Below are 71,807 nucleotides of genomic sequence, written 5' to 3'. Positions count from 1 at the left end.
TCTAACGGTGTTGGGGAAAGGGTTGGGAAATCTCCCGTGGCGCAACTTCTCGAAGATGTCGTTGGTGCACAAGCCTTACGGCATCTTCGGAAGTTGCTCCTCGGAATTTTTTCTGCAAGCCCCTGAACGACTACATCTCCTCTAATAGTGTTGGGGAAAGGGTTGGGAAATCTCCCGTGGCGCAGTTTCTCGAAGATGTTGTTGGTGCACATGCCCTACGGCATCTTCGGAAGCTAGCGCCTCGGAATTTTCCCCCGCAAACCCGTGAACGACTACATCTCCTCTATATATATGGTACAAAAAGCCAACCACATCTCCACTTTTCATATCTTACATACGGTTAAATGATTACACAAAAATAAATGGGAAATTGATTGCCATGTTGAGATACTCATTTGTGCCATGGAGCATCTTCATCATTTAATCTTCTTCGGCCTTAACCATGGAGCATCTTCATCATTTAACTTGATGCTTGGATCAATGTTCACTCTGAAGGGTGGAATTTCATCAAACTTATTATAATCTTCGACATGTCTGTCTTGTCCTCCACTCCCACGATGTTTCTTTTTCCGAAAGAACTATGTGGCGCTTTGGCTCATCGTTTGATGTATTTGTTTCCTTATGTTTCCTTTTTCTTGGTTTGCTAGACATATCCTTCACATAGAAAACCTGGGCCACATCCTTGGCTAGGACGAATGGTTCGTCTCTATACCCAAGATTGTTGAGATCCATTGTTGTCATTCCATACAACTTGTCTACCGAACCCCGCCTCCTGTTTTGTTGACCCATTTGCACCTAAACAAAGGGACCTTAAAAGAAGGTCCATACTCAAGTTCCCGGATATCCTCTATGTAACCATAATATGTGTCATTTGGGCCTTCATTCATTATTGCATCAAAGCGGACACCACTTGTTTTGGTTGGTGCTCTTTTTATCTTGGGCGATCGTGTAAAATGTATTCCCATTTATCTCGTACCCTTGGAAAGTCACTACGATCGAAGATGGTGTCCGGGCCAGCAAGTACAGCTGATCTTCAATATCTTCGTTATTCGGGAGATGTTTTTGCAACCAACCGCCGAAAGTCGACATGTGTTCACGTCTAATCCAATCGTTCGACTGCCCGGGTTCCGGGAGCGTAGAAAGTTCTTGTGGTCACCGATATACGGAGCCACCATGGTGGAACTTTGTAGAAGCGTGTAGTGTGCTTGAGTCAAAGAAATCCCGTCCCTACATATCATTGATTTCCTTCCTAGCGTGCCTTTTCCACTTAGTCTCCCTTCATGCCGCGATTCGGGAACACCAATCGGCTTAAGGTCGGGAATAAAGTCAACACGAGAATTCAATGACCTCCTCCGTTCCATAGCCCTTGGAGATGCTTCCTTCCGGCCTAGCACGGTTATGAACATATTTCTTCAAGACTCCCATGAACCTCTCGAAGGGGAACATATTGTGTAGAAACACGGGACCGAGAATGGAAATCTCATCGACCGGGTGAACGAGGAGATGTGTCATAATATTGAAGAAGGATGGTGGGAACACCAGCTCAAAACTAACGAGACATTGGACCACATCATTCCGCAACCTCGGTAGAATTTCCGGGTTTATTACCTTTTGAGAAATTGCATTGAGGAATGCACATAGCTTCACAATGGGCGGTCGAACATTTTCCGGTAGAAGCCCCTCAATGCAATCGGAAGCAACTGTGTCATTATCACGTGACGGTCATGAGACTTCGGGTTCCGGAATGTTTTCTTCTCCATATTTATTATTCCCTTTATATTGGAGGAGAAGCCGGACGGGACCTTGATATCGCTAAGACATTCAAAAAATATCTCCTTCTCTCGCTTTTGTAAGAGCGTAGCTGGATAAATGACGTCCTTTAACTCTCTCATGCAGATTTTTGGGGTCTTTCCAACGTTGCTTGGTCCTCCCGTGCTTCGGTGTATCTTTTGTCTTCCCGTACACGCCCGGAAAGCCTAGCAGGTTCACGCAAAGATTCTTCGTCACGTGCATCACATCGATTGAAGAGCGGACTTCTAAGACTTTCCAATATTCTAGCTCCCAAAAAATAGATTTCTTCTTCCACATGGGCGCGTGTCCGGCGGCGTCATTCGGAACGGACCGTCCGCCGGGACCCTTTCCAAATATTACATCTAGATCCTTGACCATACCAAATATATCAACACCATCACGATGGGGAGGCTTCCTCCGGTGATCAGCCTCACCGTCGTAATGCTTTCCTTTCTTTCTTACGGGATGGGTAATCCTAAGAAATCGACGATGCCCCGAGTACACGACCTTCGACCTTTTTCCAAATAATCACCTTCGAGCTCATGTAAACGAGTGTGTGCATGCATTGTATCCCTTGTTTGACTGTCTCGAAATGTTACCAAAAGCAGGCCAGTCATTGATGGTTACGAAAAGCATCGCTCTTAGGTCAAATTCCTCCCGCTTGTGCTCGTCCCACACACGTACACCTGCTAGGGACCACAGTCTGTAGAAGTTCTTCGACTAATGGCTTCAGGTACACATCAATGTCGTTCCCGGGTTGCTTCGGGCCTTGTATGAGCACCGGCATCATAATGAACTTCCGCTTCATGCACAACCAAGGAGGAAGGTTATATATACAAAGAGTCACGAGGCCGGGTGCTATGGCTGCAGCTCTCGCTCTCCAAAAGGATTCATGCCATCCGTACTTAGACCAAACCTTAAGTTCCTTGCATCCTGTGCAAAGTTTGGGAACTCTCTATCGATTTTTCTCCATTGGGATCCATCGGCAGGGTGCCTCAACATCACGTCTTTCTTACGGTCTTCTTTGTGCCATCGCAACAACCTAGCGTGCTCTTTATTCCTGAACAAGCGTTTCAGCCGTGGTATTATAGGAGCATACCACATAACCTTGGCAGGAACCCTCTTCTTGGGGCGCTCGCCCTCAACATCACCAGGGTCATCTCGTCGATCTTATACCGCAATGCGGTGCACACCGGACATGCATCCAAATTCTCGTACTCACCGCGGTAGAGGATGCGGTCATTAATGCATGCATGTATCTTTTGCACATCTAATCCTAGAGGGCGAGACAATCTTCTTCGCTTCGTACGTACTGGCGGGCAATTCGTTACCCCTTGGAAGCTTCCTCTTAATTATTGTCGAGCAACTTTCCAAATCCTGAGTCGGTGACACCGTTCTGCGCCTTCCATTGCAACAATTCCGAGTGTGTTCGCCTAGCTTTTTATGGCCATCTTCGCAAGTTGGGTATAACAATTTGTTGTGATCTTCTATCATCTTGTCGAAGGCCAACCTTTCCTTTTCAGTTTCACATTCTCTCCTTGCATCGGCAATGGCCCGGCCAAGATCATCATCGGCAGGCTCATCCGGTGCCTCTTGATCTTCTACTTCATTGTCTTCATTGCCTTCTGCAGTATCATCGTATTCGGGAAATTGGGATAACCGTCATCATCCTCTTCCTCTTCTTCATTGTCTTCCATCATAACCCCTCTTTCTCCGTGCTTGGTCCAACAATAGTAACTCGGGCATGAAACCGGATCGCAGAAGGTGGCTGTGAATGAGACTCGAGCGAGCGTAATTTACGGTATTCTTGCAGTCCACACATGGACAATACATGAAGCCACCATGTTTGTTTGCCTCCGCCACGGCCATAAAATTATCCGGGCCCGCGAGTGAACTCGTCAAACCGTCGGTCAATGTACATCCATTGCCGATTCATCCGCATGATATAATTAAGCTGATCAAAACCATTACGAGAACATCACGATGTATATATACACATGCATTTTATCAATTGCGGATGAAAAGGATAAAGTTGTTAACCTCGATGAAGAAGAAAAAAGCAAGTTAAGTGTGGCTTGATTTGTGTAAACTCAAGTGGCAAACCCTCTTAAGCATTTCATCAAACACCTCTTATGCATGTGAAGAAGAGAGGAGAGCAATACACCCTCTTGTGAAGATAGTGAAAAAATGGCTAAGTGTGGCTCACACTTGGGCAAGGGCAAGGTTATATAGCCGGAGGGGGCCTTTGGACCCGGTTTGTCATACAAACCGGGACTAAAGGGTTCCCCGAGCTGACACGGCCTGCCGCGCCCTGCGGGTGGACCCTTTGGTCCCGGTTTGTGTGACAAACCGGGTCCAAAGGCCGCTACGAGACGAGCGCCAGCGGGTGGGGTCGTCCTGGGCAGAAACGAACCGGGTCCAATGGGGGCATTGGACCCGGTTTGGTTCAGCAGTGGGTCATTTGCTTGGGTCCAAAGGCCTCTTCTCCACTAGTGTATTTGACGGCATGATGTGCCGCACGCATTACCATGACAACTATGAAAGCGACGACGGCGGCAACAACGATGCGCATAAGCATCTAGGTTAGCAAGTAGCAACAGCGATGATGGTCGCTATGTTTTACTTCCATCTCTTCTATGTAAACGATTGAATCATGAATAGCCTTTTTTTGGAAAAAATGTGTGAGGCCACATTTGGGGGACGCGGGTGAGAACATACGCGTCCCAAAAGCGGCACCACTAAGTGGCATACCTCATTCAGCCGACCGATGCTTTTGCCGGATGCCGTTTATGGGACGTGACTAGAGATACTTTTACCACGCCATCGGTAGATTCTCTCGTGTTGTTAGGACGTCATTGGCCCAATGCGCTTCTAGGATTTCATATGGTCAATTGCTTCACCAAAATATCATATTATTGGCATTTACTCTTTCTGTCCACAAATAATTGTATTCTAGATATATCTTAAATCAAACTTTATTAGTTTTGACAAAGTTCCTAGAAAAAGTAGCAGTATTTATGATACTAAATTAATATTGCTAGATTCATGTTAACATGTAGTTCAACAATATACCAATTTAATGTCATCGTATGTTGGTACTTTTGTGTAAAAATTCAGTCATTAAAAAGATTGACTTCTAAAAAATTAAAATCGTGCTGACGGAGGAAGTAGAAGTTGGAAAACATTCTTTTCTTTTTGCGAATTGAACACTGGCATTAAAAGAAAGCGAACAGTACAAAACACCCCAAGAAGAATGAAAATTACAACGAGATCTTTGAGAAACCCTTCATCTTCAACCTTCAGACTATGTCGACGGCACGCCGCCGCTACCACTCCTCCCTAAGTCGGCTTGACGTTGTTGGTTGCGGACGGGAAGTCGCCAAACGAGTCAAGAAGATCATATCCGTTCCGAAGACGAAGAAGAAGGATGAACTGCCGTTGAAGCTCCTTGACGATCCGAAGATCCCCGCAGCCAGACGAAAAACTCGAAGACGACACCACTCCCACAAACCTCTCGACGTTGCCACCAAGATGGGGTTGAAGAAAACATTCTTTTTACATACAAAAAAAATTAGAAACTCCCTTTTTTCAATATTGCTTGCAATGGCAGTATGCACCTATGAGCAGTAGACACATTATACTATGCTATGGGTATTAGTATAGCCATGAATTTGTTCGTTTGGTTTGAGATGAACCTTCATACATACATGATAGTCCATTTCGACAACACTTCTCCAAATGTTGTCATATTACAAGTTTGATATTTTTCCTGGAAACTATTGCCCCTGCGCGTGGTGCAGTGGGGCTGGCCCACTTGCGAGTTGAGACCGGTTTTCTTAAAAAAATCGTTTCTTCTGATTTTCGCTATTTTTTTCTAGTTCTGTAGTTTTGCTTTTTATGTTTGGTTTTTTTATACGATGGTCATTGTGAGATTTTCAAATTTTTGGAACTGTTCAGATTTAAAATATTCTCAGATTTAGAATTTATTCAAATTTAAATTTTGTTCAATTCTAAAAATGTTTGAATTTGAGAGAAAAGACCAGTACATGAATTTTTAATTTAAAATTTAAAATCTTTTCGGATATAAAATTTATTTAGATAAAGAAATTTGTTCAAATTTAAATTTCATTCAAGTCTAAAAAGGTCGAATTTTTAGAGAAAAGTACAGTACATGTTATTGGGCTGTTTTCGGGAGAGGGCCCAGGGTGGGAGTTCAGTACGTGCACTATTCCCGCACGCACCGGAGCTGGTGACTCCTCGACGTCGGGAAATCCCTGCGCCGCCGCGAGCCCTAGTAACCAACCCTACCATGTCGTCTCTGCTGCGCTCGCAGGCCATCCGCCGCGCTCTCCCTGCCCCCGCCTTTGGAGGAGAAGCGGGAGCCACCGTCCGCCGCGGTCTTGGGCTCCCGACCGTGCCGCGCCGCTACCTTTCCGGGCATAACGGCCAGCCTACTGCTCCTCCCCCACCCCCAGATCAGGTGACATATCTCCGCGATTTCTTGTTGGATAAAATATTGGGTAGTATCTAGCCTTTTTCCAGGTACTGATGTAGTGATGTCTGTTGCAAATATTACACATATTGTCACGGGTTAGCGCACCACATTATAGTTTGGACCTTGCCTACAAATCACTATCGCATGGACCAGCTTGCGGTATTAATTTGCATCCCCAGCTTCATCACTCTTTGTGGGTCAATCCTTTTCTTTTATATACTCCCTCCCTGTTGTGTGCGGTTTCGAATTAATTGGTAGTTTGGTACTGACAAGCACGTCGAAGCTTAAAATTTAAACTTGGTCATAATTCATGAGTCATACAGTTCATGTGAGATACCCCTTTTATATGTACAAAAAAAGGCATCTTTTCTCTCTCCGGGATTCAATTGAGACTTCTTGCTGATAGTAGAGTGGAGGTACTGTTCATGTAGCTACAAAGTTGGTTTACCTAAATATCAGCGATGTGGTTTCATTTTTCTCCCAAGAATATTTGGTTACAAACTTTAGTAGTACAAGACATGAACTGATTTTTGCAAAATCATGGTCTGTATTTTTCCAAACGCCCATTCTTAAATAATTGAGGGATGCGGTCTCTACTCATATATAAGTATAAATGATTCATAGACTCTCAAATTTCAGTTGCCTTTCTGTGTCATGGAGAAACAAATGCTCTGTAGTCCACCAAACTTCAGATTGTGCTCTATTTGTATCTTGCCAAAGAGGACAAGTTCAGAGATTTACCAGATGGTGTTATAAATTTTGGGGAAAGCAGCGGGATAAATCTAAAAAGATTTGTATGTACAATGGAAAAACATTCATTGTTCAGCCAGACTGTTTTATTAGCTAGGTGACATGATCACTGTTATTAGTTAAATAATTAATTACGAATCATCCAGAAGGGAAACATCTACACTCCACTAAGCTGATCAGTTTTTTATAATTTAATTTAGATTATTGAAGTCAGCGTTGTTATTTCAGTTTAATGACGTATTGTTATAAATTCAACCGTCACTGATTGTTGCGAGTGTTGAGCAGGTTGGTCAGGCGCTAGAGCAAGTTCAGCAAGTGGAGAAACTAGCTCAGCAAGTGGAGGAACTAGTTCAGAAGGATGTTGATACATTTCTGAAGCTGTACAGAGAAATGCGCACTGGGGACCATGGCTATTTTGAGAGGTATTTTTTTTGTCACTCTTGTAGAGAGTTCATATGCAAGGTTTGTTCTTTAAAGATGTGGCCTCATATCAACTATGTGTGCATTTCAGGCTTTTGAGTAACAGTGGGGTGCCCAAAAGCCCATTTCGTGATCGTTTCGTTTGGAGCTGTCAACTAGGAACTATATTTGCTGGGTCTTGGATGTTCGGTTACCTGAAACCTGAGTGAACCTGCATGGTAAAGGGTTGTGAGAAGAGACGTAGTTAATTAGCTGGATTAACTGTATGCATTTTTGACCGTGCTGAACGGAATAGCCTGTTTGAATGTCTGTACTTTGGCATTCTTCACTGCGGCTGTCGTAGAAATTCATGCTACTATTACTTCTAGTAGGATGGCAAGCATCACGGGATGCCGGCAGACAGTTTTGCCTAAACCTGCTTTAATTTCGATCTATTCCGTGGCTCCTTTTGCACTAATTTTCCTTTTGCGCGATGGTATGTGGGCGCCGCTTGCAGCCCTAACTACTAGCACTATCTCTTCGCAACTTGCTTTTTGATTCTGTTTGAAGTCTTGTCTCCGTCGTTATTCAAGTACTATACCACCTTATAGTTCAGTGAGGAAGGTTACTTTCTTTTGTACAGAGTAAGATATATACCACATTCGGTCTATGACATCACGAACATAATACAAATGTGGACGGCTAATTAGTGGACAGTCTTGTCAGTGAATATTTTGACCAGAAAGCAGAGCCACAAACTTTGTAAGCGCAATCACAAATCAACGAGAAGATCGTTAACCAAAAAGCTAGAGCAGCTTCAAACAAATTTGCTTCAACAAAAGCTTCCAGATTGAAATCACGGTGCAAAGGGTTATAAAGTAAGCACTAGTGCTTATACGAAATTTGATTTGGTTTTTGTTTAGGGTGAAGCAAAACTGTATCCTGAAACTGGATGCTGCCAGATTTTACCATCACCTCTAAAACTGTATCCTGAAAATATTGCAAGTATTTCATACTGCTCAAACACCAGATCTCAGCCCATTAGCCGGATGCAGGTTGCAACTCGATATGAACGTGGGAGGATTTTAATCATCATTCATCAGTCATAGTTACTTCCATAGTTCTGGAAAATTACACCACGACAATAAGAGAAACTACATACAGAAAACAGGGATAAACCCAAATGACATCCATACATCAACGGTACATCCAGGGACTCTCAAAATGGAACCAGACTCCTTACCACCTTGAACCACTTGTCCCCAAACTCACCAAAACAGATGCTTGTATATCATGCATTACCAAACTCACCAAAACAGATGCATGTATATCATGCATTACGGAGACTGTAGCTGGTGTTGCGTTTCGATCTCGGTTTCCCTTCTGAATAACTTACATGAATGAAAATAAAATAAAGTAGTTGCATGTAAAATTGATCATCCTGCCCTCACTAACATCCTCTAAACAAACATGCTCTACTGCAAATCAGACTGCAGGGAACACTGAGGAAAAAGTGATTCTCAGCGAGAACTTGCATCATCGGCAAAAAAACACCCTAAAAATTGTAGCTGCTGCCATGACTTGATGTAATTCTGATGAAGGACTTTCCTCATTTGCCAGTTCCACCCCACTGGAAAAGTTACTGTTTGACGATAGCTTGATTAATGTGCGAAAAAAACAGAGTAAACCAATCTAGAACTCTGCACTAGTCCTATTGCTATCAGCCTATCAGTAAACTACATGTGGACTATACACTAAAACTTGCTACCACAAACTACATTTCTAGTGCCACTACAATCCATCCAGCACATGTAAGGCTACACCTGAGTTAGGACTACAAAGAACATCAGTACTACCACTAAACTACGACTATCACATCCCATGCCATACTTTTCAGGTATGTGATAGCACTAGACTCCATCTGAACTAACACTGAACTGTATCCAATAAGAAATGTCAATCCGGTCATCCCGCAGAAAGAAATCACAACACCAACCAGTGAAAGAAAGAGGAAGCTCATGTATTTGCTAACCTGATAACAAAGGAGGAAGCAGATAAGAGCACTGTAGTAAAATGCAAAACCAATTGCTTGGGAGTACAACAGTTCCTTCCCCTGTCATGTCAAAAATAAATCCAGGCACAAGTTAATGGCCATCGTGTAAACCGCACCCCCTAGGCAGTAAACTCGTTTTTGTGAGCCACAGCATTCGGCGAACCCACCGTCCTCACAAATATCTGCAAAACTTGGTATGGTCCTGTTGGCCCTTACCAGATTCAAAATCAAATACCAAAAATGAAGAGAGAAAATTTGTGCTCCAAATCAGCATCGCAGTAGGGACACAATCGTGCAGGCACTAACCTGTATAAACATGGGAAGTTCCGGCAAAAAAGCAGCAACACCAAACCGACTGGAGAGGAAAAAAACCAAACCCTTGCTGCATAAACAAATAGGAGATTAGGTGGAAAATCACGCCTCCAAAACTATGAACAAGCCATGTAGAAACATAAATGCTTACATTCACTTGCTCCCCCTTCCATTGACATGTGGGCGCATCAGTGGAGTCCACTGGTCTTATACTCGCGGGTGAACGACACTCGTGTGCCAAAACATAAAGCACCTACACCATGTGATGTGGTCACATACTCACATGTTCCCATCCGGTTGGTCTACCCCACCCACACTGGCGGCAACCGGCAACCACAGGATGTGCATTGTGCGGCGAGTGATGTGACCACACCAAAAGACATAATGAGGTCGACCATGATTCAAAATCGCGTATATTATACGGGTCCGGTCCATACAGGGCCCAGCCCCTGGAGCAACACCACAACTTCGGGCCCATGTCCACACAAAAATACTTAAACCATCCATTGCAATAGTAAGATAACCAGGATTTTTCCCTACCAAAAAAGAGGGTTTTAGTATAGCGTGCAGACGTACCATTTGATGATCTCAAAACTACTTGATTCTCACTTTCAAAAGGTTAGGACTACCATCGTGGGGGAACGTCTGAAATCTCGCACAGCGTCGCAGCACAACTTGGGCCACGTGACTTAAGTTGGCAACGGTAGGTAGAAATTCAAAAAAAAAAAAAAACGTAAGTTGCCAGGCCCTGCCAGTGATTTACCCTGGCAACTTTGGAAATACGTCGCACCGAGGAGCACGGGCATGATGGCCCACTAGATAACTTGAAAGGTTAACATTTGCTTCTGCATCAGATTCTTCATCGGAGAACAACAATTTTGATCTTGGAAGACAAATTATAACTGTTTCTGTTTAAAATATATTGAAATCGCATGTCTTTGTTAGTGTGCCTATTCTTTGCAACACAAAATAAGGAAAACTGCATATCACTTGAACTTGGGACCCTACTAAATCTCTGCCCAACAATCCATATCACCATATCACCCTCCTAAAACTACATTGTTGTTCTCCTATGCATGTTCTTCTTCCAACACATGTCATATCTAAACGGCTTTGAAGGAATTATTATAGAAGGAGAATTGCAAGGTTTTCCTGCATTAATGGTAGCCACGACCCACGATCGGGCCATCTCAGGAAGACAGGGCAAGCGGCGGCTCTGTTTTCCTAGCATGGGGCGCTGTTTTGGGGGATGCATTTAAAAGGAGTCATGCATACACAACACTGTGCGGTTGTGCGATTTTGTTATTTTCTTTTCGGTTCATGAACCAGGGCCCCTGCCGCTCGGGGGCTCAGTGCAGTCGCACCTTCTGCCCAGGCTATGGGCCAGCCCTTTATATCATCGCTTTGTTGCTTATCGCATAGTTATCCATATAGCAGAACAGTGAAGGCAGATGCAGAGCTAAGGGGCTGGTCCGTCCTTTTCCAGGGAAGAAGACAGTCAATACAAGAAGAGAGTTAGAGGGATGCATGGCCGTGGAAGAGAAACGCAGGGGAAGACACAAAAGTTTGTCCCAACTTGTAGTTGGGAACCGCATGCAGTCGTATCAACGCAGAGGTATCTAACTAATTAACCTAATAGTAGAGGCGTAGAGCTATGTCAGGTTAAGCGGCAATGCCGTAAGTGGTACCATCTGCATATGAGTGCAACTGTCTCTGCTTCTCAAGTCCCATTTTTATGGTTTGATCAAGTACCATTCTTAGTGAAGAGGTGCGTGGTAGATCAATTAATTACCATGCGCAAAGATAAGGAAGAGTTATTCCTTGGATTTAATGAGGGGAGAACCGACTCGATAGTGGCGTTCGAGCCGGAGTTCGTCGTCCGTTCGGTCGCCTATGATATACGGACCAATTGGTCAAAAATGGGTTTGTGCCGCAGGTGTTGAACGATCTACACAGACATACACGCGGATGAGGGCACAGAGATAAATGGACGTCGATCCGGTACTCCAAATTCCATCGGGTTCTTTTTCGATAGAAGATCGTTGAGTTAGACGATTTGAGCCTTATTCGGCCTTTTGGTACCATTTCGAAGGTGATTACTTACGCATTTCAGGAAGTTATGCATGTAGAATAGTTCCTCATGGCTGAAAACTTAAACTATGAGACAACCAAAGGTTAAGGGACTAATATGAATCTTTTTCTAAGTATAATGGATATGAGTCTTTTTCTTAGTAAGTATACTGGCATAAAGAGAATTTATGATGTTTCACTTGGTAAGTATACTGGCATAAAGTTTCTAAGCATAAATAGATAAGATTATTTTCTACATTTAATGGATATGAATCTAACCAGGATGTTGGATTTAAAGGTTAAAGTCTAGACTTTTTGCCTGGCTAAATTTCTTGCAAGCATCTGAACATGGATATTTAGACTTTGGGCACTAACCGGAGATACCATAGCATTTGGAGAACTTATCAATTAATACCACACTAGCAGCTGTAGGTTGCAAACTGCAACGCATACAAGTTTCTGAAGTAAAGAAGCAACAAATCCCAAGGCATGAATGATCTCACATCCTATTCATTTGAGTGTTGCCTTCTGGATCAGATATTGTAGTTGTTTTTCACTTTGCACCAGATACTGAAAAGCCAATCACTCTGCACTAGTGAGGCCAAGATAATTACCACTTTGCACAACAAAAGAGGAAAATCAAAACATTTTTTCCTCTTCGACACCCCAAACAACACTCAGTCTAGTGTCACGGCTAGTCCATGGATGCACCCACTCCGCAGCCCTAAGTGAGTCAACACGGAGGGAAGAGAGATAGTGGCCAGGAAATGGCAAGTCTCGACTTGATATGTAGCATACTTGGTTTGACATGGTGTCAGGCTGGGAAACGGTTCGGTTTTGCTTTTACCTGCTGCAAAGTGCTAGATTGGAGCAGCCTCACTAGTGCAGAGTGATAAGTTTTTCCAATAACTGGTGCAAAGTGAAGAAGCAACACAATACCTAGTGTACAGTAAACTCTAGTCTTGTTTTCAGAGGATGTCATAAGTTTCCTCGGCTCTATCTCTTCCCCTCTCCCCCTCATTATTCATCTTCTCTTTATCTATCTTCCATGCTCTCATGAAGCATCCAGCAAAGAAACCACCTGCAGTCGCAGCACAAACCATCCATGTCCTTTGCATACCGTTCTGGACAAACTCAGCACGAGCATTCGAGCAGCTCGAAGAAGTAGAAAAAGACCTTCAGTACCTCTTCCCATAGAATGACCAAACGGTAAGTAGTTTCTGTGAGGCAAAAATAATAAACACTTGTCTATACCTTTCCACAATGCGCTCAAGGATATCATTTTTCAGCGAGGTCACCTTTGTTCCTCGAACTACCTCATACAGTGCATCACACTATACAAAAAGAAATATAATAGGTTTATCAAAAGTGAAATGCAAAAAATTCTAAAGATAGGAAAGCTTGAAGTAAATAGCGACACAGCATCTTATGCTTTACTAGCAGCCGTACATGAGCAATGGACATTTCCTTCTTTTTAAAACTCCAACAAGAAACATACAAGTTATCAAACCATTCAAAACACACATTCGTATGGCATTCAAGTAACATCATCCGAACCATGGAAACCGTAAAACATGATATTGGTCAACGTGCTTGCAATGTATTTTATTTAAAGTTAACATAAATCACAAAATTTCATAAGAATTAAATAAATTCATACTTACACATATCACATTATACACGATATATGGCTAGAAATATACCAATAAAATCATACAAGTTATCAAACCATTCAATACACTCATTTGTATGCCATTCAAGTAATATCATCCGATTCATGGAAACGTAAAACATGATATTGGTCAACATGCTTGCAATGTATTTTATTTGAAGTTAACATAAATCACAAAATTTCATAAGAACTAAATAAATTCATAGTTACACAGATCACATTATACACGATATATGGCTAGAAATATACCAATAAAATCAACGAAAACCATCAGAACCTCGATGTTCACCTAGCAGTTGACTACGAAAATGTTACTCCATCCATCACAGTTTACACGGCACCCCTTCAATCGCATGCATTTCCACTACCTGCCTTGATTAGGCGCATTTGCATTGATGAGCTATTTAAGTGGGACACTTTGGCTCCAAATTTCCTCCTTTTTTGGTTCCTTGTGTGAACACTGGGAGAAAAGAAGGCATGCAAGTGTGAGGAGAATTGCATGTGGAGGTGTGACCAAAATTGGCAGCCACATACGCTTGATTAGGTGCATGCATGTCGCTCTCCTTTTGTCTTCCTCTCCCTGCCTTTTCTTCTCCTTACCATATATAAACAGATCAAGAGAGCAAAAATCCATCTATGGCTGAGGAAGATGAAGGTTGGACATGGCCAACATGGGGTTCACGTCATGGCGAAGGGGCCGTTGTGGCGTTCGAGCAAGAGGGCGGTGTGGACGTCGAGCAAGATGGTGTTGTGGAGGTCGTGGTGGATGAAGAAGGTGGAGGCCATTGTGGCGGTCAAGGAAGAGGTTACTGAGGTGGATGTGGAGGACGCAGAGGTTCTTCAACTTCGCCTCCAAAAGATTTTTGCCGAAGTTGATCGTGCTCATGCACGCATCGACGAGTTGTACACCATGGGTTGCACACATGCCTCACACATTGATGTGTAAACGGTGAGCTCCAAAAAAGTGACTCGGACACGATGGCAAACACATTCGTATTAGGAAGTTCTACTTGTAGCTTGTGACGCTCAAAGCACCTGATCTATCTATAATTTGTTTCTCTGTATTGTTCTGAATTGTTGATTAGCTGCTGACAGCAGCAAAACCAATTAATGTCAGCAGAATATTTCAGTGATCGAACTTTATATGCAAATGTAGTCTTATTTTCGGCAGATCCAAAAGCGGACCCTAGGGGCCGATCGAACTCAAAAGTTTACCTCGTCTATTGAAGACTTGCGAGTAGTCTGATTTCCTCGAGTAGAGTAATGCAACAGGCTACGACGATGGAGCGCGGCCGTCGCGCTTTCTACACCTGAAAGCTTAGCCGCGGCCGCCGATCGGGCGGCGCGTCGTAAGACAGACCCGCGCAGCACCGCGGAGGCCATCAGTTCGCTCGCTTCAGCTTAGGGTTTCACGAATCGGCGGAGCCGGATCAGATTAAGGTATCCAGCATCGGTGGTGCCTGGATTATAAACAATGAAAGGCAACCCTTTCCGCAGTGGGCCTTCAAACTACAGGCTTTTTTTTTTGGACAAGCCAAAATTTGCTTTCCAGGTCGGAGGAACTGTAGTGAGAATGGGCTTGGGCTCAATAGTAAGTAGCACTGTATCTACTAATTCGGCCCAGTAGATGGATATATGCTTTGTTATATGTAAAGAAGTTCTGTTAAAAAAAAATGCTATATGTAAAGAAGTAGAGTTTGAAAAAGGGAAGGGAATGCTCAAACCGAAACTAACAGGGGAACTAATTATCAATAGCGTAACTTAAGCTTCTAGAATACTAGTAATGAGCATTCTCCAAATTATGACTTGAAAAGGACTCGAACCTCCAGGCTCTTCGGCATGAGATTTTGAGTCTCGTGTGTCTACCATTTCACCATCAAGAAATCTTGAAAGTGAATCATATTCACGGAATATGATATCTATCTAATGCGATATATGAAATATATGACTCAAAGCAAAAGTCCACAAAAAGGTGCACGCGTGCTTTTTTATGGAATGTGACGCATGCTGCTTTTTTCAAAAAAAAAATCTAATTTGTTTACTAAAAAGAATGTTGACCAACGGGGCAGATTCCCTCCCTTAGCTATGTTGTTAGATAGATGATGAGACTGGCTGGCTATGCACTCGCATGTCTTGTCACTGAGCTAGCACTCAGTTCTCAGTTTGTTTATTAATAAGAGACCGAATAATGAAACTTTTTTTACACAAAAAACACTCAAATGGTATCTCATAAGATAATAACACTGTTACGGAAATGTGGAGCTTCTCAGGGCACATGTGGTCCGAACTGTACGGGTGCCGCTGCTATCAGTACAATCCTGACCATCTTTTTGCAGCAGCAAAGCAGTCCAAAGATGCACCGGAAGAAATATATGTCGATATCTTTGAGATAGATGAGAGAGCCCCTTCCCCACCCCCAAGCGCCCCGGCCGCTCCAGGCCGCGGCGGCCACCCCCGCCACCCAAGCCGGACCTTGCTCCGCGGCGCTCCGGGCCGCTGCATCCGCTCTGCGTTTCGGGTCCGTCACGCCGGAGCTTCTCGCAAGCGCGACCAGAGGCGCGAGATCTGGCGGCCTGCCGGCGCCTGCGCCCCCTTCAATGGCGCCTGCCGCATCGGAGCCTCTGGCGCCGTCTTCAAGCTCGCCTGTACAGCCTGCTACCTCGAGCAGCGCAGCCGGGATGGGAGAGGTCAGGGCCGCGTGCCCTGAATTCCTGCCGCCTCTGCCTCCCCTCATGCCTGGGATAGGCCTCTGCTCTTCGCCTCGATGGCGGAGCAGATCCTCCCTCCTCCCGGCAAGGCGTGTCCTGCGGCGCCTCGGCTGCGCTCCATCATTGTTGCTCCTTCCCGCAATATTGAGGAGTTAAATCAGCGGATTCCCCAAGATCGCGGAGGTCTGTGGCAAGTGGTGCGCCCGAAATTTTGGTGGCGCCGAGTTAATCCTTCCCCTTCGGGAGGTAGGCCTGCTGGTCAACAGCCTTTGATTTCAAGGAGAGGCTCTGGCTCGGAGTCAAATCGCTTTGACGGGCTCTGCTTCCGCTGCTTATCTTCCTCCCACTTCGTGAGAGATTGCAAGGGTCCAGTCCACTGCCTTGTGTGCAAGCAGCCGGGGCACCTCGCTCGGGCGTGCTTGGCGAGAAAGCTCCCCGGCGTTGCGGCTCTCCCTACCGGCTCCTCCGCGCTGCCTCCGCCCGTCCCGCTGTCGGCAAGCGCCACAGCCAAGACCAGGCGAACCGCCATGGCTCGTGAGCCTGGGCACTCGTCCCGTCGGCCGGAGGAGGTCTTCAGCTCCTCGCTCAGCACACCGGCCATGGAGTTGGCTGCCACGGAGATGAGGCGCACCCACCTGGCGATCCTCGTGTCTGATCCAAGGCTCAACATCAGCACCCGCTCCATCGCCAAGGCGCTGCAGGACGAGCTCAAGTTCCCCTGGAAGGACATTCACGTGTCCGCCTCCTACCCCGACGACTTCCTGGTCCGGTTCTGGCAGCCATGGCAGCGGGACGAGGCGCTAGAGCTCGGCACTCTGCCATTGAAGCGTGGCAACATGGCGCTCACCACCTGATCTCCCACGGCCCGAGGCCGCCCTCAGACTTGGCGCTTCTACTGCCGTGTTGCTGTCGAGGGCGCCCCGCTCAACGCTTGGGAAGACGAGGCCACCATCAAGGAGGTGTTGGGCGGCACCCGCGAGCTGGATAGGATTGAGCGACGCTCAATCCTCCGCGACAACACGGCGGCGCTCTTCGTTTGGGTTTGGTCCTTGGATCATGATCTCATTCCATGCATCAAGGCCCACTCTATCCTCAACAGCCCGGCGGCGAGGCGTGAATGTAGGATAACGTTGCATAGAAAACAAAAATTTTCCTACCGCGAACACGCAATCCAAGCCAAGATGCAATCTAGAAGACGGTAGCAACGAGGGGGTATCGAGTCTCACCCTTGAAGAGATTCCAAAGCCTACAAGATGAGGCTCTTGTTGCTGCGGTAGACGTTCACTTGCCGCTTGCAAAAGCGCGTAGAAGATCTTGATCACGATCGGTTCCGGCGCCACGAACGGGCAGCACCTCCGTACTCGGTCACACGTTCGGTTGTTGATGAAGACGACGTCCACCTCCCCGTTCCGGCGGGCAGCGGAAGTAGTAGCTCCTCTTGAATCCGACGAGCACGACGGCGTGGTGTCGGTGGCGGTGTAGAAGTCCGGCGGAGCTTCGCTAAGCAAACCGGGCAATATGAAGTGGAGGAGCAAAGCTAGGGTTTGGGAGGGGGTGGCCGGCCACTCAAGGGGGCGGCCAAGCTATGGTCTTAGGGGTGGCCGGCCCCCTCCCTTGGCCCCTCATTATATAGGTGGATCCCAAGTGTTGGTGTCCAAGTCTTCGAATAAGACCCGAAACCAAAACCTTCCATAGGAGGGGCAAACCTAGCCCAACTAGGACTCCCACCCAAAGGTGGGATTCCCACCTCCCATGTGGGGGTGGCCGGCCCCCTATGGTGGAGTCCACTTGGGACTCCACCCCCACTAGGGCTGGCCGGCCATGGAGGTGGAGTCCCTTGTGGACTCCACCTTCCTTGGTGGTTTCTTCCGGACTTTTCTAGAACCTTCTAGAACCTTCCATAGAACCTTCCGCGACATTTTATTCATATAAAATGACATCCTATATATGAATCTTATTCTCCGGACCATTCCGGAACTCCTCGTGATGTCCGGGATCACATCCGGGACTCCGAACAAATATTCCAACTTCATTCCATATTCAAGAACTACCATTTCAACATCCAACTTTAAGTGTGTCACCCTACGGTTCGAGAACTATGCGGACATGGTTGAGTACTTACTCCGACCAATAACCAATAGCGGGATACTGGAGATCCATAATGGCTCCCACATATTCAACGATGACTTTAGTGATCGAATGAACCATTCACAAACATTACCAATTCCCTTTGTCTCGCGATATTTTACTTGTCCGAGGTTTGATCTTCGGTATCACTCTATACCTTGTTCAACCTCGTCTCTCGACAAGTACTCTTTACTCGTACCGTGGTATGTGGTCTCTTATGAACTCATTCATATGCTTGCAAGACATTAGACAACATTCCACCGAGAGGGCCCGGAGTATATCTATCCGTCATCGGGATGGACAAATCCCATTGTTGATCCATATGCCTCAACTCATACTTTCCGGATACTTAATCCCACCTTTATAACCACCCATTTACGCGGTGGTGTTTGGTGTAATCAAAGTACCTTTCCGGTATAAGTGATTTACATGATCTCATGGTCATAAGGACTAGGTAACTATGTATTGAAAGCTTATAGCAAATAACTTAATGACGAGATCTTATGCTACGCTTAAATGGGTGTGCCCATTACATCATTCATATAATGATATAACCTTGTTATTAATAACATCCAATGTTCATGATTATGAAACTAATCATCCATTAATCAACAAGCTAGTTTAAGAGGCATACTAGGGACTTCTTGTTGTCTACATATCACACATGTACTAATGTTTCGGTTAATACAATTATAGCATGACATATAAACATTTATCATAAACATAGAGATATAAATAATAACTACTTTTATTATTGCCTCTAGGGCATATCTCCTTCGATCTCCCACTTGCACTAGAGTCAATAATCTAGATTACATTGTAATATACCTAACACCCATGGCATTTTGGTGTTGGTCATGCTTTGCCCTAGGGAGAGCTTTAGTCAACGGATCCGCTACATTCGGATCGGTGTGTACTTTGCAAATCTTTACTTCTCCATCTTCGATGTACTCGCGAATCGAGTGGTAACGCAGCTTGATATGCTTCGACCTCTTGTGTGACCTTGGCTCTTGTGCATTGGCGATGGCACCCATGTTATCACGGTAAATGATTAATGGGTCCAATGCACTAGGAACCACACCGAGCTCTACAATGAACCTCTTCATCCATACCGCTTCGATGAAGCCTGCGAAGCCGCTATGTACTCGATTCCGTTGAAGACTTCGCCACCGTGCACTGCTTCGAGCTTGCCCAGCTTACTGCGGCACCATTCAATATAAACACGTACCCAGATTGTGACTTAGAGTCATCAGGATCAGTGTTCCAACTTGCATCGGTGTAACCATTTACAACGAGCTCTTGGTCACCTCCATAACAAAGAAACATATCCTTAGTTCTTTTCAAGTACTTTAGGATATTCTTGACCGCTGTCCGAGTGTTCCATTCCTGGATCACTTTGATATCCGCTAGTCAAACTAACGAGCATGTGCTATATCCGGTCTAGTACATAGCATGGCATACATGATAGATCCTACTCGCCGAGGCATAGGGGATATTACTCATCCTTTCTCTTTCATCTGCCGTAGCCGGTCCTTGAGTCTTACTCAAGACCTTGCTCAGTAACATAGGTAAGAATCCTTTCTTACTTTCGTCCATTCTAAATTTCTTTAGAATCTTGTCCGGATATGTACTCGCGATAGCCCTATTAGGCGTCTTGATCTATCTCTATAAATCTTGATGCCTAATATATACGATGCTTCACCAAGGTCTTTCATTGAAAAACTATTATTCAAATAACCTTTTACATCTGCTTAATAGTTCTATATCATTCCCAATTAATAATATGTCATCTACATATAATATCGGGAATGCTACGGAGCTCCCACTCACTTTCTTGTAAATACGAGGCCTCTCCATGACACTCGTATAAACCCAAAGTCTTTGATCACCTTATCAAAGCGTCGGTTCCAACTTCTTGATGCTTGCTTCGGTCCATAGATTGAACGGCTGAAGTTTGCATACTTTGTCGACATTTTTAGGATCGACAAAACCTTTGGGTTGTACCATATACAACTCTTCCTCAATGTCTCCATTAAGGAACGCCGTTTTGACATCCATACGCCAAATCTCATAATCGAAAAATGCAGCTATTGCTAACAAAATCCTCACAGATTTTAGCTTCGCTACGAGTGAGAAAGTCTCATCGTAGTCAACTCCTTGAATTTGTCGGAAACCCTTTGCGACAAGTCGAGCTTTATAGACGAGTAATATTACCATCGACATCTGTTTTTCTCTTGAAGATCCATTTATTCTCGACGGCCTTTCGGCTATCGGGTAAGTCTACCAAAGTCCATACTTTGTTATCATACATGGATCCCATTTCGGATTTCATGGCTTCTTGCCATTTGTTGGAATACGGGCTCATCATTGCTTCTTCATACGTCGCGGGGTCCTCATCATTGTTATCCACAATCATGACATTTAGACAAGGATCATACCAATCGGGAGTGGCACGTTCCCTTGTCGATCTGCGAGGTTCGGTAGTTTCCTCGTTCGAAGTTTCATGATCATTATCATTAGCTTCCTCTTGTTGCCGTGTAGGCGATACAGGTACAACTTCCGGTCTTCGCGCTACTGCGATCAACGAGTATAGATTCATTAATCTCATCGAGTTCTACTTTTCTTCCAGTCACTTCTTTAGTGAGAAATTCTTTCTCAAGAAAGGTTCCGTTCTTTGCAACAAATATTTTGCCTTCGGATTTGTGATAGAAAGTATACCCTATAGTTTCCTTAGGGTATCCTATGAAGACGCATTTCTCCGCTTTGGGTTCTAGCTTGTCCGGTTGTAACTTCTTTACATAGGCTTCGCAACCCCAAACTTTCGAGAACGACGACTTAGGTTTCTTATTAAACCATAATTCATACGGTGTCGTTTCTACGGATTTTGATGGTGCTCTATTTAAAGTGAATGCGGTCTGTCTCTAATGCATAACTCCAAAATGATAATGGCAAATCGAGTAAGAGACATCATAGAACGAACCATATCTAAGAGAGTTCGATTACGACGTTCGGATACACCGTTTCGTTGTGGTGTTCCCGGCGGTGTCAATTGTGAAAGTATTCCGCATTTCTTTAAATGCATGCCAAACTCATAACTCGGATATTCACCTCCACGATCGGATCGTAGAAATTTTATCTTCTTGTTACGTTGATTTTCTACTTCACTTTGAAATTCCTTAAACTTCTCGAAAGTTTCGGATTTATGTTTCATGAAATAGATATACCCATATCTACTCGGATCATCCGTGAAGGTTAGAACATAACGATAACCACCGCGCGATGCTACACTCATTGGTCCGCACACATCGGTATGTATGATTTCCAATAAGTCAGTAGCTCGCTCCATCATACCAGAAAATGGAGTCTTAGTCATTTTTCCCATTAGACATGCTTCACATCTATCAAGTGACTCAAAGTCAAGTGATTCAAGTAATCCATCAGTATGGAGTTTCTTCATGCGCTTCACTCCAATATGACCAAGACGACAGTGCCACATATAAGTAGAATTATCATTCAATTTAATTCGCTTAGCATCAATGTTATGTATATGCGTATCACTACTATCGAGATCTAACGAAATAAGCCATTCTTTTGTGGTGCTCGACCATAAAAGATATTATTCATAAAAATAGAACAACCATTATTCTCAGACTTGAATGAATAACCGTCTTGCATTAAACAAGATCCGGATATAATGTTCATGCTCAACGCGGGTACAAAATAACAATTATTTAGGCTTAAAACTAATCCCGAAGGTAGATGTAGAGGAAGTGTGCCGACAGCGATCACATCGACTTTGGATCCATTTCCAACGCGCATTGTCACTTCATCTTTCGGTAGTCTTCGTTTATTCTTTAGTTCCTGTTTCGAGTTACAAATATGAGCAACCGAACCGAGTATCAAATACCCAGGTACTAGAACGAGAACCGATGAGATAAACATCTATAACATGTATATCGGATATACCTTCTTTCTTCTTCTTGACAAGGCCGCTCTTCGGATCAGCCGGATACTTGGAGCAATTACGCTTCCGGTGTCCCTTCTCCTTGCGGTAATAGCACTCGAGCATCGGGCTTAGGGCCGTTCTTAGGTTTCATAGGAGGCGTGGCAGCTTTCTTGCCACCCTTCTTGAATTTTCCCTTAGACTTGCCCTGTTTCTTGAAACTAGTGGTCTTGTTGACCATCAACACTTGGTGCTCTTTCTTGATCTCAATCTCGGCGGCTTTTAGCATGCCAAAAAGTTCAGGTAACTCCTTGTTCATGTTCACGCATATTGTAGTTCATCACAAAGTTCTTGTAACTTGGTGGCGGTGATTGAAGGACACGATTAATCCCCGATCTGTTAGGAATCACTATTCCCAAGTCACTGAGTTTCTTCGCATGCCCGGTCATGGCGAGCATGTGCTCACTAATGGAGCTGCCTTCTTCCATCATACGAGTGAAGAAATGTTTCGATGCTTCATAGCATTCCACGGCCGCATGAGTCTCGAAAATAGTCTTTAACTCTTTCATCAACTCATGAGGATCGTGGTGCTCAAAACGTTTTTGAAGATCGGATTCCGGATCGCACGGGATGGCACACCGAACTTGAGAGTACCGAGTTTTCAGAGTCTCGTAAACAGCTTTTGCTTCATCGGTTTCAGTTTGTGCAGGAGGGTCACCTAGCGGTGCATCAAGCACATATTGCAGATTTCCGCCGAGAGGAAGATCCTCACATGACGGAACCGATCGGTGAAGTTGCTACCGTTGCTCTTAAGCTTTTCTTTCTCTAGGAACTGGTTAAAATTGATTGGGGACGCCATCTCTACAACATATATTTGCAATAGTTTAGACTAAGTTTATGACAAATTGAGTTCAAATTTTAATTCAATATAATTAAAAAATCTAGGTGAACTCCCACTCAAAACAATATCCCTCGCATTGTCTTAGTGATCACACGAACCAAATCCACCACACCATAGTCCGATCATCACGAGACAAGGTGTAATTTCAATGGCGAACACTCAAAGTGTTCATCATATCAATCATATGATTCATGCTCTACCTTTCGGTATCACGTGTTCCGAGACCATGTACGTACATGCTAGGCTCGTCAAGGCCACCTTAGTATCCGCATGTGCAAAGCGGCTTGCACCCGTTGTATGCACTTGTTGATTCTATCACACCCGATCATCACGAGATGCTTCGAAACGACAAGTCTTGGCAACGGTGCTACTAAGGATGAACACTTTATTATCTTGAGATTTTAGTGAGGGATCATCTTATAATGCTACCGTCGCGATCTAAGCAAAATAAGATGCATAAAAGGATTAACATCACATGCGGTTCATATGTGATATGATATGGCCCTTTTGTCTTTGCGCCTTTGATCTTCATCTCCAAAGCACGGACATGATCTCCATCATCTTCGGGCATGATCTCCATCATCGTCGGCGAAGCACCAAGGTCAATGGCGCCGTCTTCATGATTGTCCTCCATGTAGCAACTATTACAACTACTTTGAAATACTACTCAACATGAAATTTAAAGACAACCATAAGGCTCCTGCCGGTTGCCACAATACAATAATGATCATCTCATACATATTCATCATCACATTATGGCCATATCACATCACCAAACCACTGCAAAAACAAGTTAGACGCTCTCTAATTTGGTTTGCATATTTTACGTGGTTTAGGGTTTTCGATATAGATCTAATCTACCTACGAACATGAACCACAACGTTGATACTAATGTTGTCAATAGAAGAGTAAATTGAATCTTTACTATAGTAGGAGAGACGAGACACCCGCAAAGCCTCTTATGCAATACAAGTTGCATGTCGAACGAGGAACAAGTCTCATGAACGCGGTCATGTAAAGTTAGTCCGAGCCGCTTCATCCCACTATGCCATAAAGATGCAAAGTACTCAACTAAAGATAACAAGAGCATCAACGCCCACAAACCATTGTGTTCTACTCGTGCAACCATCTATGCATAGACACGGCTCCGATACCACTCTGTAGGATAACGTTGCATAGAAAACAAAAATTTTCCTACCGCGAACACGCAATCCAAGCCAAGATGCAATCTAGAAGACGGTAGCAACGAGGGGTATCGAGTCTCACCCTTGAAGAGATTCCAAAGCCTACAAGATGAGGCTCTTGTTGCTGCGGTAGACGTTCACTTGCCGCTTGCAAAAGCGCGTAGAAGATCTTGATCACGATCGGTTCCGGCGCCACGAACGGGCGGCACCTCCGTACTCGGTCACACGTTCGGTTGTTGATGAAGACGACGTCCACCTCCCCGTTCCGGCGGGCAGCGGAAGTAGTAGCTCCTCTTGAATCCGACAGCACGACGGCGTGGTGTCGGTGGCGGTGTAGAAGTCCGGCGGAGCTTCGCTAAGCAAACCGGGCAATATGAAGTGGAGGAGCAAAGCTAGGGTTTGGGAGGGGTGGCCGGCCACTCAAGGGGCGGCCAAGCTATGGTCTTAGGGGTGGCCGGCCCCCTCCCTTGGCCCCTCATTATATAGGTGGATCCCAAGTGTTGGTGTCCAAGTCTTCGAATAAGACCCGAAACCAAAACCTTCCATAGGAGGGGGCAAACCTAGCCCAACTAGGACTCCCACCCAAAGGTGGGATTCCCACCTCCCATGTGGGGGTGGCCGGCCCCTATGGTGGAGTCCACTTGGGACTCCACCCCCACTAGGGCTGGCCGGCCATGGAGGTGGAGTCCCTTGTGGACTCCACCTTCCTTGGTGGTTTCTTCCGGACTTTTCTAGAACCTTCTAGAACCTTCCATAGAACCTTCCGCGACATTTTATTCATATAAAATGACATCCTATATATGAATCTTATTCTCCGGACCATTCCGGAACTCCTCGTGATGTCCGGGATCACATCCGGGACTCCGAACAAATATTCCAACTTCATTCCATATTCAAGAACTACCATTTCAACATCCAACTTTAAGTGTGTCACCCTACGGTTCGAGAACTATGCGGACATGGTTGAGTACTTACTCCGACCAATAACCAATAGCGGGATCCGGAGATCCATAATGGCTCCCACATATTCAACGATGACTTTAGTGATCGAATGAACCATTCACAAACATTACCAATTCCCTTTGTCTCGCGATATTTTACTTGTCCGAGGTTTGATCTTCGGTATCACTCTATACCTTGTTCAACCTCGTCTCCGACAAGTACTCTTTACTCGTACCGTGGTATGTGGTCTCTTATGAACTCATTCATATGCTTGCAAGACATTAGACAACATTCCACCGAGAGGGCCCAGAGTATATCTATCCGTCATCGGGATGGACAAATCCCACTTTTGATCCATATGCCTCAACTCATACTTTCCAGATACTTAATCCCACCTTTATAACCACCCATTTACGCAGTGGTGTTTGGTGTAATCAAAGTACCTTTCCGGTATAAGTGATTTACATGATCTCATGGTCATAAGGACTAGGTAACTATGTATTGAAAGCTTATAGCAAATAACTTAATGACGAGATCTTATGCTACGCTTAAATGGGTGTGCCCATTACATCATTCATATAATGATATAACCTTGTTATTAATAACATCCAATGTTCATGATTATGAAACTAATCATCCATTAATCAACAAGCTAGTTTAAGAGGCATACTAGGGACTTCTTGTTGTCTACATATCACACATGTACTAATGTTTCGGTTAATACAATTATAGCATGACATATAAACATTTATCATAAACATAGAGATATAAATAATAACTACTTTTATTATTGCCTCTAGGGCATATCTCCTTCAGTGAATCCCTGCCGGAAGGCACTCCAGCGGAGGAAGGAAGGGATGGCCCTCTGTTTCGAATCCTTATCCACCTGGACAAAGTGATGGACTTCACTCCAATGGAGGAGAGCCAGCGCCGGCGCGGCTACGAGTGGCCGCAAGTGTACCGCAAGTCCTGGGACTTTGGAATCCCAGACAACAAGCCTGGGCTCCGTCAGCGTCCGGTCCGGGACAGGCTTGGGCCGTCCAGTCATGGTGGCCGGCGTGATAACGACAAGGATTATGATCGGAGGGACGATCGTGGCCGTGACGGGCGCCATGAGGAGCATAGGCGTGGAGGGCGCCATGGAGGAGACGGAGGTGATACCGAGGGTAACCGCTACAGCTCCGACAGGCAGCAGCAGCGGCAAGATCGCCACGGCAGGCGGCCGAGCAGGTGTCCTGAATATCGTCGTCGTGGTGACTGCACGCGTCACCGGTCGAGGAGCCCGTCGGCTGCGGGCCTCCGTGATGTTCAAGTTGTAAAAGAGGTGCAAGCACACCAGGAGGTTGAGTACGTGAGGCAGCAGCAGAGCCTGGGAGCCAATACAGCTGCCATGATCGCTTGCAGCAACAGAGGCAGGTCATGCACGCCGGAGGGATCCTTGGCCATGGGAGACACTCCCTCACCGCCCCCTGCATCCAGATGGCAACCAAGCCCATGCAGTCCCATGCAGTTGCTCTCTCCTGTCGCGGCACAGCCTGGGTCGGATGGCGCGGTTCAGTACATGTTGTGCTCCACTGGCTCGGACTTTGCTGAAAGAATCGCCATGCCAGCTCCACCATCTCCCCCAATCAACTGGGCCGAGCTTCCTGTTACAGCGCAACCACTGGGCGAGGCCCAAGTCTTTGAAGATTGCTGGTCCGCAAACATTGCGCCGGCGCCTTTGGAAGAGCTCGGAACCTTCTTTCCGGCGTCGCCACAGCACTTGAAGTCGCCACTCCACCATTCGCCGGAAAACCAAGCTCCGGACCAGTGGGCCGCATTCTTTGGCGAGCACTCCGGCGACCATGTCCCCAGCCACAGTCTGATGCATCAGTGGAACAAAACTTGGGTAGAAGAGCCTTTGCCAGGGTACGACCAACTACAGATGGGATCGCTGCATGCCCAGCAAGCGCTGGATGCGAATCTCTTCAGCTTGGGAGGCCACGATCAGCACCTGCTTTGGGATGGCCAGGCAGAGCGACCGGTTACTCCAACAAAGCTGATCAACGCAAATCAAGACACTTTTGTGGGGGTTCGACCAAGTTCTCCCGGCTGGCAGTTGCATGATATCTTCGCCACTCCTCCTCCGGCGCCAGCACCGCAGCTATCAGATTCCTTCGATGAAGTTGATGGTGAAGCCTTGTACGAGATAACTCTTAAGTCCAATGCGCTCCGCGCTTTACGGAATGCGAACCTCTGTGGCCCCGGGATGGTGGATGAGGTAACTGAGAGGGTCGGAAAGCTCCATGTCGACCCCAAGACATCATTTATGAGCAAGATCATTGGGATGCTCTCACCATCCCTGCTCGGCTTCCCCACAAACAATAAGCCAAGGAAGAAGAAGGTTGGGGCCAGGAGTATGATGTGCATGGACACAGCGATTAGAAGGAGCGAGAGGCCGGCAACTCGGTCGTCCTCGCTGATGACCTCACGACGTGCTCAAGCTTCTGCATGTAAGCAGCTTGGCCTGATTGGCCATGAGAGTGAGTTCAATGATGATGTCCTCAACCAGTACCTGTGTCTCTTTCAAGAACCTCTGTCACACAACAATCTTCACGGTCTTGCATTGTTGGCGGACGCGTCGGAACGGCCGGGTTTTGTGCTATCGCAGGATGACATGGCAGAGATGCTGCGGGAGACTCCAACAGCGTCCTAAGCTGCTTGGTCTTGGTCGATTAAGTGTCAATGAATTGCACAACCATTTGCTCCATGTCCGTTCTACTCAGTAGTTGTCACTATTGTATGTGTGCTGGCCACTGCGTGGCCCTCTTCTCAGTTTGTCATTCTGTGTGTTGCCTAGATCAGCTGTCATGGGGCTTCGCCTTTACCTGTAGCTGGCGTAGCCTTGATCTGCTGAATATCTGTAGTAGACTGTGGGTCTGTGTCTGTCCCCGGCAACGCTGGCGTCTAAACTTATTGTGTCGTCTATGTTACCATGTTAGCAAAACTTAAGCTGCTTAATTGGAATGTAAGGGGGCTAAACGATCGTGCGAGGCGAGATGTCCTCAAAGATCTTGTGTTCAGCACCAGGTGTTCCATCCTTACTGTACAAGAATCAAAACTCGGACCCTTGACCGATACTGATAGAGCTGACCTTGTGGGGCAAACGCTCAAGGGGTTCGCTGAACTGCCTGCGGTTGGCACTAGAGGGGGGTACTTCTGTTTTGGTGCCATGATCGTTTCCAATGCATAAACACAACTGTCGGTGAATTCTCCATCACTGTCACGTTACTGGACAAAGAATGTGAGCAAACCTGGAATCTCACATCAGTGTATGGGCCAACAGATGACGGGCGCAGACAAAGCTTCCTCAATGAGCTGGTGGCCGTTCATGCCCAAGTCACCGGGCCTTGGCTAGTGATTGGGGATTTCAACCTAATCCTCAATGATGTAGACAAAAACAAGCCAAGAGTCAATAGGAGTTGGATGCGTCGTTTCAAAGTAGCGTTAGACTCAAGCTACCTCCGTGAAATCAAATTGGTGGGACGCCGCTTCACCTGGAGCAACGAACAAGCCGACCCAACTCTGATGCGCCTTGATAGAGCATTTTGCAATGCAGAGTGGGACGACTTGCACCCGGCTGCAAAGCTTCTTCCGCAGTCCTCCTCCATGTCGGACCACTGCCCTCTTCTTCTGGTTCAAGATTTAGTCTTCAAAACACCCCCACGCTTTCGTTTTGAGAGCTTTTGGCCCCTTCTGCAAGGATATAATGATGTGGTCCAGCAATCTTGGAATGAGCCGTGCGTCCTCACAAATCCGTTTGCGGTGCTAGATTGCAAGTTGAAACGCCTGTCTAAGGCACTTGTGTCATGGGCAAAAAACTATGTTGGGGACATTAGGAAACAGATGTTGGTGGGGCAGGAGATCATTCTTAGGCTTGACTCAGCCCAAGAGAGCAGGCAACTTACAGTTGGCGAGAGGGAACTACGTTCAACTCTTAAAGCAAGGGCGGTGGGTCTAGCGGTCATCAATAGAGTTAAATTAAGGCAAAGGGCAAGAATCAAATGGCTAAAACTCGGCGACGCATATACGAAATTCTTTCACTCTCGTGCAGCACGCAGAAAACAGAAAAACAGAATTCAGTGCCTCCACTCAAGCGATGGGATTGCCACATCACCGGTGGAAATCGAAGATGCTATTTCCAACCACATGGTCAACATTGTTGGAACAGATGTTCCATGTGCCGAGCGCTTTCATTGGAGCCAACTTGGGTTGCCTGTGCCTGATTTGTCTGAACTTGACTCCCCATTTACCTTGGAGGAGCTTAAAAATGCAGTCTTCGATACACCTGCGGATAAGGCACCAGGGCCGGATGGGTTCTCCGGCGGTTTCTTCAAAGCCTCATGGAGTGTGATCAAGGTTGATTTGATGCAAGCACTTCACAAGTTCCATGATCTTAATGACCTGTCCTTCAGCTGCCTCAACACAGCATACTATGTTCTGCTGCCCAAGAAGGCGAACCCAACGCAAATCACTGACTACCGCCCGATTAGTCTCATACACGCCTTTGCGAAGCTTGTCTCCAAAATCCTAGCAACGAGACTAAAGCCACGAATGGACGAGCTGGTGTCGCAATGCCAAAGTGCTTTCATCAGCGGGAGGAGCATCCAGGACAACTTCCTTTACGTGCAGAATCTGGCAAAGCATTATCATCAGTCCAAGACTCCATCCTTGCTGCTGAAGCTTGACATCGCCAAAGTGTTCGACACGGTGTCTTGGACCTACATGTTGGATATGCTTGAGGCACGTGGTTTTCCTCTGCGTTGGAGGAATTGGATAGCCATGCTGTTCAGATCAGCTTCTTCTAGGGTGCTAATCAATGGGATGCCTGGACGTATAATCGAGAACTACAGGGGGTTAAGGCAGGGCGACTCCCTCTCTCCTTTCCTCTTCGACCTTGCAATGGAACCCATGCACTGCCTGCTGAGAGGCAGGAGTCCTAACCAAGCTCAGGGGGCAGAAATGCACCTTCAGAGCCTCACTTTATGCCGACGACGTCGCGCTATTCTTGACCCCCTCTGAACACGACATTGCGGGAATCAGCGCTGTTTTGGATGGCTTTGGAAGGGCAACAGGGCTAATAACCAATCTCTCCAAAAGTTCCATCACGCCGATCTGCTGCAGCCCGACACAGGTTAATAGCTTGGCAAATGCCATTGGAATTCAAGTCAAGCATTTTCCTTGCGTTTACTTGGGGATGCCTCTCTCGGTTAAAAAACTAACAAAGGCGGATTGGCAAGCACTTCTTGACAAGGTGGATAGGCACCTCGCCACTTGGAAGGCACGGATGATGAGTCTTGCGGGCCGCCTAGAGATGCTCAACTCTGTCCTCTCCTCGTTGCCAGTGTACCTTATGACGATCAATGAGATGCCTGCATGGGTTCGGAAGGAATTTGACCGTCGGCGTCGTGCGTGGCTTTGGGCGGGGGATGGCACCTGCAGGTGGTGCAAAATGCGGAGTCGACTGGAAGCAGGTTTGCAAGCCCAAAGCTTTGGGTGGTCTGGGAGTTCACTGCATCAAGTCCTTCGGCAATGCTCTGAGGATTAGGTGGTTGTGGCAAAAATGGAAGAATCCCAACAAGCCTTGGGCCCACTTGAAGATTCCGTCCACTAAGAGAGAGCGGGATCTGTTCGCGGCTGCAACTAGAATCACCATTGGTAATGGGGAAAGGGCAACCTTTTGGACGGACGAGATGGTTATTTGACCGGATCCCAGCCGACATTGCTCCGGACATCTTCAAAATCTCGATTCGGAAGAACAGGACGATAAAGGAGGCCCTGTCTAATGAAAAGTGGTTGATCGATCTGAGGCACCACCTGGATGTTCACCATCTTCCGCAGCTCCTCAAATTGGCGGAGCTAGTCGAAAGGGTGCAGCTAACAGATGAGCCGGATGACATCATTTGGAGATTCGGTAACAAGACCTTTTACACATCATGGTCAGCATACACTCTACAGTTTTTGGGGACAACTAGAACAGACTACTCCAAGATAATCTGGAAAGGGTGGGCGCCCGCAAGGTGCAAATTCTTCATCTGGACCTTAATGCTCAACAGAGTGCTAACAGCTGATAAACTACTTCAGCGACGCTGGGATAATGAATACTTCTGCCCGCTTTGTCGGAGAAACCTCGAAACAGCAAGTCACCTGTTCACGGAGTGCACATTCAGTAATGAGATATGGAAGGAAATGGCGGACCACTTCATCTTGGAGGCTCTCAACCCCTCCGGTTGGATTGGCAAAGACCTATCCATCCAACAATGGTACAAAGAGATGGTGGGAAATAAGTCCAAGGCACAAAGGAAAATGATTATACCCGCTGCCAATTTAATCTGCTGGGAGCTTTGGAAGGAGAGGAATAGAAGAATCTTCGATAAAAAAGAGACACATGCGTTTGCTTTCATGTCAAGAATAAAGGAGGAGGCTAATGTGTGGAGGTCGGCAGGGGCGCCACTGCCTCTAGTTGAGCAGGCAGGTGGGACCCCCTTTGACCCGGGTTGATCTCCTTGTAGCCTTTTTTTACAGGAAGGCCACTCTTCGGTCTTTCTAACATTTGTATTATCTTTACCACTATTGCAATGAAAATAGCAGCTCTCCTGCTGTCATTCAAAAAAAAAGAAAAAAGAAATATATGTCGTCGATGCAACGACTGAGCAGTGCGACCATCCTTTCAACTGCTTCTACACAGCTGCAGGTATCAGGCTGCTCTAAACACGGAGAGAAGGACTGATTAGTTATATCCTGTAACCAACGCAATTTATCGGGTGCTTTAACTTCTGATCGTCAAGCACCTCAATATGAAATGGAGAATAACAGCGGGAAAGCACAACCTTATATAGGATCGTGTACAATGCTCAACCTGAATATTTTTCTGGGCCACAGGCGAGACAGCTTACTATGAGTTTTACACTTTCATTACTATCAATAACCTGTACTGGTGAAGAGTCAACTAAATGCCTCCACTAACATGAGGGCACTCATCAGCACATATTCCAAATTTCTAATTAGTAGTAACAACGGATAGACAACCCAGGTCCAATCTTGTCATGCAATCATTGCTCTCAACCATGTTCAAATTGTCATACATGAATGTTCACGTCTCCAAAAGTTTGTTCTTAATTGTGATTCTCACATAGAAAGAACTCAAAAGTCAATACCCCTACAGATAGAATTGGATTATCAAGAGTTCATCCCATCCTGCACTAAGTGCTCACGGTTTCGAAAGATAAACAGCCATAGTTTGACACTAGCAACATAACCTTCAATGCACACCTGGAATTAAACCGAGTCCAATGCTCAACCTGCATATCTGTGGGCCACAGGTGAAACAGCTTACCATGATATTACATTTCCAAGTTGTAGTTATTTCTTTTTCACCATTCTAATCGAGTTGCCTTGGAGCTGACAACTAATACCGCCTATCATTGTCTAGTGCTTCAAAATCACTAATGTTATTGCTACTATATATCCTGCTATTTTACTTATTTTTCTGCTAACTTACCAGAGGAAGAATTTAAGAAGTAGAACACACAAGATGAGAACAGGAAACTAGTCACATAACATCGCCCATCATAAATATGTTTACAGACATAAGAGATTTATCCATGAAATACTTAAAATAATAAAATATTTTTCCGTGTCAATTCAAGAAACAGAATCATGTGTACGAATTGCCCTCTGCTTTGGAGCACTGCAGTTCCTTTCCCCCTTTACAGATATTAGCAGCCAGATGTTTACCCATTTAACTAAACCTGCATCAAATGTTGCACAGCGAAGAATTAATACGACAATGGGGCAAAAAGTGGAGGCCGCGGTTCATGTGCTGAGCTCCACACCGTAATTCTCATATCACAATTGTGAGCCATTGATATGATGAAGAACCAAGTGTGCAAGAGTAAAACAGATGAGCTATTGTACACATAGATAAAACATATATTTCTTAACACAGAAACTCACAGTTTCACGCGGACAAATATTGATGGGTATCCAAGAATATACATGTTCTTGGTAGTTGGTACCCATCAATTGGTGGACATATATTTCTTAACATAGAAACTCACAGTTTCACGCGGACAAACATTGATGGACATATATTTCTTAACACAGACACTTTAATTGGTGGACAGGGTGGAAACCATGCACACTGCAAATGTAGGTTACTCGTAGATGTTAAAATGAAAGTTCAGTAAAATCACTCCAAGGTATCAAATACAGGATGTGCAGTCTGACCTCAAATGATTGTAACTTGGCAGCTTGTGAACTAGAATATAAAACTTTTCATATATGATGCATGTAAGTTGTAACTCTAGGCTCTAGCCAGCGTTTCTATATTGATTTCTTTGATCTAGATGCGGAAAGCTATGAAACTCATCAACTGCAGGGACAGCTGAGAAATAATAATTTTATTATCGTGCTAGCTAAAACACAAAAAAGATCTCGAAATGAATCACACAATCAAATTGAAAGCATTCATAATGCAGAGAAGAATCACCTGATCTCATACTTTCTTCGTTCCAACAGGTGTGTCAACATGGCAAGAGAATGAACAAGTTCATAACCGTGCCATGCCTTCTTCTCTAGTGAACATGGATGTATCAGGATCCAGGAATGGGAGTAACAGTTTCGAAACCAGCACTTAACAGACCAAGCCACCATTGAGCAAGGGAAAGAACACCTAATCAGGAATTACATGCTTAATACAAGCAATAAAATTATGCTGTGTCATACGCAGTTGCCAAATTCCATGCCTGTTCTTTGTTCATGCAAATCTGAATCTAGTCGGCACTTCGCCTCTGCAAGCTGTTGCATAGTCTTCCGCAAGGTGCGGCGCAGCTTCCTTATGAGGGCATATGAACTTTTCCATGAATACCTTCTCTGTGAGCTTGACAACTGTATCATAGCTTTGGTCACGCTTGAGCAATCCATTTTCCTTGAGAAACTTCACGGCATAATAGCGGGGTCTAAGCCGGCCCTCCAAGCTACAAGTGAGCAATGCCGGCCGATGAGCAATGTAGGCCGGTTCCAACCCCACCTCAGAGATGAGGAATTCTGACCTGCGCTGCATGTTCTTACGCCTCCCCAGCACGTGCGGAACCTTAGACACAACGTTGCCCACCTCGACATCCGACCACCTGAACGTCTTCTTCAGGTAGTCCAGTTTGGCAGCGACACCCTCCTTGCTGTGAAATCTAACAGCACTCATGGCATGCCTGAACATCCCAGACCCACAGGGTATACCGAGGCCTTGGGCACATGCCACCATCGCCTGTAAACGCTCTGGTTTCATGCCAATTACCCATGGCGAACCAATGAACAGCTTGGCAATATCACAAGCACCTAGCCCGCAATTCTGCAGGAACGCAACATTGGGCTTGACCTTCTTCGCGAGGCTGGCTCGGAGGATACTGGAGTTATTCTTGATTAGGCGGAGGAGGTTCTCGTAGGAGCCGAAGAGCGACAGGTAGTAGGGTAGGTTGGAGACGATGGATTTACACCGGAAGCAGGCGGGGACGAGCGAGACGAGGCACGCGATCTCAGTACGTGAGAGGCCGAGGCCGGTGAGCTCGGAGAGATTAGGTCCCAGAGTTCTGTCCACGCCGGAGCAGAGGAACAGCGGGTCCTTGGCGACGAGGGCGGCGATGTCGGCGCCGGAGAGGCCGAGGCCGGCGAGGACGGCGAGGACGGCGTCAGGATTGTCAGGGGACTTGAGGTGGGAGAGCTTCGCGGAGGCCTTGAGGGCTCGCGCTCGGGTGAGGCCGCAGGTCTCGACGAGGTACTCCTGGATGGCGAAGCTAGGCTTCGGTGGACCGGCGGCCGCGGTCGCGGCCGTGGAGAGGAGGCGGTGCGGTGGGAAGATGGGAGAGGCGGGGGAAGACGAGAGGAGACGGGCGATGATGGAGTTGCCGATGCGGAGCATGGCTGCGCGACGGCGAGGCGGCGACGGCGGCAACGGGATGATTCCCCGCGGTTTACTGGCGCCGGCGGGCGGCGTCTGCGAAGAGGAAATTGCAGCAACGCCAATTGTTGGCACTTGTGCAAAAACGACAACCACAAAATATTTTTGCATAAAACATCACTTTTCCCGTAATTGTTGCACAAAACACAAATACCGTGGCTACCGTCTTTACATCGAATTAGTCTTGTTTAGCACACCTTAATTGCCCACATGGCATTCATTGTGGCATGATTCTCTCTCACTTTTTCCAAAAATTCGTTTGCTTAATGCCGGCGATGGCCTGATTTCTATCCCCCGCGGCCACGAGCACACCGTCCCTCTATGTTCGGTGGACCTCTAAGCTATATCCAATAGCTCGACTCGCCTTGCTGAACTTCCCACACGAAGGAATCGATTCGAGGTGCTACAGGCCGTCGTCCTTGTCGCCTTCTCCAGCCTGGTAGGTGGCCGCCACCACCTCCATCCACTCCTCCAGCATGCCCCCCGTCCTCGTTATGGACCTCCTGAGCTCGGCGCCGCTAGGCTGAGTCCGTTGTCGTCTTCTAGAGGATTTGTGCGCCCGTGCATCCCCACCGCGATGGACCTCCCACGTCTCTCCGCTTAGGGTCCCGCTGTTTGCGGTTAATGCCAACTACCTGCAACCAGTAGGCCCAACTTGTTGAATACGTGATTAATCACGGTATTTGTGTTTTGTGCAATAATTACGAGAAAAGGTGGTGTTTTGTGCAATTTTTTTTTGTTTGGTTATGTGTAACAAGTGCCCCAACAATTATTGTTATGTGCAAATTTCTCCGTTGCAAAGGGTTCCAAGTGAAAGAGTGGGCCATCCTTCGATGGCTCCCACTTGGGCCGTTCGCGCCAATGTGTAATACTCCTTGTATGGCCTATCGCAGAAACTGCTTTCTGAATATGTTGGAAACAAATGAAAACAAGTTGAAGGAGCATTTCTCATGTTTTCATCTTGTGAAAGTGCACCATGCGTACATTAGAGGTCGCCCTACAAGGAATGTTGTTATTGAGTAGGGGGTGGGGATGGGGACTTGGTGGGTTGAGAAATGCACGGATATTTGAGAAGAAATGATATGGGAAAAATAGGCTAGCAGGAAAAGGAGTGCAGGGCTAGAGCCTTTCGGATGCATAGCACATTTTTACATAGTCCTCAAAAAATATGCCTTTCTTACAAAATTATGTGTGCAAATATTGCATGTCTAGATGTACATCAAGGGAAAAAACCAAGGTTTAAAATAGCGCGCTATTTCTCCGCTAATATCACGTAATAGCATATTTGGAGGGTCTACGCTAAATTTTAGTAATTTTTCTCGCTATGGCGCTATTTGTGAAATAGCATGATATATCGTGCTAAAACTTCATAGCGTTAGCGCGTTATTTTTTCAAGCCAAGTTGCTTTCACTTTTCGGTTGTAATGAACTGCAATATGTTGATTCCTCTTCTAGATTAGAACTTAATATCGTTAATGCTGATGATTGTTAATAAAGAATTTATAATATGTTGTTGCCTTATGGAATACTGATGTTAGCCTTCTGAAAAATTGGAGATCTATTTGTTGCATGTGGTTATGTATGTATGATTTAGTTATTTTTGGACTAAATATCTAACATTTTTAGCGAAATCTTTTATTTTTAGACTATATTTGATATTTTTTTCAAAACGCTATTTGAAATATAGCACGCAATTAGCACGATATAGCGTCCATAGCGTTTGAAGGAGACCGGCGCTATTTCATTTAGCACGCTATTTTAAACCTTGGAAAAAACCATAATTTTTTAACATTTTAAAATACTTTTACAATGCACTTTTCATAATAGGTGCATTTAGACCTCTGAATCAAAACACCACGTCCCCTTTATCGTGGCTCTATACTCTAACTTCTCTTACCGAAACAAATATTTCAACATTTATATCTTAGACCGTATAGTTTCGAATAATTCTAGAAAATATAAAAGGCCAGCAAGCTACATAATTTTTACTCTAACTTCCTATGCCTCGATTCCAATTTCTTTGAACATAAAATATTTCAATATTTCTAAATATTTTTTCCCGACAACATGATTTCTTTCTTTCCTTCTCAAATATGCAAAACAACACCGACACTCATAATTTTTCTGTGATTAATTCTAGAGATACATATATTTACACATATACACACGTAGCTATTGGTAGAAACAGTAATCATGGCATATAGTTAGCTTGATCATTATAAATAAATATTTTTAAATGTGTTCACCGAAATTTCGAGGATCATGGGTCTTTCAAATGTAAATATTATTTAATTTTCTAGTGTATTATTCTAATATTTCTCTTGTGGAATACTAATATTTTCTAAGTATTTTATGTGTCACTAAGTAGGGGAGCTTGATGAAGATTGTTAAGCGGCCTAGAACACCAATCATACTTAAACTTTGAGTAACATTTAAAATTTATCATATATAAATATCTTTAAGAAATTTTCTAGAGTAGGGGGCCATGGCCCCCCGCTCTAGAAAAACTTGTCCACTATGAACAACGGGTCATTAATGTTGTGTCGGCCTAGGGCCTCTGAAACCTTTGAACTGCCACGCCTGGTACACCTCCATCCTAGTGACCCTGGCGGCCGCGTCGGGCACGACTCCCGTGGTTCCCCGTAGCATCTCTACACATACACGGATGCGCTGCACGGCTTTGCCGATACACTCTCTCGCTCAGAGCTCTGTGCGCTACACCGCACACCCGGCATCCTATTGGCGCACCCGGACCGCCGCGATGCCGTCGCTCATGACACCACATACTCCCAGGAGTTCCTTGACCTCCGCCCGGCCAGCGGGCTGTGGCCTGTGACGAAGCTCAGCGTGGTCGACAGGGTGTGGCCCGAGAACGCGAGCTTCGACGACAGCGGCATGCCTCCGGTGCCTCCCGGTAGCGGGGGGCTTGCGATCCGGGCGAAGCTTTCCCCGCCACCACGTGCAATCGGAAGCTGATTAAAAAAAGGTTTATTTTATAATATTCTGCAAGAAAATTCTAAATTTTATAGCAATTCTACTACTCCGAAATAAAAAAGAACCCACAAATTCTTTTTGAAATTTAAAGTAAGCGCGCTATCAGAGCACAGTGTTAAAATACATGTAGGGCTGAGCGGTTAGTCTCACAATGCCAATCCTAACTCTCAAGTCCTCCAATCACTTTCGCATTGCGCCGCTCCCAAGAAGATTAATCTCCTAGGGGTGCGTCATCTGATTTTATCAAAGATTAGATCGGTTCTTAGATATTAGATCCGATTTTCAAAATATTAGTTGCCAATTCCTATATTATATTCGACTAGCCAAGTGAACTCCCTAAATCAAGATCTCGCGGTGAAAATCAGTGCATACGGCGGCGCGGTTTGGCACCATCGATCAGCTCGCGCGGAGGAATTCAATCTGCAGCGTCTTCGCACGGCAGGTCTACATCAACGCGGGACAGCGCCGTGATTCCTCGACGTCCTGCGCAGATCCGACCGGCAGCTCGAGCACGCGTTTCGACGCCAACGCAACGCGCAGAGCGGCACATACGGAGGGCTCGCGGTTATTCACGGAGGGCGCACATACGGCATTCACCCTGGAACATGTGCAGCAGCCCATCGCGCATGGAAAGAAGAGAGAAAAAAGAGGTACACATTACATACGTGTATATTGCTTGCACAGAGGCTGCTGCCGATCAAAGTCTCTGCCATATACCGGCTCCGTGACTACAACCATCCGGCATCAATGCCGGGAGGTTGCCCTCCCGCACCAGGCATGACTGATCTGCTGCACTCCACCGAGCTCAAGTACAACAATCTGAATAACTACTTAATCTGTACGACTACATGAAGATTTCATTGAGTTTTACATCGCCAACACAAATCATCGCTGACACTCCCACTGTTACTGCGGGAGTGAAGAGAAGGAACTAGAAGAGGATGATGATAATGACAAGGTGGAGAAGACGACAGATGCGCAAGACTTCTCCAGTCGTAAGTGTTCGCTTTACTCCCACTACGTCTGGAGGGGAATGCTAGCTAGAATAGATGTACGGTTGAGATTAAACTGAGATTAGATCTTCTTGTAGTCCAAGTTTTCTTCCCTCATTGTACTTCTATATATATATCCTTGCAAAGGACAAATCAATACAACACAAAAATTAGGGTTCTATATTTTTACACGCGGTACTTCAGCAGGGGCTTCGTGGCGAAGAATCCTAGCGTCGCCATCTACATGAACTCCACGTGTGACAGGATGACCACGGCACCCATACTACGTCCACCGCCGTGGGAAGCCCTGTGGAGTGTGCATCGTTCTTCGGCTACGGGCATGGCACGCCCCGTGGAGCTGCTCCGCGCGCACATGTCGCCTTGTACAACGTCTTATGGGACGACACGATGATGTCCGACGTGCTGGCCAGCATGGATGCTGCCATCACGGGCGGCGTTGATGTCATCTCCGTCTCCATTGAGTTCGGCCTTCAGCCGTTGTACACGGACCCTATGGCCGTCACCTTGTTTGCCGCCATGGAGTGCGACACCATCGTGTCCGCGTCAACGGGGAACGATGGCATGGAGGGGCTCAACACTCTGTACAACAGCGTCCCGTGGCTGCTCACCGTCGCGGTTGGCACGGTGGATCGGCGGATGTTCGCTGGCACTGTGGATCTGCGGATCCTCGGGGTACGATTAGCGCCGGTGCTAGCCAAGTACTCTGGTTGAGGGCTATCCGCTATCCGCTATCCCGGCGTCCTCAAGCCCGATATACTAGCGCCGGGGACAACATCATGGCGTCATGTGCAAAGGGCTAACCTTGTTAATGTCCATGATGATGGATTTGGGTTTCTAGGAAGAAGGACACCGGCAAATCAACTAACCGGTCAGCCAAACTAGGCAGACGACGAAAAGTATGATCAAAGACAAATCGTCGAGGTTGTATTGTATGAAAACTAGGGTTACAGGGTGTCGTGTATGGTTGAATCCGTCCGTCCTCGGTGGCTCTTCCTAGCTCTTACATAGTGAGCTAGGTCTCAGAGTCCACATCGAGGTCGTTTACATGATGTATGTCGGTTTACCCGGTATGGGCATAGCTTTCCATTTTACATAGTATCACGATCTTCGGTTTCGTATAGATTTTTTTATGGGCTTTCCCCTATTCATTCCTACACTTTGCACCAGGGACATCAATGCTGAGGACCTTAACCATGTCATCCTGGGCCCCGGTCTCCGTGATGGCACAAATAGGCCGAACTGCTCTGGTTGGCGACTTCATGGTCGCTTCCGGGACGTCTACGGCGTACCCGGACGCGAGCGGCATTGCTGCGCTCGACGCATCTGAACTGGAGCCCGGCGATGATCAAGTCCGCCATGATGACCACGACGAGAAGGGTCGACAACACGCTCCAGCTGATCACCGACGTCAACGTCATGGCGAGCCCGGTTCCGGCCATGTCGATCCAAACTCGGCTATGGACCCCGGCCTCGTCTTCGATGTTGGGCCACGGGACTTCGTCGCGCTCCTCTGCTCCGCGAGGTACACTGAGAACCATATCTCCGGCGATTTCCAACTACGCCAACCTGACCTTGTCAAGTGATGTGAACTATTCGTCGTTCATCGCGACCTTCGGCGCCAACGCCACCTCAGGGGAAATGCGCTTCAGGAGAATGGTGACCAGCGTCGGAACATGCATGGCTACACGTACCACACATCCTGGTCGTCGCCAAGCAACGTGGCTGCGTCTGTGACACCAGGGATGATGGAGTTCGGCGGTGCGGGGCAAAAGGCCAAGTTCGATGTGGTTATCAGGCTCACCGCGCCTACTGGCAGCGACTCGGCTTCTTTGCCTTCGTTTCAATAAAAGTGGGGCCTAGGGGCAGCTGCCCCCCCCCCCCCTCCCCATATTTCTAAAAAAATGCATCTCAGGTGAAACGGTGAAACTTGGCTGCCGCTTTGTCGAGAAAAGATCTTCAAAATTTGATGGGGTGACGGATACATATCGCTCTCCCACGGGCGAGTTGCCTGCCCACGCCCTATGCTTCTCGTAACCACAAGTAGTAGCACTACGAGACCTGTTTGGACACGATCTGCAGCGCTACGGCACCCATGCGTGTGAAACTTCAGGAGCCGATCACATCACATGAGAGAATCGCACAGAAAGCCACGGCCGTTGGCCCTGTGCTGCATCCCCATGGCTCCAATTCTCAATCCAAGTATCCAACGAGAGCACGTCCACCATGTGACGCAAGACCCAGTAAAGTTCTCATCTACTCCTTGTAATTCTTAAGCATCGTAGCTAGTTGAGCTGATACTTTTTTGTTGATTGAGCTTCATCAGGAAAGTAGGAAAACCATGCGAAGAACACAGCAAGATCTTCAAAGGAGTTGAGTGCGAGTATGCCCTGTGCAAAGCGGCCTCATCACCGAGGACTACAAGGGCGGGTACTGCAAGGCTATAGTGGATGTTGGATGCACGCGTAACCAACTACTGTCACGACGGTCCGTCCGAGAGGATCTGACTCAACTGAAGCCAGGGATGACTATCTATCCGTAGCGCTCTGACGTATATGTGTTTTATCTGATGTTTTCCCTTTTTTTTGAGAAACATCTGAGGTTTCCAGTTTGTGATAATGGAACACAGGCAACAATTAGATGGATGGTAACATGAAGATCTTCGGTTTTAAAGTTGCTGGGTTGGGGGCTAACTGAAAATTTTGCATCTAAGTAGACTTGCACTTAGGTCCAACCTGAAACTAGGGAAATAACCACCCGTCTAGGACCCCATATCTATAGTGGGGAATACATATTTGGGATTAAGTGTTAAGATTACTAGATGATACCCCGCGCTTTGCTGCGGAATTTTTTAGTGATATAAATAAATAAATAAAGTGATTATTTATATTTTTTATTGGAGCTGCATACATCACAGTATTTCAATCAGAGAATGTAACATGGAAGTACCCATGCAAATATAATGCAGTTACATGCATTTGAAAGTAAGCTAACATTCATATTCTGAGATGCAAAGTTAAATGCTGATTTATATTTCAACATAACACATAATATCCAAGGTAGCGCTTGTCAAGCAATTCAAACAAATTTGAGATTACATCAATACCTGGTAGATATATACCAGGTAGCAAAAGAAAATAAGAAATAGATTGCTACCCGGATATATAGCTGTACACCAATGTGAGTAGCAAATGTGGGAGTGCAGATCAGTTTTCACCTTTGTGATCCGCAATGTACTCAGACATCAACCATTTGTACCTGAAACAATATCATCTAGAAAATTAGAATCATCAAAATTTCTTTATGATCTTCACAACCGCTTGAACTGCATTCTTCACATTTGCTGAATATTAACTTGCAAGAATTGATGGCAGTAATAACAACAACCTTTCATAACAACAATGCTCAATCGTTTCATAACTACATGATTTCACCCCATAGACTCCATAAGCAGAACATAGATTATAGTTTTGAGAAATCCATAAATAGAGTTGAAATAAGAACTCGATCTGGTCATATCCGGAAATTCAAACAACCATTGACACGAAATGTTGAAACCAATCAATGTGATGAAAACACCTAGATTGACATCTTCAACTTGGATCAAGCATGCCGTGAACAAAAGTGTGGCATCACACCATCAAGAGCCAGGACCTCACTTGCATTCATCAAACATTTCAGGTTTAGGTTCGTGGGTAAAATTCTAAACTCATAGATGAAGTCAAACATGCAGTTCAGCTTGTAGATCTGCATCTTAGATCAGAGAACTAAAGGAGTTGACAAATATACCAAATATAAACATATTGCAGCCGATAATTTCTGTTAAATTGCTCATGGATGCAAGTTTTCAATGTGACCATCAAATATCCTTGAACATGGCTACTAATGGTAAATTAAAATCTTCCGTTCTGATCTAAAGAAAAACAAACTTCCCTCATTTGCTAAATGGCAGAAGAACCACTGCAAGAAAGATGGAAACCACAATGATTTTTTACCTGGATACTTACATAACCAAATTTGATCAATTGTCATAACCTCATGGCCTAATTGGGTGCTCATCACACAGTTCGGCTGCATGTAGTAGACACCAGAAAATAAGCACATGGTGGGCTAAGTATTTGCAGGCCCCCCGAAGCACTGAAGTATACACGAACGCATCAACAGAGAGTCTGGTGCCAGAAGCATGGAAGACCTTGCGGAAAATCCCAAATAAATCCGACGAATAATTCGAGAAAGGATTGGCCACAAACCTAACCCAACGAACACAAATACAAAGATATGCACATGCTATCGACCAGGAGATTTTGATTGGTTCTGATCATGGGAAGCGATTGATATACCCTGATGAAACACATTTCCTGCAAACAGGATATGTAAAAACGAATTATCAAGGACCATAAGAATGAGAGAGATGATATACCAAAATCAAATGACGCTGGAGGAGTAACATTGCCAAAAGTTTATCCGAGCCTGAAGAAGAAAGATGGAGACAGTACTTGCAGACTATATAGAAAAGAAATCAGGATGCACTACACATATGTTCACTTGGACTGCTGAAGCCAGCAAATGAATCCTCTACGGCTCGCCTGACGCAGTGCTCCTTCTGGAGGTCGGCCACCATGTCGATGGATAATAAGGCAGAGAAAGGAGGAGGAATAGATAGTGGGGAGGGGAAACGATGGGATTAAATCTGATTGATTGATGAGGGAATGGCGATGGGAGAGCTGGAAGTCGATCAGCGACCTTTTTTTCAGGACGTCCAGCTCTGGCGATGTGAGGCCAGCAGAGATCGATGTCGATGGGGAAAGGATCGGCGCGCCGAATCTGCATCCGCTCGGGCGTCTGGAGAGGAAAGGGAGAGGACCCGCGCGGGATCTGCGCGCCGGTTCCGCCTCCGAGCTCCGTCCTGGCGTCTGGAGAGGATCCCGCGCGCGGGGTCGATCCTGCCTCCGGTCGGGCGTGGCGGCTGGAGAGGAAGGCCCACGGGGGCATGACGGTCTGGACGTTCGTTCGGGCGTGTTGTGTGGAGAGGAAGGGCAACCGGGCGTGTCGGGGCGCGTGGGTGTGGCACGAAATTAGATCCGGTGACGTGGTTCAATGTGAGGCCAGCAAAATGGGACCAAGTATTAAGAAAGAGAAGATTCAGTAGTCAGTTGGCGGCGAGTTAGAACCTAGGCACACACGGGATGAGTTGGACAATTGCAATTTAGAGGGCGGAGTTGAGCTGGCTGGCGACGAGATAGGGTGAATAGGTTCAACATCGTCAATCAACTGGCATAGAGAACGGTAGACATGGCCAATAGCCAATGGAGGAGCTACGTGTTTTTGTATGATGTCAAGTGAAGTCACAAAATTTAGGCATGCTGCATGCCTGCATATTAATTAGTTCTTAATTATAATTTGTTGATATATGCAATGTATATGGAACCGTGAAAACACATATTGAATCTCCTAGCACCGCAAATGCCAGCAGCTATGGTAGGAGTTCTAGGATGTGCCGGTTGTGGTAGGAAGACATGAGAACTGAGTGTAATTGATAATTCGGAAGTTGGGATGAGGATAGACAAGAATTGACAATTAATGCACTCTAGAAAGTTTATGTGTACTTACAGCTATATTTTCAGGCGAAGTTAATTTTTTGTTATGTGTGAATGTTTTTATTTTCCCGAATGAATTTATTCATGTACAAGATATTTTTTTCTAAAAACCGCATGAGCATATTTTTTGAGATATGTGAATTTTAATGCCAATGTTTTCTTAGTTAATCATTATACTTATTTATAAAATAAATGAATAAGTATAATTGTGGGATTTACAAAAGAAAAAATACCAGTTAATAGGCCAGATCAAATGTCTGCAATATACGAGCCCGTGTTATTGCTAGCTAGAAGCGGGCTATATCAGCTCTTGAATTTCCTATGGACCTTGGTTCAAGTGAACGACGAAGACGAATAGAGCAATGGCCGGCAGAAACTAATAGTTGCATTCAAGAAAAAGAAAAAAGGGGGGAACATAGGAAATGCAAGTGCACAGTTTAGAGGGTGGTTACTTCACTTCACCGAAGTTGCAGATGAAGTGGCATGGCAATAGACTACGGTGAGTTGATGGTCAAATTGGTGGCGCAGGTGAGTTGGGGGACGAGGGTCACAAAGTTGACCGAGAAACTTAAATCTTGAAACAAACTAGTACTCACTCCAATTCATAAAAAGTTTCGTGATTTTAGTTTAAATTTAACTAAATGTTTTTCAAACCCTAGGTTTGACACTTTGGTGTCTCATTAGAGGTGGAATATTCTTCAGTGGGAGACGACGTTCCCGTCGACAACGAGGCATATGTGGTGACTTCGTCAATCTCAAGACCCGTCAGATGAAGTTTTTTGGACGCAGTCTCTCGGAGGTGCTCAAAGGGGTAGGGTGTACGTGCGTTTTTTCATAGGGGTGAGTGTATGTGCGTATATGTGAGCGTCTACGTCTGTACTGTGTTTCGCAAAAAATAAGTTTTGAGGTCGAATAGGCTGACAAGGGTTCACCTCGGCAATGTCCATGGATATGGACTTAGCGTTTCGGGGAAAACAACGATGAAGATTTTGGGAGCGGAGTAGGCACACAATGTACCAATATTCACGTTGCCACGGTGGAGGATCACTACGTCCTGTTATCAATCCAGTATATAATGGTTGTGTTACAGGGTGCTGCCGTAGGCGGAGTTGTATCTACTCTATCTATGTTGAGTCTATATTGTCTATGTTGCGATGTAATACTGTGTGCCCTTAAGGGGTGCCCCTGCCTGGCTTATGCAACCTAGTTAGGGTTTACAAGAGTCCTAGTTAACTATACACTGGAGTTTTCTTCTTGGACCGAACCAGGTAGGTAATAATGGGTATCCGAAAGGGTATCCCATGTCACAGGCCGGCTAGCGACGAGGTATGGTGCATAGGTCCGACATTGTCAATCAACTGGCATAAAGAGACATGGCCAATATAGCCAGTGGAGTGGAGGGGCTGATGTTAAGCAACATTATAAAATCCAGGTGTGCAACATTAGCGCATTTGTGTTTTACTAGTTCTTAATTGTAATTTGGTCACACATGCACTATATATATAGCACTGAAAACACATGTTGAACGTCGTACTCATAGAACCGCAATTGCCAACAGCTATGGTAGGAGGTTTAGGACGTGTCCTACGGTGGTAGGAAGGCAAGGCGGCAAACGAGGGATGGGAGGCAGGCACAACAGGAGGTTCAAGGTGACCAGGGAGATGGAGAGCACCATGGGTGAAAGTGAAACAGAGAGGGAGGGAGGGAGGGAGGGAGGGAGGGAGGGAGAGAGAGAGAGGGGCTATGCTTAGAGACTGTGCAGGCTCGGGTATAGGGTTATGTCGGAACATGTTGGTAGGCAAAGTTAATTTCTTCTAAAAATATACTCAGAAGAGATGAGAAGTGAGTGTAATTAACACTTCAGAAGTTGATAGACAAGAATTGACGGCTAATGCACTCTAGAAAATACACCTACATTTTGAGGCTCCCGTTCTATAGATATTTAATGATATCATAAAAAAATTACATACAAATTCATGTAATAATACATCGGGGTGCATAAATAAATTGGTGGAATCATTTGAAAATATTGGTTTTCTTAGATTTATAGTGAAACCCACTATAATAGAGCTTTTTCCTAAATATCCAAAATTAAATAATAGAAAAAACTTTACAATAAAATACAGTTCTACATTAGCACTAAACATATATGTGCAATGCTAAATATGTGAGACCGATTTGTACATTAAGTTAGTATTTTGATTTAGTAGTAATACCAAAATGTTGTCTATATAATATATCAAATAACTTATCAATAAACAAACATATATTAAGGATTACCTAATTTAGGATGAGATAAAAAAATTCAGTATAAATATATATGTGATTACGTGTTTAACTTATCAGCGTCGGTCTTCGGCTACGGGCATGGCACGGCCCGTGGAGCTGCTCTGCTCGCACATATCACCTCGTACGAGGTCTTATGGGACGAAATGATGATGTCCGGCGTACTGGCCAGCATGGACGATGCCACGTCATCTCCATCTCCATTGGGTTTGACCATTAGCCGTTGTACATAGACCCCATGGTTGTTTTCCTTGTTTCCCGCCATGGAGTGCGACATCATCGTGTCTCCGTCAGCGAGGAACCATGGGATGGGAGGGGGCGGGAGGGGGATTTGCACTTTGCACAACGGTGCCCTGTGGTTGCTTACCGTCATGGCCGGCATGGTGGATCGGCGGATGTTCGCTAGTACTGTGCGCTACGGCGGTACAACCACCATAGTCGGGGCCTGTGAGTGACCGGCGAGTGCTTGGGTTTCGGACGTGAAGCTGGTCTACAATGACACCTTGTCGGCGTGCAACTCTGGGAGAGGGCGGGTCACTTCAAACAAGAAATACACGGAACTTACAAAAAAAAAATTTACGGACGGGCCGGCATCATTTCACATGATACTATCATAAATATTGTTACACGAATATCGATATCCGCGTATGTATCAACGCCTACATTATGTACACCATCTTTTTTCCAACAAATATTTACAAACACTTCAAACAAATCATTTTTGCCGAAGAGGTAAAGCCACAGGCCGATGCTTCCTAGTGTGTTGTGACGGCTGCACATAACTCTTGTAGATCCATGACTGAATCCAATCGACGTCGAGTCGGCCGCATCGTTGGATAAACAATTAATGGCGTGTTGAGTGTTGGTCGTACTCACACAACAAGGAGGTGAGTGTAGGATAGCATGGAAGTCCGAAAGGAATTTAGCATGCACGTCACGTCACTCGGGCATTTTCAAGGCATTGCCCACCATGAAAGCCCAAGAGGTGATGATGTAAAAGAAACTGGGTAAAAATGGAAGAGGTAAAAACTTCAAACTATTAGTTCCAAATCAAATGTTTTAGCTTTGTCTTGATACAAAACGTGTTCATATCTAGATAAAGTTAAACCAATTAATTCGGAACTTGTGTCGTGACTTGTTAGTCGAGATGCATCTCAGAAGATACTCCGATTTGGAGTCTTGAGACTTCTAGGGAGTAATATTTAGTAGTCAGTTGGTGGTGAGTTGGAACCTAGGCGGAATGAGTTGGACAATTGCAATTTAGAGGGCGAGGTTGAGCTGGCTGGCGAGATAGGGTGAATAGGTTCAACATCGTCAATCCACTGGCATAGAGAACGGTAGACATGGCCAATAGCCAATGAAGGAGCTATGTGTTTTTTATGATTTCAAGCAAAGTCACAAAATTTAGGCATGCTGCATGCCTGCATATTAGTGCGCTTGTGTCTTATTAGTTCTTAATTTTAATTTGTTGACATATGAAATGTATATGGAGCCATGAAAACACATGTTGAATCTCCTAGCACCGCAACTGCCAGCAGCTATGGTAGAAGTTTTAGGATGTGCCGGCTGTGGTAGGAAGACATGAGAAGTGAGTGTAATTGATAATTCGGAAGTTGGGAGGTTTCAAAAAAAATTGGAAGTTGGGATGAGGATAGACAAGAATTGATAATTAATGGACTCTAGAAAATTTATGTGTACTTACAGCTATATTTTCAGGCGAAGTTAATTTTTTATGTGTGAATGTTTTTATTTTTCCGAATGAATTTATTCATGTGCAAGATAATTTTTTTCTAAAACCGCATGAGCATATTTCTTAAAATATGTGAATTTTAATGTCAATGTATTCTTAGTTAATCATTATACTTATTTATAAAATAAATGAATAAGTATAATTATGGGATTTACGAGAAAAACAATACCAGTTAATGGGCCAGATCAAATGTCTGCAATATACGAGCCCATGCTATTGCTAGCTAGAAGCGGGCTATACCAGCTCTTGCCTTTTCTATGGATCTTTGGTTCAAGTGAATGACGAAGACGAATAGAGCAATGGCCGGCGAAACTGATAGTTGCGTTCAAGAAAAGAAAAGGGAACGCAGGCAATGCGAGCACACAGTTTAGAGGGTGGTCTACTTCACTTCACCGAAGTTGGAGATGAAGTGGCATGCATGGCAATAGACTTACGGTGCGTTGAAGGTCAATTTGGTGGTGCAGGTGAGTTGGGGGCTAACGAGGGTCACAAAGTTGACCGGGAAACTTAAATCTAGAAACAAACTAGTACTCACTCCAATTCATAAAAAGTTTCGTGATTTTAGTTTAAATTTAACTAAATGTTGAAACAAACTAATTTAAGTTTTGAGGTCGAATAGACTGACGAGGGTTCACCTCGGCAATGTCTATGGATATGGACTTAGGGTTTCGGGGAAAACGACGATGAAGATTTTGGGAGCGAGAATAGGCACACGATGTACCCAGGTTCACGTTCCCACAGTGAAAGATCGCTACGTCATGTTATCAATTCTGTATATGAACATGGTTGTGTTACAGGGTGCCGCCGTAGGCGGAGTTGTATCTAGTCTATCTATGTTGAGTCTATGTTGTCTATGTTGCGATGTAATACTGTGTTCCCTTAATGGGTGCCCCTGCCTGGTTTTATATATGCAACCAGATTAGGATGTACAAGAGTCATATTCAACTGTACACTGGAGTTTCCTTCTTGGACCGAACTAGGTATGATAATAATGGGTACCCTAAAGGGTATGCCCAAGTCACATGCTAGCGACGAGGTATATTGAATAGGTCCGACACTGTCAATCAACTGGCATAAAGACTAGTAAACATGGCCAATATAGCCAGTGGAGTGGAGGGGCTGGGTGTGTTCTTTGTGATGTCAAGCAACATCACAAAATCCATGTGTGCAATATTAGTGCATTTGTGTTTTACTAGTTTTTAATTGTAATTTGGTCACACATGCACTGTATATATAGCTGTGAAAACACATGTTGAACCTCCTACTCATAGAGCCGCAACTGCCAGCAGCTATGGTAGGAAGTTTAGGACGTGTCCTACGATGGTAGGGACGCAATGCGGCAAACGATGGGTGGGAGGCAGCCACAACAGGAGGTGCAAGGTGACCAGGAAGATGGAGAGCACCATGGGTGAAAGTGAAACCGCTTGTAGCATATAAGAGAGAGAGGGGGAGAGGGTGAGAGAGAGAAAGCGGCTATGCTTAGAGACCGTGCAGGCTCGTGTACAGGGTCATGTCGAAACGTGTTGGTAGGCAAAGTTAATTTCTTTTAAAAATTAAAGGATTATTTAGACGAGATGAGAAGTGAGTGTAATTAACACTTCAGAAGTTGGGATAAGGATAGACAAGAATTGACGGCTAATGCACTCTAGAAAATACACCTACATTTTGAGGCTCCCCTTTTATAGATATTTAATGATATCATAAAAAATTACATACAAATTCATGTAATAATACATCCAGGAGCATAAATTAATTGGTGGAATCATTTGAAAATATTGGTTTTCTTAGATTTATAGTGAAACCCACTATAATAGAGGGTTTTCCTAAATATCCAAAATTAAATAATAGAAAAACTTTACAACAAAATAAAGTTCTACATTAGCACTATGTGAACTTGTGACCGATTTCTACATTAAGTTAGTATTTTGAGTTAGTATTGCTACTAGTAATACCAAAATGTTGTCTACATAATATATCAAATAACATATCAATAAACAAAAAATATTAAGGACTACATGATTTAGGATGAGATAAAAAAGTTCAGTATAAATATATATTTGATTATGCGTTTAACTTATCGGTTGTGGTGAAATAGAACAGGGGTTGATTTGCAGGTCAAGTGACCTTGATGCACCACTTTATTGTGGATTTGAGGGAGTAGTAGTTATTTCATATAAACCCCCAGTCAACATAGAGTTCGTAAACAACATTTGAAACAACATAACTTGGGGGACTCGGTACGAACTTCACTTGGTACCTAACGTCGTGTCGTCGGCCCAAACGAGAGCACCGAAGGACGGCTCACCACTGGTGGGCGTGCCGAGCCTGATCACCACCTCGAACTTCGCCTTCTACCCGACACCAGCGAATTCCATCGTCCGCAGAGTCACAAACACAACCACATTGCTTCACGAACACCATGACACACGGTACATCGGCGCCGCACCCTACCCGATGCCGGTAATTGTCCTCTTGAAGAGATTTTCTCTGGAATTGGCGTTCGCGTTGAATGTGGCAATGAAGGACAGATAATTGACATCGCTTCACGAGTTGGAGGAGTAGTCGTCACGGTCTGGTCCTCCATGTAGTTGGCGGCATGAAGGAGTCCAATGAAATCTGTAGGACCAACGTCCAACACAAGGCCGGGATCACCGCGCAGTTGGCATGAGCCCCGCACATTCGCAATGTCGTTGATGTGGGCATCGATGATCGGCTAGAGCGTGTTGTTGACCCTGCTCGTGGTGGTCATCATGGCGGACCTGGTCATGGTGGTAGTGATGCAAGTGGTTCATCATTTTTTTCAACACATTTTAAATCTCAACTATCAAGTTCTCATGCGTATTTCTCTAGCAAGAATATGAATTCCTCCAAGGTTTTCAGTACTTCAATTCTTTGGAAACTATTAGCGTTTGTGCAACTTATTATGTACCATGTAGCGCAAATTTATCTTTATCAAGCAAAGTTTAGGACCACCCCTGCCCCATTTTATCTACATATGCAGCGGTAGCTTGCTAAACCAATAAGCTTTCATGCTCACTGCAACAACAGCTCACCTAAACCCAATAAAGGTATTTTTTTTTTCAATTTGCAAGGTATCCACCTCATTAAACACTTCTGACGAATCACAAAGGTCTTCCATACTTAAACAACGTGCACACATTTTTACACACAAAAAACTAAATCTTAACTCAACCCAGCTCGACAATCAATCTTGGCAATGGAGATGAGTTTGGAAATAGGTGGAGTATAACTTGCTTGTGAGTGGATAAGAGGGGATCAATGGGAACATGAGTATATGAAATGACGGAGCTTAGTGCATGTAGGGGGCCGCTGCCCCCCCCCCCCCCTCCGAGAACAAGCTACGCCAACTCCCACTTTTTTTCATTCCTGGGTTCAGCACTGCTTGTAAGCAGAGATGTGGCCGCACAGGGTTACCCTTGGCGGTGGGCGCACTGCACAGGGTCACGCGTCGAGTTCATGGAGATGGCGACACTGGGAGTAGCGAGCCCGATCAGCTTCCAGTTGTACGTGTCGGTGGGGAACGCTTCGCCTGGCTCGCACGCCTCGTGCCACCGGAACGGCACCACAGGCATACCGGCATCATCGAAGCTCCTGGCAAGATGCCGCTATCCACCATGCCGATGAGGACACCCTCTTTGGGCTTTGTTGCAGGCCGGGTTGTTTCCCATACCTACTATTATTCTGTTGTGTAAGCACGCACCAACCAATGTCTTCAAAATTGTAGATTATTTGAGAAAATACAAGCATAAAATCTGCTTCATACATTTAATTGAAACACACGGTGCCCGAGAATATCTCTTGGCAATGTTTATCCAGGCATAGGCATAAATTTGGAGGCATTCTAGATTGGCGCCACCGCCCCATGTGCAGTGACGGAGGAATGTACAAGACAAGGGACCCCCTCCCCCCGCGCCCACGTGACATCTTGAAATTCATAACAAATAGAACGTTACAGTGAAGAGCTATATGGACAGTTAACCTTAACCATGCAGATACAAGTTTCCGCAAAAAAACAAACCATGCAGATACAAGTCTTGACATCTTGAATTTCTAAGTTCCCTGATTTTACAGCAAGCAGATACAACTCTTAACCATGCAGTGATGTTTTGAGGTGGCCCACCATCTGAAGTGCCTGGTAATGAATAACCAGAAAATTTGTTTCCAGAACTTCTGCTGAGAAATAATCAGGAATTGGTATTTGCAGAACGTCCACCATCACAATTACCAAAATTGATGACTCAAAATCGAATGTGTTCTTTGAACTGCAGTTTCAGAGGTGGAGGTTGTGGTACAAAGATCTTGTAGATACCCAAAGTTAAGCAAAACACCCTATATAATTGAGTAGCTTGGAAAATATCCAGAGTTGACCAATGGTTTATCATGGTGCAATCAACCAAAAGTTATGTGTACAAGCCAAACGTAGAACACAAAAGCTCAAAAGAAAATTGGTGATTCGATTACCTAGTTTAGGGAAAAGGAGACTATCCTGAAATTCAGATGCAGAATATTGTAACTTCTTATTGGGTGAGTAAAACACTGGTCGCTAACAGTGGTAAGCATATGATGCAATATAAATGAACAATTGGAACTAAAGTAACCATAGAAACCAATTCTTACACTTTGGAAACATAGGTTGGCAGTCCGGACAACGTTACTTAAAGCAACGCTGGGTTTAACGTTTCTTTTTTTAGATGGCTTGTGGATAGTATTAAATGATACCTGTTTGGATTAGAGGTAGGATGACTCAGATTAAATGATACCACTATACCTTTCGAGGGTTTACATTATTTTAAGACTTAAAGATATATGAAAGTACAAAGCTGGATGGATATAAAACGGCTGGTTGGAAGGGAGAAGCACCAGACTTTCTTTTCAATTTGGTTGCCACTGTGCACCTTGGGTAATGGAATACCATTTCTGCGTCACAAGAAAAAATTGTTTCGGCAATCTCACTTGGTTAGCCTTTTTTTCCGGGTGGCCTGTTTTTTTCCCTCTCACGTTTTGCTGCATGAAGGGCGGATAGAATTTCACGGACCACATGAGGTTCCACTGAAAATCCAACTGATACTCGGGGAACAATAAAATGGGGCAGTTAGTATTGATGCAGAGGCCAGGGCTATGCTGCTATTTCGGAAAAAAAAATTAGGACTGGAAAACTTACCGATAATCCAAGCAGACCCTAAAGGGAATAACATTTCAGGACTGTATTGGCGGAATTTGTTCCTAGGAGCGTGCTTCAGTGTCCCCCCCTTCCATCCAAACTTGAACGGGGTAAACGTGCGTTTGGTTCGTGACCAGAAAATATGGATGATCCCATCCTAAAAACTGAATATTTCTGAAAAAGGCTGGACCATATGATCCGTGAATTTCATGACTAATCTTACTAGCCACCTGAGAATCCATGGCCGTCGAATTTGGAACTGCAATTTGATACTCCTTTCATTTCTAAAAAAGCTTCTCAATGTTGTCTAGACATGAAGGTATATAGACATGTTTCAGCTATAGGTACATCCGTATCTAAAAAAAGTTGAAAAGTTTTTTTGGAAGGAATGTACTACTAGTTATTTCTATTGTATGTTTATGTTCATCAAGGGTGTACATTGATTTTATGTGCGGCATCTCCTTTGCATTCCTGGGAGCTGTGAGGAAACCATAATTGGCAGGACAGCGTGCGAGAGATCAATATCTCCAACTATCTATCGGATGAGATGGCTCCTTCTATCCTGTTAAGACCATCTACTATGTGTGTCAAAAGCGATTTATTTTGGTTTTTGAATCGGTTCTATACATAGTGGAGTACCAAAGGTTCTAACACAAAAAACGAACCAACTTATTGGTTCGGTTCAAATGAATCAATATGCAAGCATGTCCCACCTGACAATCTGACATAGAAAGGATAATGAAGAGAGAAATTGGCAGATATCTGCATGCAAGTAGTACGGACCAACGCGGATCGTAACATAGCAGCCAAACACCATCGGTTTCTAAATCTGAACCGATACCACATAGTGCATTGCATAAGGGTGTGTTCAATGGTTTAGACGGCTGTCTGCAATGCTGTTCCATGCCATCTACACACAGGCAAAAAGACTGCTCCTGCATGGGGTCGTCCTTTGAGGTGTCTATAGGAACCCAAGACTGCATGATAACGTAAAAATAAAAACCATTAATTTACACTGTTCTTCTTCCTCCTCTGATGAATATCTCCTCAAATCAACCTGTTGATTTTTACTGATAACCTTGGCCGATTCTTCTTAACACCATATAATCTTCTAAGACCCATTTATCCTCTCACAGTTGAAATCCATCATCATCCATCAATATCAGAATCGATTCCAGTAGGCATCACAATTCTCAACACATCGCTGAACTTCTCGTTCTCGGGTAGTAGCTCCAGCCCCGAGGAGTTTTACGGTACCCACAATTTAATACAAACCGTCTATTTCTTCTGATCTAATGGATAGATTTAGCCCGTACTCCATGACAACAATTACAGAGTACCACCGACTACTACCTGCTAATATCATGGAGTACCCTCGTCCATGGCGTAGAATCGTAATTGCAAAGCTAATTAAAAGATGAAGAACGGGGTGGATGGATCTGACGCCGTGAATAATCGCGGGGGACGGAGGATGACAAGCCCTCGCCAAAAATAGCGTACGAGGCGAGCTTCCGGCAGCACGAGGCCCCAAGTTGTGCGGCCTCGGAGGGTACCCATTTCGCGCGCTGCTGAAGACCGGCAGCTCGTGAAGACTATTGTACATGCCCTAACGACGACGCTGAGAGCCTGAGACTATGTCCACCTTCGAGTGCTTTGACGGCAGCTCTATGCGCTTTCTTGTGCCTCTTCAGAACGTTGTAAGATTGCATCACTGACCGGCGAGCTCTTTCTTCCATCTGATAAGCAAATGGTAAATATTCATGGACCATTTTGAAAGTCATTATGTCGTGCCAAAATTATGGAGTTACAAGCCGATTATATATTGCTAATATGATACGGAGTACTGTACTAGAGAGAAACAACCTGAGTGATATATTTCGCGAAGCAGTCTGATCAGTTGTTTTTATTCTACCTATGTTTATATACATGTAGGGTAAATGCTTCACCGATTTTTAAAACATATCCTTGGAACCTTGGAAAGCTGCTTCAAACCTTGGAAAGCTCCATGGGAACTGATCTGACTGCATATACATCACATGACACTCACTGAATGAATGGATGATCTACATGCTTCTGATTTCCTTGAAGAGCGCAAGCATTCCGAGCTTAATTCTAGTTCTCATCTCAGTAGTAGCAAGATTTCTTATGTGTGTCAACTCCTTTGCATTGTTGAGAGCTGTCAGGAAACCTTAATCAGCAAGAATATGTCTAAGAGATCAATATCTCCTCCAGCTATCTGTCGGAGGAGATGGCTTCTTCTATCCTCCTAATGACGACGCTGAGACTATGTCCACCCTCAAGTGCTTTCACGGCAGCTCTATGCGCTTTCTTGTGCCACTTCAGAAGGTTGTAAGATTGCATCACTGACCAGCGAGCTCTATTTGCCATCTGATAAGCAACGATACAATATTCACGGTCTATTTTGGTTTATTAAGATGTAGATAAGAGATGCAGCAGAATAAGATGGACCTGTGCAACAGAGAGCGGAGGATTGAGCAGAATACACAAACTCCTGAATAAATTCTCGTCATTTTCTCCTCCTTCTGCCTCCCCATATACAAGTGCTTCTGCAGCGATCCCAGCAAATAGAATCATGCAGTATCTGCAATTAAGATATTGCTTGAGAAATAACGAGCAGATGTGCTGTCCAAGAGGTCGAAGAGCATACACTGAAACACAGTAGTTTACATACCTGTCAAATGCTGTACTAGATAGATGACCCTCACCGAGTTCTTTCTCCATTTTTGCATCCCAGAACTGTGTCCCAGCCTGCAGAGGTATGATATAATATCCTTGAGATCTCTATGAAAGCTTGAAAAGCATATCTAAGATTCTTCATTGGAAAATATTAAAGGAACGTGACAATCTGTACAATGCAAAGCAACGAATTCTAGTCATATATCCTTACAAGACATATTTTTGCCTTTGCCTACTATATATTAGTCCAGTGAGGCGTATAAGCTTCTAATTAGTTCTAAAACTGCAACGAAATCCTACCCGGTAACAAAATATTTTTTCTTTGTTTCTTAAACAGTGTTCAGGAACATAAGGAGAATGAACAGTTGGATGTAAAGCTAAGTCAAAATTTTGAGACAGCAAGGTGATGTTCATAATCGACAGAAATAGCACCACTTCATTGGATCGATAGACATAAAACATACCAGGCACAACATATATACAATATAACATGAAAATTAGATACGGTTGTACCTGGCCTTGAATGCCCATTCGCAATGCCACAAATGGATCCAGGATGACTCCTCGTATGGGGCAACCCATTAGATAAGCTAGAACCAGGTTCATGGAAGTAAGATCGGTTAGGGTAACAAGCTTGTCTCATAAGTCAGATGTCATACAAATTGCAGAATGCAAAACTAACAAGTAAAAGCTACCATCCCAAAGTAGCATTGGTTGCAAGCAGGGGCAGGCCCATGTTGGGGGCAGTGCTGTACATGCACACCCAAATTTGGGACATGAACTCAGTAGCTAGATAGCTGTACTAGACTACTATTCATAAATACTGACAAATTGCTACAATAAGAACAGTGTCTTCCCCTGTCAATTTGGTGATATCTGTGCATCTCTAGAATCAACTAATCCCAAGTTCGATCCATGGTTTTAGTAGAATCTTTGAATTTCTTTAGTCCCTAGGGCCAATCTACTGTATAAGGCCCCAATAGCCAATTCTACTCAATGATCATAATTGGTGATTGATTTTTTCCGTACAATAAATTGCCCGAACGATAAAGCAAGAAGTGGAAAAAAAGATGAAATTGTAAATTGTCTTCTAATTTTGTGAACTTTACTAATTACAGTAGAACTTTTTTTTCATCTTTGAACACCCATTCCTGATGTGTTGGGCCTGCCACTGGTTACAAGAACTTAAGACCACAAAAAAGTATGAGAAACTGAATGAAAGCAATACCAGTAAGAAGATGGCCTGCTTCATGTACAAGGATTCTGCGCTTGTATGGAGGCCAGAAACATGAGATTTGAGCAGCACAAGTTCCACCAAGAAAAAGCGCATCTGCTGTTGCTAACCCCAATATGGCGGCCAAGTTAGGCCGTACATCAACTCCTTGAGTCAGAAGAAAGGATACACCTCCAAAAAATGTAGCCAGAACATAAGGGGAATTTCCTGAGAGACCCCACTTCTTCGGTGCAAGCTTTGCAGCTGACGGAAGTAAAACATGAAAAAGATAAGAGCTACAGAAGAAATATAAGTCCTTCCAAATTGGTGTATCAGTATATTTCATAGATCCATTGCTAAGGCAAGGAGTACTGCAGCATGAGATTGAGAAGAAAGAAGTGAAGGTCTACCTCAATCTTTGAATAAGGAACAGTACAGATGGAAGAGATGGGAGTATTTCTTCAATTCTTACCTTCCAGGCCTGTCATCTCCTTTAAAACTGTTGGTGTAACTTCTCTTGGCCCCTCCAGAACTGCAGCCAAATGCATGCACATACACTGGTCAGTGCTGAAAAATGTGAATTGCAAATGCATTGACTAACACAATATTATCAGTGCCTTGTTGTAATAAAATGTAACGCAAATTCAAATTTTAAGGGTATTCCTTGAATCAATCAGTGCACAGGAAACTTTCACTTCTGAACGCTTTTGCATCCGAATTACTATACACTTTCAGATCAGTTCGCAGCTTCGAATTCCACAGATAGCTTAACCACCATACACACGCTAGAATGCTGGATTTTACAATAAACCCTGCAGACATCACCGAACTCACTGCAACATATAACATGACTTCCGCACCAAGAACAATTTTGAATGCAGTTCGGCAATTGGGATAGTAATTTTGCATAACAAAACCTCAATTGGATTCAATTATATCACAGTAAAAAAGGGAAAATTAAATGAATGAGAGACTGCCATTTACCTATGTTTTTGCACTTGCCGAAGTTGGCGAGGACCCCGCGGTCGGAGAGGAACTGGTACGCCCGGCCGACGAGCCGCATGTCGTCGGCGTCGATGCAGGCGTCCAGCACCTCCCAGTCCCGGCCCGGCGGCACGGGGAGCGCCACCTGCGTACCCGCGGACGGCGGCGCCTCCGGATAATACGCGGGCTCCACCGACTGCAGGAAGCGCAGCGCGCGCGAGAGGTCCTTGCTCTCAACGGCGTCCTCGAACTCGCGCCATTCCTTGAGGGAGCCCGCGCGGAGTCGGGGCCTGGGCCGCGGTGGGCGGCAGGGGCGAGGGAGGAAGCGCTTGGAGGAGGGGGCGGCCGATTGGCAGGCGGAGATGGCCGCGGTGGGGGAGAGCGGCGGGGAGCAGGCGGCGGTCGCCATTGGTGTGGTCGCGGAGGTGGGTTGCGCTGCTTCTCCTGTTGCCGTCGTGGCGTCGTCCACTGCCGGTCGTCAGGCCCGATCGAATGTTTTCGGGCAATGCACCTTTTTGGTTCGTTTTGGCCCAGTACTGCTCGATTTTGCTAGAAGAAAAGAAAATTACTCCCTGCAAAAGGAAGGAAAAAAACAAAATAATGGGAGAACTGTTAGAGCTAAATATGTCACTGTACTGCTAAACTCAACATTTTCTGTAGAAGTGTTGTTCTTCACCTTTTCGGTAGAAAAATAGTACCTCATCCGATTTATATTAATTATCGCTAATATGAATGCATCTACATAATTAATACAAATCTCTCGTAAGAGTGTAACTGTGATAGTAATCAGGAGAGATTGTGGCAAAATGTTTGTCCAGTGTCTAAATCTATCAGAGAATGCTTTTTAGGCTTTTATCTATAACTCCGTCCGCTTTTTTTAAACCGAGCCAAAAACTCTGGCTCATTCTATAATTAAGAAACTCCACCCATTTCTAAATATAACACGTTTTGGCAAGCCATTGATTTGCCAAAACGTTTTATATTTAGCAACATATTAAGTAACTTTTAGGTTAACATCATGGTTGCTAGGTAACTACTAGTGATTCGTGGGATGTCTTTGGAGTTTGGATGGAGACAACTAAGAATTGGAATGAACTATAAATAATGGAATGCTGCCTTGGGCGAGTAAAATTATAAACGTAGACGTCTCGTTAGAGAGTAATGGTTTGTTTGATTCAAGTTTTGTACCCGGCTTTTAGAAACACGTCATGCTAAAGTTCATTTCTGAGCTTTTTGGTTGACTAGGATTCCTTGAAGTGTTAAAGTATTTAGTTGGTAAACCATAAAATTCCAACTTTTTAAGTTCTCGGGAGATGATAAATGTAGATTCTGTAGTTGTAAGAAAAGTATAAATCACATTTTGTTTTGTTTTGTGGATGGTAATGTTTTTCATGGTAGCGAGTTTGCTTTCTTTGTAATTCCCTTAGACATGCTTCTAGTTGTACTGATGTTTGTGTGTTTTATATATCGTGTCTCTTGTTGGGAACTGCGGATGATGTCTGGAACAAACTATTGTGCCGCAACTTGATATAAAATGGAAGTTGTGGGACCTTCACGCCCTTAATTATAACATTTAAAATATGATAAATATCCATAAACTCGGGAAAAAGATGAATTAACTGAAAGTCACCAAAAGTGACTAAGTTACATTATCTTCTTGTCACAGACTTTTTCATATACAGAAAGAGGTTGCGGCTTCAACAACAAGAGGTCATGCTTGGGACCTTTCTTCTCCCATGTAAGCGGACCAGGGAACAAAGATTCATGCAATGGTTTGGAAGAATAATAGAGAAGTCCGAAAGACAAAGATAAAAGAGCAAGGAGACCTCACGAGACGACAAAGTAGTAAGGACTACATGGCCACATAAGGCTGGCAAGAATCACTGAGCTCGTTGCATAAGCAAAAAATCACGAGCTAGTGTTTTTATTACAGTTCTCCAATTACTTGCGCTAAATAGAGTTGTCTAGTTTTTTGTTGTTGTTGAGATGTCATAGTACTATGGTAAACTCCTTCCATTCCATTCTAGATTAATCATTGTCTTAGAAAACTTTAGATAAATTAGATCATCATTTATTAGTTCTACATGACCTTGATAATCCACGCACAAGCATGTGTTATAATTATGGTATCACATGAAAAAGACCGTCTTCTCCTTAACCGAAAGCTCAATTAAATATCAGCCATGCATTTTGCATACCAAAAAGTGAGTGTTTGTGGAGGATGGAGGTGGATAAGTACTTCATGAGTGTGATTTGGTGCAGATATATTATCGATGGGTATGCGAGTGAAAATTGTCCTTCTAATAATTTAAGAATGTACATATTATTAAATAAAAAATAAGAAGTGGTCCATGCTAATTGTTATTAATCTAGAATGGAGGGAGTATATAGAAAATGTTGTACAGTATATGTCATCTTGAATTTGGTTCTTCCATGTGTATTCTCAGACACCAAGTCGCTCATTGCTAGTACCAATCGATAAACAACAACCCAATCAATTTTCTCCGAAAATAAATATGCATTTCTCCTTCAAAATCCAACTTGTGCTTGAAGACCAATTTATTAGGCGCCCGTGAACCCAGAGGTCAGGCTGACAGGGGCACACGAAGACGAGCCGCCCGTGCCAGCGTTTCCACGCACCAAACTCTCCAGAAGGATCCCCACCTTTCCTCCATTTTCCAAAACCATCAAACGAATCCGGGCCGTCCGTCGGCAATCCGTGGGCGCCGCGCCATTTCTTACCCCCGCTCCAAGCCACACCCAGACAACACCATCCCGTGCCGCTGCCACCCTGTCCCACCTCTCCGGACCCCACATGTCAGCGACACAGCGCCACCGCAAATCCCCCGAATATTCGCCCCCATCGCTCGCCACGCCGTCGCCCTCTATAAAGAAAGGAAAACCGGCCTGCGTCGCCACATCCATCCATCCATCAAACCATCCGGCCAAAGCTCCCTCGTCCAGATCGCCGCCGATTCGATCCGGTTTCTCACGGTGAGCACCTCCTCCGATCGCCCCTCGCCGTGCCCGGATCCGCCGCCGCCGCTTCCTGCGCTGTTGTTTGACGCTGCGGCGTGGTGATTGACGCTCGCGGTGTTGGTTTCTGGTGCAGGGATGGCGACCAAGAGGAGCGTGGGCACCCTCGGGGAGGCGGATCTCAAGGGGAAGAAGGTGTTCGTGCGCGCCGACCTCAACGTGCCGCTCGACGACGCCCAGAAGATCACCGACGACACCCGCATCCGCGCATCCATCCCCACCATCAAGTTCCTCATCGAGAAGGGCGCCAAGGTCATCCTCGCCAGCCATCTGGTGAGCGCCCAAATCCCACCCACCCACCCACCGTCACATGCTGCTGCTTACTATATTATCGATAAAAAAATGCTACTACCAGTATTGGATTTGATTATCTCGATTGGATGCGTGATTTATGGTAGGATTGGATGCGGTTGAGTGTGGCAAATTATAAAATCCCCCGCCTGTCTGTCTGATCACGTGATGTGGAAATTTAGAGTTGCTTCGGAATTTTGATCGGTGGCTATACAACTGCTCATACTTTTGCTTAAGGTTCAGCAAATGTCCACCTACGTTGCCAGGCTATCTGAACCAGTTGATGTGATCCTCCTCGTTAGATTGGTTATTATTAGTTGTTCTGATGAACGTAACCTACTATATTGCAGTTGCATGTTAACAGTTACATCTCAATTTTGAGCGAATTACAGTTCAGGGATGCCTGCCCGACTTGTGTATATCTATTTTCACTTGTACAGATTTGGTTTATTATTTTCTCGTCTGCTTGGTCACCGCTAAAATTTAACTTCAATTGTGGTTGTTCAGTATTGTCTTCTGACTTTGAGTAGGACCAGTCACAAGGACATGTCTAGTTGTTTGCACCTCCCTCATTTTGACATCTACAAAATTGTTGTTTGATGTTGTCTGGATAGAATACGAACTAGTATTAGAGTATCTGATGGGATTCCTGATAACTAAAACAATTCACCCTTTTAACCATGTACAGTTTACTGATTCAACAACTATCCAGACTAAACTGTGTTGCTTTCACCTGGTTTTATGTCACCAACAACTAACTTTCGGCTCTGATCTTCGGATGAGTATATTGTTCAGTGTTTCCAACCAATCCAGATTTTATATCTTCTGTGAAAATTTTTTATGCCAATTACATTGCTTGATGTGATCAGATACACAATGAGATATCAATTGTACGTACTGTAACTGTTGATTTTCCCTTTCCTAACGCATTTCATTATTGCATTTTCAGGGCCGCCCAAAAGGTGTCACCCCCAAGTTCAGCTTGAAGCCTCTTGTTCCACGCTTGTCTGAGCTCCTTGGAGTTGATGTACGTTATGGGTTCATGACAACTTCTCTTGTCTCTTTCAACTAGATTAAGAGCACTTATATTCTACACTTTTTACTTCTGTCAATAGGTTGTGATGGCCAATGACTGCATTGGTGAGGAAGTTGAGAAATTGGCTGCTGCTTTGCCAGAGGGTGGTGTTCTGCTCCTAGAGAATGTCAGGTTCTACAAGGAGGAAGAGAAGAATGATCCTGAGTTCGCTAAGAAGCTTGCATCAGTTGCTGACCTTTATGTGAATGATGCTTTTGGCACAGCACACAGGGCTCATGCTTCAACAGAGGGTGTAACCAAGTTCTTGAGGCCTTCTGTTGCTGGCTTCCTCATGCAGAAGGTACGTCTGAAATGATAACTAATTCCTGCACATAATTTGCTTACAATCCTAAGTGCATGTTTGTTTAATTTTCACTTCATGCTGATGTTAGTTGGATTATGACATTTTGCCTCTGTGATTTTATCCTCATTTTGAAAGAAGAAACAACCTCTTCCCTGCTGCAGACGCTAATTGCAAATTTATCATTGGACATGGCATAGTAGTACACAGATCATTTGCTATCTGTTGATGTAGCAACCTTAGGTTGATAGTTAAGATGCTTTACTTAGATTTTTCAATAAGCTTTGGAACAAATATGTCAGAACAAAATAGCAGGGTGCCTAACTATTTTAATCCTCCCAGGAACTTGACTACCTTGTCGGAGCTGTCGCCAACCCAAAGAAGCCATTTGCTGCCATTGTTGGTGGATCCAAGGTCTCATCTAAGATTGGTGTGATTGAGTCTCTGCTGGCGAAGGTTGATATCCTCATCCTTGGTGGTGGTATGATCTTCACATTCTACAAAGCCCAGGGAAAAGCTGTTGGAAAGTCTCTTGTGGAAGAAGACAAACTTGAACTGGCAACTTCACTAATTGAAACGGCAAAGGCCAAGGGTGTTAGCCTCTTGCTTCCAACCGATGTTGTTGTAGCTGACAAGTTTGCACCAGATGCTGAAAGCAAGGTTTGTTCATTTTACACAATTACCCTAGTGCTCTTGGTGTGATTCAAGCGACATTTTGCACCAAAGCATGCTTTGCTGATGCTCACTTTTTTTGAACATTTTTTATAGATTGTTTCTGCCGATGCTATCCCTGATGGTTGGATGGGTCTCGATGTTGGCCCGGATTCCATCAAGACTTTCAGTGATGCCTTGGACACCACCAAGACTGTTATCTGGAATGGTCCTATGGGAGTTTTTGAGTTTGAGAAGTTTGCAGCAGGCACTGATGTGAGTATAATCTCACATAACATCCATTTGTCTATCTGTTACCTCTTTTTGGTTGCTGAGTACTGTTGTGTTTCTTCAGGCAATTGCCAAGCAGTTGGCTGAGCTTACCGGAAAGGGCGTCACGACCATCATTGGTGGTGGTGACTCTGTTGCTGCTGTTGAGAAGGCTGGGCTCGCTGACAAGATGAGCCACATCTCGACTGGCGGTGGTGCGAGCTTGGAGCTGCTGGAAGGCAAGCCCCTCCCAGGTGTTCTTGCCCTTGACGAGGCTTAGCTTAATTCAAGCTGTGCCTACAAGCTTGCTGCATGCCCTTTTCGTTGGGATATCGGTGTAACGTTGCAACCTTATGTTTAAGGAACTTTGAGATAGGCTTGTCACCAATTTTTGCTAGGTGAGTCGTGAATAATGACCTACTACTTCCTCCCTGTGAGTGAAGTACTTGGAAACGGACGTACTCCTGTGGATGTGTATGGCTATTTGTTTCACGTCTTGCATTTCCGCATGTGTTTCACTGTGTCGCTTTGCTTTCTTTTGTTGGCCGTTGGTTTCAAAAAATAACCTCTTTGTATACATCAATCTGAAAATAACAAGGCCCAAAAAAGCTGCATGGGAATATTAACCTGCAAAATTATTTATTTTCTGATTACAAATTAGCTATTGCGTTTTCTCGTACAACACAATTTTTAAACTCTCCAGCATTAAGATATCATTTGAAATTGTGCGTGCCCTCTTTTTTGTTCAAAAACTAATTGAAAAGTTTTATGGCTCTTGATTTGGGAGTAGGATATGGAGCTCAACCAACCTTCCAGAGGGGCTATTTATGAGTTTATGCAGATGAAGTTTCAGATTCTTGGATGAGCAGAACATCTTTGCTGTTTCTAGATCCTGCCTTTTCTTTTTCTTATCCGACATACCTCATCCCGAACACTGTTGGTTTCCTATCTCTTACATGGTTCATTCTGGATCCGCCCATCTAACAAACCCACTTTGCATTCCTTTGAAGAACAATGTATAGAACAGTTTTGGCTGAAAATAATGTCTAGAAGGACCAAAGTTAATCAACAGCAACAACAGCTTTTCTGAAGACAGCTAGACAAAGTCTCGCTGGAGTATTTCAGATCAGACTTGCATGATCTAGATGGCAACATGAACCACTTATGTATCTGTCATTGTGACTGAACTAGGAGCCTAGAGGAGTAGCATGATGTTATGTCGTTGTTAAGCACAAACATAAGAATCTTATTATATGTTTTATTAGTTAATGGAGTGTATGAGTTGCATGGCCTTTTGGAGGCAAGGAATCTAATCGCACATGATCATATTTGGTTGATTTGGACCTTATTGTAGTTTTCTACTACATGATGCTGTTTTTACACACTGTTTACCGACACTTAGTTAACAAATACTCCCCCCGTTCCACAATTTTTGTCGTGGAACTAAAACCACGACAAGAATTATGAAACGAAACGAGTACCATGATAAGAATTATGAAACGGAATGAGCAGTTACTTGATTTATAATTGATACTAGTATAATTATTGCATTGCGTGTACATCCATGTACAATTCCATATGTCAGAGATGTTACAGTTCGCATTTGCTTTTTTTTTTTTTTCCCTCTCTTGGAGGGTCTTGCATTGTTATCTTCATTACACAGCAAAAATAGAGGGTACACTGAATGTTAAAAATTTACTACCATTGCCAGAGCATTCTTTGTACTTCACACAGCAATAGATGGACAAAAGGTTTTCATGTTAAGACAGACAGCAGATGCAGTTTAGCTTAAAATAAAATAATGGGAGTCATGCATCCAAGAAATTAAGCAATGCAATTTGAATTTCGGTAAAATTAGAGAAAACCAGGCACAGGTATTGTATGCACAGTGATCTCATTAAGATATGACTTAGCAGAAGTACGAGGTGAGCCTAGCTCTGTTGAATTGGGCTTGAATTTGTCACGAACTCAAATCTGAGTTCCTAATGTTTAGGCTGGACTTTCTACATTTTCGTTAAAAAGGTGAAAAACTATACAGACGTGAAGCATGTGTGAGGGACAATTTTTTTCGAAATGGATGTTTGAGGGACAATGTCCTAATAAATTCGCGAGGGACTAATTGCCTTTCATTTCCTTTCGCTAAGAGTGAGCCATCTTATTTTGATGGTATAAGCAAAAGGATAAATTTGGTAATGCAAGTGAAACAAACTGTACACCATTAGTTCATCATACACATTAAGAAGCTCGAAAGATTTGAGAGAATTTGTATGACAGAACCTCCTAAAGAAAAGCTGAGACAACAAAACGAGTATACTAACCTGCAGACAATGGCATGGCAAAACAACACCAAATTAGCAAGCATACCCTTCCGTGGCTCCACGCACATCTGCCTAGCTGCACAAGAGAAATCAGAGAAGCAGCTCCATAATCTTTTGGTGGTGGTGAGGAAATGAAGCTGCAACATGATCTGATGGCGCCGCACAACCGTGCGATCCATGCTGGACGAGCAGATCATGCTGGCAGCTTCAGTCTCTCACACCAGCAAATCTTGCAAGAGCAAGGAGGGGAGAGAAGTTGGTTGCTGGCAAGGCATATATGTCTGATATGTATAGGCAGTGGACAAACTTAAAAGGGGAGGAGAAGAAGAAGAGAGACAAAACCATGGCACGAGGGGTGGGTGTGCGTCCATGGTGGTTGGTTGGTGCAAGCATGGTCCCTTTCTTGCCGCCCACACCTCGTGACACTGCCGTTTTGCCCTCACCAAGTCGCCATCGCCGCCACTGCTTGTTTTATGTGCACTGTCCTTGCTCTCTCGGGCGCTTGTTGGCACACACTGGAACCTGCACATGCGTTTCTGAAATTGAAATTTCAAGTCCAGAACTTTGGTAAGACGATGTTGTTTCGAGTGCAGATGATTGATCGCCGGTTTCTGTTAAAGAAACTTCCAGCGTTTTCTATAAAAAAAACGAAAAGAACCGAAAAACAAAAGAGTATTCAGAAATGCAGCCCGCAGCTTATTCCTGACTATTTTCAGATGCACAGCGTCTGGAATAACAGAGAAGTTTAAAACAGTCCTGGATTCGTCATAGAACTCAAAATTATGCCCTTGATCGACAAGCCATGCCTGCGCCGAGTACACCTCCCTCCTCACTTGTTTGGTCTTCATTTGCGCCAGCTTCAAGTTCTGCAAAGAGACGGTGTGTATGAGATGTGATTATGCTTATCGATTTACTTACTGATGGATGGCTGGTGTTCTTGTTGAGGGTGCAGCATGCAAGTGTACGGTATTCAGATGTCCGTGAATGTGCACGTGTGTATGTATGTCTGTTAGCCTGCGCGTCAAATTTGTACATGGAAACAATAAGAGAGATATTGACAGAAGTTGCATACAAACTCAATCATTTGGTTTTGGGGGCAATAACCTCAACGGACTGAACTAATTGCTTGAATGATGACGGCCTACGAAGCTAATTGGAGCAGGTAATGGCAGAAGCTGGCCAGTGGTCACTCGAAATTGGTAAATTTCCAGAGGTAAATGAGAAGAAGTCAATTTCGATCATCTGGAACCACCCAGTGACCCAGATGCCTTCAGACTTATATAGCATCACATGAGAGATATACTGACAAAAGGCGCATGTGAGCTCAATCATATGGTTTTGGGGGTTAATAATCTAAATGGTCTGGACTAATTGCTTGAACAACCATGACCTACCAAGCTAATTGGAGCAGGCAGAAGCTGGTCAGTGGTCACTCGAAGTTGGTCATTTCCTGGAGGTAATTGGGAAGGAGAAGTCCATTTCGAGCATTTGGAACCACCCAGATGCCTTCAGAAACAGACTGTTGGCATTATTTCCCGTCTACATCAACGAGGGCTGTGCTTCGGCATTCGGCACACCCTCTCCCCAAACTCATTAAGGGTACGGTAGTCAGCTGTACGCATACATACCATAACAAAAACTGACATCAACAAAATTTCTCAATCTTAAAATTCACAATGTTATGATGATCTTACTAATTCCTCCATCCATAGAAGGATTATTTAGACGAATTTGCGACACGTTTTTATAGACAGAGATAGTATTATTTGCCCTCCTTAATATTTGAAAAATTTATACTAGTAACCAGACAAACATCCTTCCATTATAGTTTGCAAAGCATCACAACGAACTGAAAAATCTCATCTAAGGCACATCTACACCGCAGCGCAAGGAACGGATAGTCTAGTCGACCTTGGCTTCAGTCAGATCTAACTTCTTTGGCGGCTGACCGTCGTGACAAAAGTTGGTACACATGCAATCAACAATCCCTCCAACGTCGCAGTAACCTCCTTTGTATTCCTCGGTGATGCATGCTGCGTTGCACTCGTCAGAGTCGCAGTTTCCTTTGAAGGTCTGGCTGGGCCCTTCGCATGGCGTATGTTTCTTGCCTGCTCCAACAGCACGGTCAACTAGCTAGAACATGCTTAAGAATTACTCCTAGAGAAGTATTAGGAGCGGTGGATAATTTTTTAGGGGCAAAGGGCTCACCAAAACCAGAGCTCACGAGGAGCAAGAAGAACAAGGCGGTCGCTGCAACCTTAGTCCCCATGCCTGCCAGACTGAATCGATTCAAGGTGGATGGAAATTTCGTTGGGTGAGGACAAAAGGGTCTAGCTAGGTGTCTGCTTATAGAGGTGGATGGCACCTGATATGGATGTATATCAGTTCCTTGATTTTCTTGAATATAATGTATCTTGGGTATTAGGCACATAATCAACCACATAAATATCATTAGTGCCTCAAATGAAGATATGCATATCAGTTGGCGCAGTTTAGCTAGACCTCCTAATCTGGTTCGACCACTCTATGTCGCTGTAATTAGGATTTATTTTTCCATCCTCTAACCTACAAGATCGGCATGGATGGCAGAGAGAGGTAAAGTGAAACTGGAGTGGAAAGTGTAGCAACACAAGGAGAATCTGAAACGCCTACACATAATTAGGTCACAAATATGTGGAAAGATTAATAAAAGGAGAAAAATAATGAGAGAGATGAGGACCAATTAGCCCCTGAGTCCAGATATTCAGGTGAATATTTAACCAAAATGTCAATGGGTCTGATACTAACTAACACATATATAGATGTAAAAGGTTTCCTAAAAACATATTATATATACTACTGCCTATGTAAAGGAGGGAGAATAACTGTAGATACATATTTAGTTAATTATTTGCATGTTCTCTAGAAAAAAATCGATTGGTTATTTTACGCATTCTTTATATAGCAGCTAATAGAATCAAACCTATTAGAATTATCGATTCGTGCTTCCTATTCTACTGGGACATTGGCACTCATCGTGCTTATTTTCAGCATGCATCCATCTAAGCATGATATGCTCTTCTCTCAGTCCCCGGTAGTTCATACATACAAGTTCCTCCTCTCGCCCCCGCGTGGCGATGGGGGGAACCCTAGATAGCCGCCGCCACCTCCAGCCCGCCCCACCCTCCTTCCTCCTCCCGTCGTCGCCAGGAGGCGCAGCCAAGCTCTGTCTGGTCGTTGTCGGCGGCGGCAGAGCATGCTCGTCCCCTGCCGTGGTGGATGGCGCGGAAAGGATCCTCCCCGGTTTGGGCGTGGTGCGCTCGCCGGGCAACACGGCGTGCTGGCTGCTCGATGTGTGGCGACGTGAGCGGCGGTGGGCCTAGGGCATCGGCGGCGCGGTGGACGACGACCTGGGCGCCGGTCTGGGCGGCGTCCGGGTGATGGTGGCCTCCGGCAACGGGCTATGCCGGCGGTGAAGATGCGAGGTGGGATGGACCAGATGGGTGTAAGCCCTAGGTCGGTCTTCTCCTTTCCCTCTCCGTAATCTTGGGTGTCGCAGGTGGAGGGTCGACCGATTGCAAGGAATCTCACCTCGTTGCCTCGGTCGACCTGGAATGGTCGGCGACGTTGGCCCGACCTGAATAATGGTGGCAGCCTTGGGGTTCCTCTTATGCGAAGATGAAGACCTGACTAAGGCATGTCCGCTTCATCTGGCTAGAGTGATGAGTTCTGAAAAGCTCCACCGGCGAATGGAACAGTGCATCTTTTGCCTGGAGTTTGCTGGATCGAAAGGTATTCGGTCGCTGAAGGGAGCGATGCGAAGCCCTATTTTGTGTTGCCATCAGATGACATTCGTGTCCATGGTGAAATCACAGGTGGGGAATATCATGAAGCCCGGATTGGAGGACTAGCAATGGAGGTTCGAGTCTGTGTACTGTCGAGGGGCTTGCTTGGTGTTCTGAGTTTCGCAGCAGCAATATGCAAGTGGGAGCGGCACCACAAGTGTAATTCAGAGTCTTACCTCTTAGAGTGAAAATCCAAGGTCTAGCCTTAACTGGTTGTGCCTGGCAATTGTCTTGTTGAAGGGCATTATTTTGAGAGCGGGGACTATTTTCAGGGTAAAAACCTAACATCTTTTGATCGGGCGACGACAACGCTTGTGCACTGTTTCTTTGAAAGGGTACTTTGCCCCTATGCTTGTTTTTGGTAATTGATGATGATAATTCCTATGGACTAATGTTTTCAATATTGAGTTTTTGTTGGAAGGAATACTCCATAACTTTTTCTTGAACTCCATATGTTGGATTCAAGATATGTGATGTCAAGAGAGAAGGTTTGGCTCGAAGTTGATGTCACAAACCTCCAAGGCTCATGAACTGAGCTATTGGTGACCAAGACCTAGAGCATGCAATCAACTAAAATGTTCCGGCTTAAATGAAACATGAGCGTCGTCATCAAGGTCAAAAAAGATGCGGTTAATTCTCTCGCCCTCCTATGAAAGATATGCATAGCATTGCTAGAATTTCTACTGAGATAATTCCTGAGTCTCGTACATCTAATGAGTATTTTGAACAATCACATGAGAATGTTACTGAGAAGGATGACAATGAAGCTCCTAAACGGAGCAAGAGACGAAGGATTGAAAAATCCTTTGGTGATGATTTCATTGTGTACCTGGTGGATGATACTCACACGTCCATTGCAGAGGCATATGCATCTCCATATGAAAATGACTGGAAAGAAGCTGTCCATAATGAGATGGACTCGATTCTTTCTAATGGAACTTGGGAGCTATCGGAACGACCCCATGGATGCAAGCTTGCGGGCAGCAAA

The 71,807-nt window shown here is 44.8% G+C and overlaps 4 protein-coding genes and 1 pseudogene across 4 annotated transcripts; 3 read left to right on the top strand and 2 right to left on the bottom strand.

Annotated features, from left to right (window-relative positions):
- The first annotated feature begins 6,100 nt into the window (after positions 1-6,100).
- Positions 6,101-7,838, top strand: LOC124685822. Its single transcript, XM_047219856.1, has 3 exons — positions 6,101-6,271; positions 7,322-7,458; positions 7,548-7,838. Exons 1-3 carry the CDS (start codon positions 6,101-6,103, stop codon positions 7,663-7,665), a joined length of 426 nt encoding a protein of 141 aa, XP_047075812.1. The 3' UTR covers positions 7,666-7,838.
- Positions 7,839-32,929: 25,091 nt separating this feature from the next.
- On the bottom strand, positions 32,930-35,315 carry LOC124685847. The gene is made up of 2 exons (XM_047219876.1): positions 33,878-35,315; positions 32,930-33,137 (listed from the first exon to the last, which is right to left on the bottom strand). The coding sequence occupies exon 1, from the start codon at positions 35,300-35,302 to the stop codon at positions 34,145-34,147; it is 1,158 nt and encodes a 385-aa protein (XP_047075832.1). The 5' UTR covers positions 35,303-35,315; the 3' UTR covers positions 32,930-33,137; positions 33,878-34,144.
- A 2,287-nt stretch (positions 35,316-37,602) lies between these two features.
- LOC124685821 lies at positions 37,603-41,194 on the top strand (annotated as a pseudogene).
- A 14,720-nt stretch (positions 41,195-55,914) lies between these two features.
- Positions 55,915-59,489, bottom strand: LOC124691185. Its single transcript, XM_047224448.1, has 7 exons — positions 59,054-59,489; positions 58,542-58,601; positions 58,085-58,333; positions 57,370-57,446; positions 56,852-56,928; positions 56,629-56,761; positions 55,915-56,547 (listed from the first exon to the last, which is right to left on the bottom strand). The coding sequence occupies exons 1-7, from the start codon at positions 59,460-59,462 to the stop codon at positions 56,392-56,394; spliced, it is 1,161 nt and encodes a 386-aa protein (XP_047080404.1). The 5' UTR covers positions 59,463-59,489; the 3' UTR covers positions 55,915-56,391.
- A 2,524-nt stretch (positions 59,490-62,013) lies between these two features.
- Positions 62,014-65,178, top strand: LOC124691184 (phosphoglycerate kinase, cytosolic). The gene is made up of 7 exons (XM_047224447.1): positions 62,014-62,047; positions 62,166-62,362; positions 63,330-63,407; positions 63,496-63,756; positions 64,099-64,416; positions 64,525-64,683; positions 64,763-65,178. Exons 2-7 carry the CDS (start codon positions 62,168-62,170, stop codon positions 64,955-64,957), a joined length of 1,206 nt encoding a protein of 401 aa, XP_047080403.1. The 5' UTR covers positions 62,014-62,047; positions 62,166-62,167; the 3' UTR covers positions 64,958-65,178.
- Positions 65,179-71,807: the final 6,629 nt, after the last annotated feature.

This window comes from Lolium rigidum, chromosome 2, assembly GCF_022539505.1.
Source record: "Lolium rigidum isolate FL_2022 chromosome 2, APGP_CSIRO_Lrig_0.1, whole genome shotgun sequence".
In the NCBI taxonomy this organism is placed as follows: Eukaryota; Viridiplantae; Streptophyta; class Magnoliopsida; order Poales; family Poaceae; genus Lolium; species Lolium rigidum.
The sequence above is the reverse complement of the archived record's forward strand: the minus strand, read 5'-3'. Positions and strand labels throughout refer to the sequence as shown.

What these genes read in the sequence shown, in the direction of transcription:
- LOC124691184 (XM_047224447.1), top strand. Translation starts at nt 62,168, where the DNA reads ATGGCGACCAAGAGGAGCGTGGGCACCCTCGGGGAGGCGGATCTCAAG. An exon ending in CACCAGATGCTGAAAGCAAG is followed by an intron (nt 64,417 to 64,524) that starts GTTTGTTCATTT and finishes CATTTTTTATAG; the next exon opens with ATTGTTTCTGCCGATGCTAT. An exon ending in AGTTTGCAGCAGGCACTGAT is followed by an intron (nt 64,684 to 64,762) that starts GTGAGTATAATC and finishes GTGTTTCTTCAG; the next exon opens with GCAATTGCCAAGCAGTTGGC.
- LOC124691185 (XM_047224448.1), bottom strand. Translation starts at nt 59,462, where the DNA reads ATGGCGACCGCCGCCTGCTCCCCGCCGCTCTCCCCCACCGCGGCCATC. An exon ending in AGCAGGCCATCTTCTTACTG is followed by an intron (nt 57,447 to 58,084) that starts GTATTGCTTTCA and finishes ACCTGGTTCTAG; the next exon opens with CTTATCTAATGGGTTGCCCC. An exon ending in CTCCGCTCTCTGTTGCACAG is followed by an intron (nt 56,548 to 56,628) that starts GTCCATCTTATT and finishes GTTGCTTATCAG; the next exon opens with ATGGCAAATAGAGCTCGCTG.
- LOC124685822 (XM_047219856.1), top strand. Translation starts at nt 6,101, where the DNA reads ATGTCGTCTCTGCTGCGCTCGCAGGCCATCCGCCGCGCTCTCCCTGCC. An exon ending in CTCCCCCACCCCCAGATCAG is followed by an intron (nt 6,272 to 7,321) that starts GTGACATATCTC and finishes AGTGTTGAGCAG; the next exon opens with GTTGGTCAGGCGCTAGAGCA. An exon ending in GACCATGGCTATTTTGAGAG is followed by an intron (nt 7,459 to 7,547) that starts GTATTTTTTTTG and finishes TGTGCATTTCAG; the next exon opens with GCTTTTGAGTAACAGTGGGG.
- LOC124685847 (XM_047219876.1), bottom strand. Translation starts at nt 35,302, where the DNA reads ATGCTCCGCATCGGCAACTCCATCATCGCCCGTCTCCTCTCGTCTTCC.